This window comes from Pseudonaja textilis, chromosome 11 (genome assembly GCF_049901715.1).
Source record: "Pseudonaja textilis isolate UNSWEBS1 chromosome 11, rPseTex1.2, whole genome shotgun sequence".
NCBI lineage: Eukaryota > Metazoa > Chordata > Lepidosauria > Squamata > Elapidae > Pseudonaja > Pseudonaja textilis.
The window spans coordinates 9,154,663-9,226,751 of record NC_142000.1 but is presented as its reverse complement, the minus strand read 5'-3'; positions in this window follow the sequence as shown (position 1 = coordinate 9,226,751).

The following is a 72,089-nucleotide window of genomic DNA, read 5'->3' as shown; positions in this document are numbered from 1 at the left end:
CAGCCTTGAGAGAGTCAAAGATGCTCCTTAAATTATTTTCCTGTTTGATTTTGGATCTAAGCTTTCTGTGACATAGTTTCTTTGCTACATTTTACCAAAGCACTAAAACCTTTCATTTGCCAGACTTTGAAGGTGGGGGGGAAAGAGGAGGGGGGAGAGAAGAAAAGTCTAGAGAAATAATATAAATATAGCAAAATGTAAATATGTAGAACTACATTTCCTTGTAATCCTCTCTATATTTTGTATATTTATTGTTTTATTTATCAAATTTTAAAAATAATCCATCCCCCTCACAGAGGACTGTATGTATGTATGTATGTGTGTATGTATGTATGTATGTATATGCATATGTATATAAAATTTGCAGGCTCATTTAGCACTGTAAATTTGCAAATGTATACATACACACAAAATTTGGAAAACCGGGGCATTCTGAATGTCAACAGTGAGATGTAGCCTTCATTTGATACTCCATGCCAGAATCCTTTTGTCACACTCTAAAGAAGAATGTGTAATGCACAAGGTTTACCACAGGATAAAAATGTGGTCCTTCTCCACATTTTTAATGCCTGAGAACTTTAAGGGGTGAAAATCACCTTTCCCTTGTAAGATTGTGGTTAAATATTTACAAAACCGTTGTAAAGGAACACAATGTTGTTGAATTGGGCAGAGGAAAAAGGAATAGAAGAGTGGGGCGATTGTTAGAAGAATGATAGGAAAAAGGAATAGGAAGGGACAATAAGAGACAACCTATGAAGGAAATGTGATCACCAACGGTTATATTCACAGATCACCTTGCTTAGCTTGTTTATCCCATCAGACAGCATCATTGCCAAGAACTCAAAATAATTTTTGCACCTAAAATTCAGTGCATTGGGGTGGCACCAGGTCAAAAAAAAACCTGATTTCAGAATTGATTTTAATTTACATTTTCATCTGGTTTGCATTGTATAACACATATAATTACTCATAGTCAAACAATTAATTGTTTTCCTTATCTATTACTCTTAGAATTATAATTTTGTAATGGCTTTTGAAGCCATCAAAGATTTCACTCAAAGACTTTTGAATACAGAAGAATTCTGGAGATCTCATTTTGATTACACCTTTGTCAAAATGTATAGGTATTTATTTATGTGCTAATTTTAAATACCACCTGATTCCAGAATGTCTCTGAGCAGCTCACTATATCAAGAAATATAGAAATAACAATCTACATGACAGCAAATAAATGGGTTCTAAATATACTAATACAATTTATGCATCTTACTAAGCCAAAACAAAATAAATACTGATCTTTAAAGTATTAAGTCTTAGAATAGCTCTGCCAGATGTTTGATTTCCTAAATTCTTATAATTCTTTTTAAATGCAGTAAAGCCATTTATTCTGTAAAATAAGTGTTTGGATAAAATAAGTTTAAGATTGATGAGACTCACATGGCAAGTTTACTGGTGATTTGGAGAATTCATTCATATCGGACATTAAAACAAGAGAGTCCAGAAATATTTCACGAAAAGAGTCCTCCACTCCTCTACTCACAACAGAATACCCTATGCCTCCAGACTTGAAATTTTAGGCTTAGATAACTTAGAACTCTGCCACCTTCAGTCTGACCTAAGCGTAGTACATATAATTATCCATTACAATTAAATTAAATTAAATTACATCCATTAAATTATCCTACCTATCAATGACTACTTCAGCTTCAACCTCAACAATACATGAGCACACAATAGATACAAACTCAGGGTAAGCTGCACAAAGCTTGATTGCAGGAAATACAACTTCAGCAACAGAGTGGTCAATGCCTGGAATAGTCTACCTGACTCTGTGGTTTCTTCCCCAAACCACAAAAACTTTAACCTCAGATTGTCTACTGTTGACCTCACCCCATTCCTAAGAGGTCTGTAGGGGGTGTGCACCAATGTGCCTACAGTCCCTGTCTTAATGTTCCCTTTTATTCGTGTCTATTTCACGTATTAATAATCATGTTTATACTTATATATATTATCAAATGCATGCTTGACAAAATAAATAAACAAATAAATAAGTAAGTAAGTAAATAAGTAAGTAAGTAAGTAAGTAAGTAAGTAAGTAAGTAAGTAAATTAAACCTAAACTTTCCTTCAGATTTCATCACATACAATGAAAGGATCATGTAACATATATAATCCTGGTCCAAATCAAATCCTAAAAAACTTACTAAAGAATTACTTAGTTGGTATGACTGGTACACAATTTGATAAATTGTAGTAGTTCAGACATTTAGATCTGGAGCTTTGATCAGATTATCTTCAAATTGTTTTGCTGAATAAAATCTTTACATAGTCCTAGAATATGTTACTCACATTGCTTTCAGTGTCTGGAGGAAATGCGAGTTTTAAATACAATCCATGAAATGGGGTGGGAGGGTAGGAGAGAGACATCAAAAAGGTAGATTTTTATTTTTTATTTATTCTTGGCCAAGGAGAGAGGCAAAATCTTTGCATTCTACTTGATTGCTCATGAATCTCTTACGTTAACAGCCTGCCTTTGTAAATGAGCATTTATTCCTTAGATGAGTGAAGGTTTGCCTTCTTCAGCTTTATCTTCATAATGCTGAACCAAGTTTCAGGTAAAAACAGAGGTGGTATTCAGCAACTTCTGACCAGTTCTGAATAACCGGTAGCAGAAATTTTGAGTAGTTTAGAGAGCCATCAAATACCACCTCCGACGGGCGATTTTACAGTATCCTTTCCATGCCACGCCCACCAAGCCACACCCACATAAATGGTAGTAAAAAAAATTGAATCCCGCCACTGGGTAAAAAGTGGGAAAGGAGGAGGAGGAACCACAAAGGAATGAACGAAAGAAGCATAGATAAACTTTAAAGACATCCGTGCAACAGCAGAAGACACTTGGAAAAAAAAACCCTAACAAGCTTGTTAATGCTCTTTCTGTCAACTAGATAAAGGAATTGTTCAGATATTCAGCTACAAACGTTACCTGGGAAAATAGTCTGAAAATAAGGGCAATCTGAAGCAATTTCATTAAAGGAATACAATCTTCCATGTTCAAAGCATTGGGGGATTTGTACAGCAAGCATCCAAAATGCTCAGCAGTATAAATATTTCATAGGCGTCTTTTACATCCTGTGACCCAATCCAACCAAAAACTGTGTAAAAAGGAAAGTCAAACACTTTGGGAGTGAATTTTAACAGCATTTTGGGATTAGGTCGGATCAGGTAACTCTCTCATCTGACTAACAGAACGCTTGTTATGATTTTCATGGAAACCTTTCACTACTGTATTTTGGAAATGGCTTGGATTAAGAACTTTGAACCACAAAGCTTTTGTGCCCTTGCTGAAAAATTATGATTATGCCTCAAAGGAAATTCTTTGGAATAGCTTCCTTCATCCTTCCTCCAGGAATACAGATGATCCATTATATTCAAGTATGCTTTTGGCCCTTGGTTCTTCTTTCACACTTCGTAACACTTTGTAATTATGGATTTTATTTCTTGCTTTATTTTTACTTTGTAAGTTTTATCTTCTCATTAACTCACCCAAAGCCCAATATATTTGGGGAAACATATAAATATTGGATGTAAATAAGAGTAAAAAAAAAAAAAGAACAGAAGCATTTTTTTTATTTTTGCAGCACCAGAGGTCTGAGTTTGCTACTAAACTTTAATAGGCAACATCATCTAATTCTTATCACATAATGAAATGAAAAACTGAGTATGTAGTTTGAGTTCCTCTTCAGTTATTACTGCAGCACGCCCACATATACACAGAAACTTTGTCAAAGCATTACCTGATGATCTCACTTCAAAAGTTAATTAAGTGGTAATAATAAAATACCAATTTTAAGAGTTATCAAAGTGATGGAGCAGTGATTTTTGACATCTAAGTAATTGGTTCAATGCAGCATAAAATTAATGTAATACAAGTTAAATATTTTATTGTTTTATGAACACAGAAATCCTACTAACATTGGAAGGGAATTCAGAGAAAGATCCATTAACACTCCATAACCCTTTGGGGTGGGAGAGGGCCAGAGGTGGAATTCAGCAGATTCTTACTAGTTCTGGAGAACCAGTAGTGGAAATTTTGAGTAGTTTGGAGAACCGGCAATTATTGCCTCTGGCTTGCCCCGCTCCCATCTATTCTCTGCCTCCCAAGTCCCAGCTGATCAGCTGGGTCTTCTTTTATTGCCTGCATAGGAGAATGGAGCTGGAAAGCAGGTTACGGGGATGGAGAGGGAATGGGGATTTTACAGTAACCTTCCCCAAGGAGTAGGGAGGGAATGGAAGTTTACTGTATCCTTCCCCTGTCATGCCCACCAAGCCACACCCACCAAGCCAAGCCACATCTACCAACCCACAGAACCGGTACTAAAAAAAAATGAATCCCACCATGGGGAGGGGTGCCTTCAAGTCAGTTTATGACTCCTGGAAATTGCCTGACCACATCCCTGCCATTTTCTGGGCAAGATTTCAGAAGTTGTTTGACATTGTTTTCTTCCCCTGGGTCTTTAATAGAAAGTCATTGGCCCCAAGTCAACACTACAGCTGCTGGTAACCCCAATATCCAATTAAAAATTACAGGACTTTTTAGTGATGTTGTATTTCCTCTATGTAAACTTCAGATGGATGGATGGAGACAGACAGTTAGACAAACAGATGTTACATTAAGGTATAGATTGACCTTCTGCTTGTTTGGAAGTTCTAGCATGAGACTACAGCTGTTGTAAGCCCTTGTGCAAAGTTTGGTAAATTCCAGGTCAGTGAAATTAATGCTGGTGATCAATGAGACTTCATCAGATTTCACAGCCAGATGTAATCTGTCTGGCTACATGGATATTCCCTCCCTCATTCACCACTCCATAGGCATTCTTTCAAAAGTTGAGCGCCTGATGAAGGATAAAGACCCTTTCAAAAGAACAGGTGTACATATATTTAATCAAGGTTAGATGACAGCTGGGTTTCAATGCTCAAACTTCCAAACAAGGAAGATCAATAGCTCAATATATAAGGTAGATCAATAGCTCAATATATAAATTGCAAACTTCAATGTAAAAAATTATATCTCAGACAAAGATGACAATATCCAACAATTAAACTGTGTTACTGTGTTCAGATTAAAGCTATTTTTCTTTTCCCCAAATTGTTCTTTTTTTGTTGGATCGTTCCTCCTTCTCCCTTCAAAAAAGAATCATTGGATATTATTTCTTTTCACACTCTGCATCTTGTTATTTTTTTTCTTGAAACAGTTAACATGAAGGCTTATTGTAAAGTAATGCTTTAATTCAGATATTCTCTATTCTCTTGTGAAGAAAAATGCTTTTTCTCAAATCGCTCTGGATTCACAAAGTATTATGGATTTCCCTTACCATATGAATAATCCATGGCATATGACATAGTTCCTACTGTATAAACTCTGTTTTTGTGGTTTCTTGTAGGAATTTTTTGATGGATTTTTAAATCTTAACTCAAAAAAGTTGGAATTCTAAAAAGAAGGTTCAACTATCTTTGTTTCTACAGGCAAAAGAATTTTTGGTCACCACACTTGAAAAGAAAATAAATAGACTGGCAGACAATAGATGTGTAGGGTAGATAGACATAGAAAAATAGAGAGGGGGATAGAGAGGGAGATTAGATATAGTGTGTGTGTATGTGTGTGTGTGTGTTCTTCATAGCATTTTCCTGCAAATATAGGGTCTGCTTTTTTTCAGATCAACAGAGTATTGATCCATTAGTTATGACAAGAATTGACCAATTAGCTTGTCAAACAATCCTGATGTTTGACAAAGGCAGGGCAAACCAGCAGAAAAGAAAAAACAGGATAATATGTGTTTGCTTGTCTGTTTATTAGATTATTATCCTGCCTTCATTATATTATAAGTATCTCAAGGTATTGAACATTCCTAATACTATACAATAAAAGATGTGATGGCTCAGTGGCTAAGACACTGAACTTGTCTATCAGAAAGGTCAGCAGTTCGGCGGTTCGAATCCCTAGCACCACATAATGGAGTGAGCTCCCCTTACTTGTCTCAACTTCTGCCAACCTAGCAGTTCGAAAGCATATAAAAATGCAAGTAGAAAAATAGGTGGGAAGGTAACAGCGTTCTGTGCACCTTTGGTGTTTAGTCATGCCGGCCACATAACCACAGAGATGTCTTCGGACAGTACTGGCTCTTCAGCTTTGTAACGGAGATGAGCACCACCCCCTAGAGTCAGAAATGACTACCACATATGTACAAGGGGAACCTTTTACTTTTAATACTTCTTCCTTCTCTTATTTTCCCTACAACAACAACCCAGTGAGGTAAGTTGGACTGAGAGAGGACTAGCCCATAGTAATTGAGTTGGCTTTCATGCCTAAGGCACGGCTACAACTCACAATCTGTGGATTTCTGAGCCAGCTCTTTTTACCACTATTTCAAACTTGCAAACAAATTATTTGGTTCAAACAGCTTTTCTAGGGTAAAAAGCTAAACCAATTCAGCTTTTTAGCTTACAAAAAAAGCTGCAATTGAGGAGTACAGATGCAGGCATGCCACAGAAAAAGTGAAAGGGCAGAAGAATTTTCCTCTCCTACCAAACTCTAAAACCAGGCATCACCCAATGAAGCTGAAGAAAGAGATTGCAATTAACCTGCAGAATTGATTATTAGAGGATGTGATAATGGCTACTGCTTGGATTATTTTAAACAGAGATGAATACATGCAGGGTCTAATACAGGCTTTGGCCTTGATCAATAGGAACTCCTTTTGTCTTTCCCTCACATCAGCTACTACTGTAGACAAATGATGGATCACAGAATAAGGAGAGGACTTTGGACTCATGGATTCCCAACCCTGCCTTGTGTTTTATTGCACTGAGGTAAATTCCATATAAATTGAACCTACCACTCCCAACCATTTAGCAATAGGATTTACTTATATACTGCTTCACCATACTTTACAGCCCTCTCCAAGCGGTTTACAGAGTCAGCATATTGCCCCCAGCAATCTGGTTCCTCATTTTACTGACCTTGGCTAAGCCAACCTTGAGCCTGATAAGATTTGAACTACCTGGTGAGATTTGAACTGCCAAATTGCAGGCAGCTGACAGTCAGCATAAGTAGTCTATAGTACTGCATTCTCACCACTGTGCCACTGTGGCTCATATCTTCATCCTTTGCCCTCGGAGCATAGACTTACCAAATGACTCCAACCCTAACTCCAACCTTTGGTTCAAATACTATTGTACATGCCTAATCTAAAATAAAATTAAAAGAGTAGGATATCAGCCAACATAACAAGGAAACTAATCTGAATTCCTTTTCAGTGCGCTAATATCCAGACATTCAAGTAAACATTTGTCATATATTTTTCCAACAGCTAATTCATGTCCCTCTACACGTGGTGCAAAGTTTTGCCCTCTTCCCCAATAGAGCCGATGTGCTTTAGCTCTGAGTCAAAAGATCAAGAGTGAGAAAAGTCAAATTCATACAGTTTTAGGATGCAATTTCCTCACCAGTGAGGATGACCTGCTAGAAAGGAGACCAAAAGCAAGTAATAGGCAAAATGAGGTTTCCATTGCTGCACTAAAAGATATGCATAATGACTGCTTGGTCGTGGCTTATGTTCTCTTGCCAGAATTGATCTTTCTCTTTCGAAGGGGAAGGAGGGAGGGTTGAAAGGAAAGGCTAACAGCTGTGCTATGTGTGGAAACTGCCAAACCGTTACTTGTTTTGTCAGTTTGCCATATGGGTTAAGGCCAAGTTCTCAATGACACTTAACAGTAAACTAACAAAAATAGACCCAAATCTTAGATCTTAAAGAAATAGATAAATAGTCCCATGCTCTTCAAAGCAATCTGGAATCAGGCTGTTGTTATGAGGCACTTCCGAGGTGAAAGGATCAGCCAGTGACATCACTGTTGCCCTGGGGATACCCAGGTGGGAGCTCCTTACATGTCCCTATTAATGAGCCCATCAAAGTAGTATCTATTTATCTATTTGCATTTGCACACTTTTGAACTGCCAGGTGAGGAGGAGTAGGAGGAGGAGAAAGAGGAGGAAGAGGAGGAGGAGAAGGAGGAGGAGATCTGGAAGTAGAATATTGACCAAAGACTGAGTGAGAAAAAGGATAAAAGAAGAAAACTATGATAATGACAAAGATAGGAAACAACATTTCGAGAACCATGTCCTGTAAATAATGGAATGAATTACTAAATTTAGTAGAGTTTTAATAGACAATAAATAAAAGTAAGGCAATCTTAGGCATGTATATCTAGAAGTAATTACCATTGTGTTTAGTAAAGTCTACCTCCCAATGACTTTTCATAGACTTGCTATTTACATCTCCATGTTGGGCTGATCATATAGTTACCCCTGAATATCTTCTTTGGATAGAGGAAACGTGTTTAAAGATCTGGCCTACTTTTGGAATCCTTTAATTCCTCCAAAGCTTCTGAAGCCATGATCCTCTTCCCCAGTGTTTGAAGGCAATCACCCATCCTGCATATCAGAAATAGTTATTCTTCCCCACCTGCCTTGCCAAGCCCATTTCAACTTGCTTAGGGAAACAAGTACACTTGAATTTGGTTTGAAATCTTTTGATAATAGAAAAGCAGCCTGGAGATTTGCCCTTTCTAAAAATTGTTAGGGCTCCAGAAGCATAAGCTTCATTGAAATATTGTTTCTCCCCCCCTCCCCCCCCACCCCAAATGTATGGACACAGGTGCGATGAACATTTTGAGCTGAAATCTTGAACCCTGCTGACAACTGGATGAAATTAAATGAAGTTAACACAGCCAAACAGATGGCAATTGACAGCTGAACTGGACAACTGAGCCAAAGCAAATTATAAATATATTCCAGAAGCTGGGATTGAATTATATTGGATCCACACTGAGACATCTCTGACCATAAGGCATTTTTGCATTAGCAAGAAATGCTGGGGCTGATTTCTGTGTCTGATGATGCAATTATCTCTCCCTTTGGAGAATCACCAAAATTTGAACATCTTTTGGAAATGTCACAATCTCTTCTTGTTCAAGTTGACTTCAGGGATTTGATTAAAACTGACAGAGACCAATATTTGGATATTCAGCTTTTAAAATGGTAGACAGCTAGAATAGATATTCAGTTGCGTTGCATTGCATTTTAAGGCCTAATTTTCTATTATCAAACCAAAATCGCAACTGAAGCTTGGGAAGTTTTCAAAAACTGACTTTCTCTGAATTTTGTGGTATGATTTTCACTTTTAACAGTACATGAAATATACTGTATAGAAAATATCTGTGTTGGAGAAAACATGCAAGAAGATAACGTAACTATGTACAATTCATTGCATACAAATTTGTGTCTGTGTGTGTACACAAGAAATGCAACATATGCAATGAATTGTACATTAAAGGTACACAAAAGTGGGTACCAATTTTCATGCAATGAAAGTTTTCATTTTCAGTTTTTTGGAAGTATAATTTATATCTAGGTGAAATAATTTTAATGTGAAGCCAAGTAAGAAGTTGGGAAATCAAGAAAAACTGAAAGGAACAGATATCCTTTTTCCCAACATCATGCATTAAAGGGAACAGTATAAATTTTGGGAGAAATAATTTTGAGGAGATTTTACTGGGATGAGATTTATAACTATCTATATATGTTATAAATAAAATAAATTTTACCCATTCAAAACTCAAAGCTTCTTGATTCAGCAAAATTCCTCTTTCCCAAAATTCTGTTTTTCTGCTTCAACCCAACCCTTCTGGAATATTTCATTATTTTGGCTTCACCACCTCAATTATCCAAATGAGTCTTGCTGTATAAAATGTCTCCATACCAATGACAGAATTGGAAGGGATTTTGGATGTCTTATAGTCCAGCTTCCTGTTCAAGCATGAGACACTACATCATTTCAGACAAAAAGCTGTCCAATCTTTTCTTCAAAACCTCCAGTGATGGAGCACCCACTGGTTAATTGTTCTCACTGTATGGAAATTTCTCTTTAATTCCATATTGCTACTCTCCTTGCTTGAGTTTGCTTGATATGCATTTGCTACCTGCAATATATCAAACTGCCTGTTTGAGTGATTGCCTGTGTATGCAATGGAAAGTGTATGCACTTTCCACATCTCCCCAAAATCCCTTCTGAAACTCAAATTTACCAGGAAGCGTTGGAATCAATGAATATTGTTTTGTAATTAATTCTATAATGGTGTTTTTCAATGAGCCTCCAATGACTGTATGAATATTTTTTTTCCTGGTTACCATGTTGTATGCTTCCCAGAGTTGAAATGAATGTGGGAAACTTATAAAGGTAATAAAATAAGTAATTTAGCCAGACTACATTGAACTAAAATGAAGGGAGGAAGGGAAGGAGGGAGGGAGGAAGGATGGAAGGAAGGAAGGAAGAGAGGGAGGGAGGAAGGAAGGAAGGAAGGAAGGAAGGAAGGAAGGAAGGAAGGAAGGAAGGAAGGAAGGAAAGATATTTGATACAATGCTAATAAAGTTACTCCAGAATCAGATAGCACCAAAATCAAATAAATAAATAATGAAAGACACAAAGAAACTGGAGAATTTCTGCTCTTATAAAAGGGGATCTGGAATAATGCTGTCTTTGAACCTTTTTCCACTTATTTCTTGAGAAGGAAAAAAATGTGAGCGATTATTGAGCGTGACTGTCAAGATAGGAAATTTGGCATGTGTGCATGGAGACCTCAATTTTAATCTGTTCTCATACCAAACATGGTAATAAGATACCTTGATAAGGTGGCAAAGGTTAGCTGCAATACTTTGCTTCTCATTGGAGAAAAAAAATGTATATGGGTGTTTGACTGACCCAACATGTACTACCAGCAGCGATGGCAATGGAAAAAGCATTGCTGAACAGGTGGTGAGTGCTAAGCAGAAGGACCTCTGACTTGTGTGAATTAAATCTGTGGAAGTTAGAGGACACCTATAATTGAACTTCCCACAGTCATTTACCTGCTCAGAAAATACTCTCCTTAAAGCCAGCTGCTGCCAGAGATACCTAACGTGTCTGCAATTTCCCACTGTAATTAGTGCTGTGATTAAAATATGAACTGAAAGACAGTCAAGGTACTTGGCTTTCAGTGGAGAATTGAAACAAAGCCAATGCCGATTTGTGACAGACAGCTGTTTGAATGTACACGGTGCAAATTTGCTGGAATGTATGTAAAAAAGACTTCATTAAATTCTTCCAAGCTACAAGTTACACTTTTCATGACACAGATAAGGAAGCCCAGCCTCTTACTGACTTCCTTTTCTCACCAAATTCTACGGATGAGTTTGAAGTAATAATAATGGGGAAATTATGGGGTTTTTGCAAATATAGGGCAGATCTTTGGACTAGATGAACTATTAAATTTAAATTCGATTTAAGCTTGAAAGCAAATTCATGCCACAAAAGTACAAAACAAATGAAATTCTGACAGAAATTGCCCTATAGAGAAACTACTTATTTTTTCTTTTTACTAATATCAGTTAATCTTCGTACCTTCCTTCCTGTCTTCCTGCCTTTTTCTCAGATCTTGTTTTTAATGTTATTACCCATTACCACCCAGAATCATTGGGAATTGGGCAACATATACATTTAAATCATCATCACCACCTTCATCATCCTCTCTACAGTAATCTGACTTTTCAAACTTCTATTTTTCTTCCATCATCCAATGTCCTGCTCTCAGCTTTACAGTTTTGGATACCAAATATTTTTTTAAAATAGCATTTTTTTTTAAAAAAAAGAGGGCAGGTTGTACCCTTTTGATTCTGGAGAAGTGGAAACTCCAGCACATATTCTTCTTCATTGATTTTCGATAGAGACAATTGAACCAGATTTCCTGATTGCTCAGATTCTATACTGATGCTATTTATACATAAATTGCCATTTGGCACATGTGGCTGAGCATTGCACAACACCATATACATTTTTCTAGACGATAGCTCAAGGTCCTGATACAATGATGTAGTTTAGATAGCACTGCATTTTATATCATCTGATAGACATAGATTGCTTTCTTTTAGATTTTACTCACTGGTCTGAGTCATGCTATTTTAAATATGTATTTTTTTTTTATTTACTAGGTTTATTTTAAGCTGGATTGCTTTATAGGTGCTTACAATTCACCTGAGGACATGTTTCTTATACTGATCTGAGACCACATTACAATGAATGACTGGGTATTCAATCCCGAGGAAAAACTTCAGGAGAAAATTCTTCTTTTGTGGAGGTTTTTCAGCCATAATTATCTTACTTTTGAGAAATTGTCTCCTTCCCCTAAAATTAATGTAGAAAAAATATCTGCTGAACACGTTGGTCCCAAAATTTGGTCAATAAGTTTGAAATTTCATATGTACTCAACTCTAGACTGGATGTATGGTAACCAGCTTACTAAATCTAATTCACATTTTGTTCTTTATTTTGTATCTCCCAAAAAACAAGGGAGAAGGAAATTTAACATGTCTAACTTTGGATTGTATTTGTTCACATCTTCCTTTTTGCAAAATTGCATTTTCATTAATCCTAAACTGTTAGAAATAATATAGTCATAACTAAAGGGAAAAAATAGTGTCAAGAATTTGGAATAAAGCTGTTGCAGTGTGTTGCAAAGAATAAGGTATATGAAATCTAAGCTTTCTTTCTTTCTTTCTTTCCTTTTGCCCCCATAGTCCCAAGCTGTTCTGTAAAGAAAACAATATTAGAAATCTTTCTAATTTTACCTGTTTCCATTAATAACATACTACTGTCATCACTGAGGAATTCTTGGACAGTTGTCAAGAGAAATTTTGAGGAAAACTTCCTTTAGGAAATGTATTTCAGGTTGGATCATTAGCCACATTTCTCTATTTATTTATGAATGCTGAATCACTGGATAAAATTCTGGCAGAAAAGTTTTGGTGAAAAAGCAATATACCAGTAGATAGCATGGCAGTTCATCTGTTTGCATAGTTTTATGCACTTCTGATTTATATGTATGGGAAAAACTTGGGTTTTTCAATTTAATACTTTTCCAAACTTTGCAAAGAAATTCTCTACTCAAAAATTACATATAAAAATGGCTATATCAGGTGAGTACTTACAATGTATACAGTAAAAACTTAGGGATAACTTATATACCAGAAGATGAAAATAACCATACAATATTTGCACATTAGTTGTAACTATCCCATTGTCTTTCTAATCCATGCTTATTACTAATGTGTAACAAAAACTAAAAATGCATCTGGGTTTGAAGATTATCCACCATTGTCAAAAGGATATGAGAATAAATCAATGCAACCTATGGATATAAAAGGACTTTGGGCTTTTAAGGTGATTGATATTGAGTTTCTGTTGTGCAGTGCAAACTTTTTAAAAGTAAAAACACTTTAGAACTTTCTAAACAGATTTAGTTTGATACAATAGTCATGCAACACTAGAAGAGTTTGGCATTAAAGTTGTAGCCATGCTTCTAAATCGTGTTTTGTTAAAAAAAAATCCATTTCCTACTGAGAAACATTTTCTATTAATGTACCAGATAATAATCTTTCACAAAGAGAACAGGCATGATAATTGTAACTCCCTACCCTCTTTGATTAAGGATCCTCAGTTCTTGATGTTGTTTTGGCAGATTAATAGGGAAATTAAAAAATGTTTATAGGCAAAGTAGAAAGCACCCTCTAAATTCCAGATTGTGGGTTTTTTTTTTACAAGCTACTTTCAGTTCTCACAGCACAGACTTCACTCTCTAGATACCCTTTGTTTAGATTCTAAGGGTCTTCAAACTTGGCAAGTTTAAGACTTGTGGACTTCAACTCCCAGAATTCCCGAGCTAATATGACTGGAGGAGGAATTCTGTCAAGTTTGAAGACCCCTGGTTTAGAATTTCACTGATCTATCAGTAAAACTATAATCATGAAATCATGATTGAAGATCTATCCAAGGAGGGACAATTGGTAAAAATCTTGCCCTGGTTTAAAAAAAAATGGAGATTTTTTTGTTTAAATTAATGGAATTGAGCTCCATACTCTGTAGAACATTATTTTAGTTACATGTGCCCTATCCTACATGTGGAACAACCAAAGGTCATACAATAACATTATTTTTTCCTCTTATTTCACTGATTCCCTATTTCAATTCTCATATTTAAATGCTTGCTTTGATCGGCATCTAAAGACTTGAGTCCATACATATACCTCATGTTAGTGCTTTGGTCAAGGTTTATTTTTCCCAATCTAGCTTTCTTCAAATACGTGGAACAATTGTTCCCATAATCTCCAGCTAATATAGCCATTTGTTTTAATAAAAATATCCCCGATTCTCCAAGAGGGAAGAAATTATGGCTTTGCTGTAAGAGGCAAGTTATGTTTGGGTTAATAGAAGTATGACTAATCTCCTTATTTAAAAAGCAAAATAAGGAGTTCCTACATCTGTTGCTAGATCGTTAGCTTCTGATGTATGAGAAATGAACCATACTATGCAGTATTATTATAGTACACTATATATTATGAAACATATTATGGGGAAGAAAGCCAAATTATCCTATGATATTACTTTTCAGTGGCAACCTATATTACGTACATCCCAAAGGTCCTAAATGATTGAGAATCTGCATAGACAATGTATCACGTACAACTTTCCAAACTTATATTTTGCTTGGAATATTGGATACATCTCTAAGTTCTCCATGAAAATGGTTCCAACAAGAATTAAAAAAATCCAGAACACAATCATCCCACCAATGTTGATTCTAGATATGGAACCATATTGTTGATTTTGAAACAATATATTATATTGCATGAAAAAATAATATTTGAGGCGATGGAGCTAATATACAATTGCCATTTTTCAATAATAAATTTCTGTGCATATTTTAGGAAACTGTTAATTATACAGGTTACAAATACAAATACAAGAAGTTCTGGAATATTCAGCATTGCAAAATAGTTCTGTTGTGTCATGGAGAGAATGGGATTACAGTATTACTCATGTATTCTTAAAATTATACAGCTCATTACAACAGAGACTGCCATTCTGGCACAGGGAGAGCTAGTGCTGAGTTACTTGCTTGTTATTCATTTAGTTTTTATATTACAATGTATAACCCACCATTCTAGTGTGTGATTCTAATCAGGGAAGCTACCAACATCTAACCCCAATGCAGAATTAAAGTTATTCAGAAGACAATTGAAAAGTTTTAGGAAAAAATGCCATAGAAGCAGTCATATAATGTAGTTAACGTAGGTCATCAGATGCCAGTAGATGCCACTTATATATGATCTTAACTAATTGGCAAAAGGTAACCAGAGAGCCTGCCAACTGTAATTTTTCATAGAAGAGGTAGAATAATAGTCTTCAATAGCTCTTGTCCTAGTAATCACATTCTACCACTGTTGTGTAGAAAATGTTGAAAATGTCATATCCATCATTCTATGGGGCATATGTGGGCTAGTCTGGAAAATTATAATCCCAAAATAGCCTGGATCTTATAACAAGTCTTTAATATCTTCTCCAAGATTGTGCCCAGAAACACATTGGAAACCAATGCACAAATGGGCCACTAGGTGACAAATGCCATAAGGACCTCCACCAATGATCTCAATGTTTGGCCATATTTATTATAATAAAAAAGATTTCAAAATCGCAAATCGAGGTTATCTGAGACTTTGTGCGTCATAAGAAAAGCTTTGCAGCTTGCATGGTACTTAACTGATAGCCAAGGTTCAGTTCATTCAACACGTGCACAGCAGTAACCTGTCTGCTTCATTCTGCTTCATTCTCCTTTAGCACTAGCTGAAGCTTCTGGACCAACCATCTGAGCAGCTTCGCCCAAAGGAGAAGACAGCTCTACATGCAGTGTGTGGTAGTTGTTAAGGTAATTCCCCGTTGGGAGAATGAGCGCATACAGGGAGACGTATTTGAGAGAAGTGTTTGAATAATACACACACAATACTCAGATACACTGTACAGTAAATGTAGGTTTTTACTTCCAGAAAGGTTTAAGCAAAGTCCAGAATAAGCAATCCAAAAGTCATTCACAGGTAAAATCAGACAGTTTTCATCCAGGGATAATCCAAACATCAAATTCCAGTGTCAAAAACAATTCAGTATCAGACTTACATTACATCCAGTAATATCAGTCAATTAGAAGAAATGGAGGAACGACAATAGTCTCCAACAGAAGGAAACAGAGATACTCACTCAGACACTCTCTTCTGAGACTAAGACTAAACAAACCAGGTTTCTGGCTCCATCTTATGGCCATTTGAGAAACCACACCTAATTACAGTTTTGCATTTTCTTAAAGTTACAGTTTTAAAATGTTTATCCTGTTTTATATATTTCTAACCCAAATAGCTGTTAGGTGACTCATATTCCTAACAGTAGTCAACAAAATAATTCATTTGGATGGACTAATTGTAAATTCAACTGCTTTGATTCTTTCACTAGGGCAGATTACAATCCATAAAGTGGAAGGGAATATAATTTTGAAGAAAGCACATAGTTTCAGATCACACTGCAGTAGAGTGCAATGTTTTTTTTTCTCCCAAACTATCAGAAAGTTATTCATACATTAAGATGACTCTATGATAGAACATGCCATTGTGCACATTAATATGACACTTAATTAAATAATCACACCATTTCTTTTTTTTTCCTTTTCAGACACAAATAAGATGACAAAAGAAATGCCACAAAACCTCTGCATCTCTTTAACATGCTGTTCAGTCTGGTCCTGTCTCTCTCCCAAACTAATTCCTCCCCATTTTCCTCCCCCTTCCCCTTTCAACTTCCACTAAACAAGCTAACAGTTTTCAAAATCGAAAACTGGCAGGTTTTCCCTAGGTTTCTTCCAATATCAAAATCTAGTTTTATTAACATTACAAAGAGACCACTCTCCAAGAGTGCACCTTTATCATTCTAAGCAGATGGCTTCGGGCAAAACATTTAACCTTGGGATAGGTGATAGGAATTGTGGGAAGGTAAAAAAAATATTTGAAATTCTTTGACTTCATCCTGAAATCTCCTCTATGCCTTTAGCTGAAAAGTGATGGAAGCCCTTATTTTCATTTGATATTTATCAATTCTATCCACTGCACTTAAAATTGAAAGATACGGCAGCTCTTACTTATAAACAATGACTTTCCATTTCTCCTTAAAGCAGGCTAGTGATGAAAAATACAACTTTACCCCACTGGGAATCCTATTAGGATGAAAGGAGCCAGACAATGAAGGGAGCTGGGTGTGCTAAGTGTTTAAAATAAGCTCACAGAAGCACTTATCTATTACGCTGGCTGTTTTATAGCAGTGTGATAGATTTCACATTCCATCTTCCTATTAGATCACCTGTTGCCATGCTGGAGTGAAAGGGATGATCTGTCAATTATTAGCCATTCTGGCAGTTGGTTCTAGGTTTTTTTTTAAAAAAAAACAAATGGATGTTTTATTTTCAAAATCTCATTATATCTAGCTATTTAGTTCAGAGAAATCCCAGCAGTATTATGCCCAAAAGATGATTAATTGCAATAACAAATACTTTCACAAAGTCTTTTGATTGCATAATTGCCACAGAGAACTCATGGTAAATGGACAAGATATTTAAAAGCAAAGAGAAAAGAAATCTAATCATATGAAGGAGAGGAAGCTATTAAGGGGGTAAACATCTTATGAATTCACAAATGGTCATTTTTCTTTTTTTTTAAAAAAACTTTAATTTTAGATGAGGCTATCAGATGTTTGCATATCCAATACAGGTAGTTCTCAACTTATAATCACAATTGAGCCAAAAAATTCTGTTAAGTGAGATATTTGTTAAGTGAGTTTTGCCTCATTTTATGACCTTTCTTGCCTCAGTTCTTAAGTGAAACACTGCAGTTGATAACCCAGTTATTAAGTGAATCTAGCTTTTCCATTGAATTTGCTTGTCAGAAAGTCACAAAAAGTGATCATATGAACTTAGGACACAGCAACAGCAGTTGCCAAACATCTGGATTTTGAGCAGATGTTCATGGAGATTCTGGAAAGGTTGTAAGTGTAAAAAATAGTTAAAAGTCCATTAGTGCTGTTGTAACTTTGATAAGTCATTAAACAAGCTGTTGAACGTCACGGACTAGCTATATATGCATGCTTCAGAAACTTTGTAAATGACAATTCAAGAGCATCATTTTAGATTTCTTACCAATAACCAATAATCTTGAGACTTCATTCAGTTCTGTGTAGTGTGGTACTTGTCAAGTCAGAGTTTATGAACTCATTATTTTTGTTTTTAATTCAATGTTGCTCTGAAGAGGAAAATCTCTGGGTAGACGTTGAAGGATGCAAGTTTTTCAATTGCTTGCTGGGGGATTTCCTAAAGAAATTATAACCGATACAACTATATAGATAGTTCTCAACTTACAACACCATTGAGACTAGAATTTCAGTTACTAAGCAAGGTGGTTGTTAAGCCAGCCGCGTCTGATTTGATGACCTTTTTTTTTTGCCACAGCCTTTAAATAAAAACACTGCCATTGTTAAGTGAATTATCTGGTGGCTAAGCAAATCCAGCTACCTCAATTAACTTTCCTCGTCAGGAGAGACACGACATAAGAGGCACATGCTAAAGATCAATTGCACCAAACACAACCCAAAATATGGCAGAAAGTCAAGTAGAAGAAAGAAAGAGTTAGGGGAAAAAAGTGATGCAGAAGCAAGCCTGACAAGAAGAAAATTTTCTTCTCTGGAACTTTATATTAGAGTCCTGGGTAACACTGTTGATGTCTCAGAAGGAGGTTCGGGCCATCCAAGATGGTGACCAATTATCAGCTCCTGATATACATTCCTCATTTGTAATTAATCTCACTCTCTCTGGAATAAATATGCTATCCAGAGGCAAGAAAAGAATCTTTACCATTCCTGAAATGGGGCCCACAAATTTAATAAAGCAGAGAAATAGAAGATTGACAACTTCCTCTACTGAAAAGAGATGAGTAAAGGCCAGTGATCCCCCAGACAAGCATAATCCAAAGTGCACTGAAGATGTCTCCTTGAATGAGGAGTAAACGTTTGCAACCAAACTCAGAGCTCAAACCAATCACAGAGATGAGTAAATTTAAATATATGTAGGTAGGAAGATAAGTATAGATGTCTCTCAGATGTTAGACATCCAGCTATTGCTGAATTACAATTCAGCAACAACTATATATGGTATCCATATAGCAATAGCATTTAGACTTACATACTGCTTCACAGTGCTTTACAGCCCTCTCTAAGGGGTTTACAGATTCAGCATATTGCCCCCAGCAACCTGGGTCCTCACTTTACTGACCACAGAAAGATGGAAGGCTGAGTCAACCTTGAGCCTGGTGGGAATTGAGCTGCCAAACTATGTGTGTCTGTATGTGTATTGGGGGACTTAAAGTATTTGGATGTTGTCTGATATAATTAAGAGTAAAACACTGCCTTTGGTGCACACTATGAAATCCCTGAAACTGCCTTGAAAAAAATAGCTGATCTTATTAAAAGTTTCTGGACCTTTCAATGAAATGAGATGAAATGAAATAATGAAATAAAATAAGATGAAAACAAAAATCCCGGGTTGTTTTATCCAGGATGGAAATATAAATTTACTCCATTACAAATCAAACTGCTAAATTGAGCCTTGAGAAAAGCAAAAAAAACAACAACCCAAAACACTGCTGTAGAAGGACAATCTACAAATATTGAATCCTAGCAGTAGGCAAACCTCAGCTCAGTTTGTAACTTTTGTTTTGCTTAGTAAGTTGCTTAATGACCTCTGCTCCAACAGCCCCCAGGATAATTTATAATGAATATGCAAAACAGCCACAGATTCAATGCAATACAACAAACCAAATCAGTCATAATAAAGCATAAGTTAAAATAAGTTAAGAAATGTTACTCTAAAACATGCAAGGATGAAAAGAACGCATTTACTAACTCCAACTTTTTCCATCCTCCTATAGCAATCTTTCCACCAACCAGATTGGATAAGAATCCAACTTAACAAATGTTTGACTAGACATCTTTCAATAACTTATCTGTACCCTCAGCTTGAACAACAGTAAAATCAGTTGTAAGATTCTTCCATCAAAAAAAATGAGTGCACCAATCACAAACCCAGGCCTATTCTTAACATGAAGCCCATACCATAGTGGAAGTGATTTGTCAACCAGTTACTTCATGGTTTCATCCTAACAGCTTTCCAAGAAGGTCCTAAGGTGTATAATTGTCCCATTAGTAGAGAATATATGTAGTCGGGGATAGAATAGTTGGGTTCTTGGTGTTTTCTGAGCCAAGTCCCAAAATGTTAGAGAATTCCTTAAACTTGATATTCTGATAAATAAGACATCAATAAACACATCCATCTATGGACCATTTAAAAGTTCCAGTCAAAGACATAAGAATGAAACAAACAACCCAGTACACTCAACTCTCCAGCTGTTAACACATAGATACGAAGTCCCCTGTGCATCATGCCCGGCCACATACATTGGACAGACCAATAGAAGAATAAGTACCCACCTGGATGAACATAAAAATGCAGTCAAAAAGCTGGAACACACTCCTCACTAGTCCAACACATGGAAGCCATAAGTCATAGCATCAACTTCAATGGCACCAAAACCCTAGCCACTATAGAAAACCCCAGCCACAGAATCATCAGAGAAGCCATAGAGTTTGAAAAAAGACCAGAAAGCATGAATAGAAGAGATGATTCCACCCGACTGTCAATCATTTGGAAGCCTGCACTCACAAACAAAAAAATCTCCACACCACAAGCCAGGCAAACACCTGGGCACAGACAGATCCCCCCTGATACCTCCAGCTCAAACACACCCCAACCAGGCACCCAGATGAAACCTAGCTTCCTAACTAATGATAGCTGTCCATTTACCCGGAGCCAAGCTGCACTAAAGGCCTCCAATAAAGTAACACAATGTTGCCAGCCAATCAAGATGCAAAAAGAGCCAAAAAACAGACAGAAGATATTAGAAACACCAATCAAGCAGAACACAGCAAACTCCAAGACCAATAAACACAGACCAAGACTCCCAACCAATCAGGGTGAAGAAAAAACCATTCTGGCACAGCAATAGGCTGCCCCAAATTTAAATCTGAAACCACTATAAAAGCCTGACTCGCAGATGAACACTATATAGAAGCCTGATGATGGCAGATGAGATTCTGCCAAAACGTTGCTACAACTTTAAAAGCACAACTACAATGACGTGGGAAAATACCCGAACAAAGCTGAATGCCACACACACACACACACACACACACACACACACACACACACACACACATATATATTATCCAGTGGAAACCATTCCTGGAGAAGGCTTGGATGTTGAGAAAAGTGGAAAAAAAGAGAAGAGAATAACCAGTCGCAAAGTGAATAGTAATGAGTGCGTCATCGAAAGAGCTTAAGGATCAAGGAGGGAGAGATCCTCCTGGAAAAAAAAAATCTATCTAAGAGTCGACAATGACTTGATGGCATGTAATCAATCAATTCCTAATGTGGGATGTAGCACTTGCATTACAGCATTAAACAATTCTGCTGGACAGCTCTGTGCTAATGTTCTAATGGCAGAGAGAACCTGTTTGTTCCTTTGCCTTTCCAGAAAATGCTTTAAAATTAAAATTATTATCCCAATGGTTCCAGAGTGACTGAAGCCCTTGACTGCAATCCTCTGATAGATGCATGGATTTTTACCAACAATATTCTAATTTTTTTACATTGTCCCAGGAGCAAACTGAGGAAGAAGCTAAGTACTGCTTTGATAATACAATTGTGTGATTTGCTTTTTGGCCTGTTTAAAAAGGAAGAAATATGTTTCACATGGAAGTTCATAAAAGGAAAACAACAGGCTTCCTCAAAATATATTTGCATATCCAAATAAACTTTTTGTTAATGAATCCAAGGGAAGATCTATCTAAAGTTCAGAAGACAGTTCTATTTATGCTGAAAACTGACCATGTGTTGCCCTTATTAGAAATATGATGAACATCTATTATACAAGTGTGCTTTATGAAATGACCTTTGAAATATCCATGGCATTATTACAGAGGGTAATATTCTTTTCTCTATGCAAGCAGCACAGAGAAATAAAGCAAAAGGTCAAGACAATTATTTGCAACTCAACAATCATTTTCCATCTGCAAGTATAAAACACAGAAAAGAACCATTATGTATGCACTAGATATGTAGGCATTATGGTCAACAACACTAGCAAAAAATGATAATATATGCAGAAAGCATAATGTAAGACCAAGCTTTTCTAGGGTTTATGTACAGGTTTGATTTACTTGTCATGTGAAATATGTCATACTTTGGAAAGAAATCTCTATACCATCCACAACAGATTGTATTATTCTGATCTTTGAAGAAAGCACTTGAAACTGATGGACTACTATATCAACTGTGAGAGTCCAACAGAGATAGCAATAAACACTTTTCTGTAATCCTAATATATTCCTAGTCTGATGCAACAGCTTGTTAAATGTTGACCCATATTACTGAGAAGATCTTTCTCCCCTCCTATCATAACAAAAGGTAATTTCTTTTCCCCTCCCTATCTTATGTCATACTTATCATTCTACTCACCACAGTGCTCCATCATGGCTCTAAATGTATGGATTTTGACTATTTTGCACTTCAAGATTATCTGTTTCTATGTGATCCCTGACTGGGTAGAATCACTGATGCAACCAATCCAGACAGGAGCTATTAGGATAATCCAGAGAAAATGCCATAGCAACAACTGGGAGAAATAATGTTGATTAACTGTATTTAGAATGGAAGAGAATAGAAGAGTTGGAAGGGATCTTTGAGGTCTTCTAGTCCAACCCCCTGCTTAGGCAGGAAACCCTATACCATTTCAGGTAAATTGTTATCCAGTGTCTTCTTAAAAACTTCCAGGGTTGGAGCATTTACTATTTCTGGAGGCAAGTTGTTCCACTGAGTAATTGTTCTCACTGTCAGGAAAGTTCTCCTTAGTTCTAAGACATTTCTGTCCTTGATTAGTTTCCACCCATTATTTCTTGTCCTGCCCTCATGTGCTTTGTAGAATAAGTTGTCTCCCTCTTCTTTGTGGCAGCCCCCTGAGATTTTGGAACACTGCTATCATGTCACCCCTAATCCTTCTTTTCATCGAACTAGAAATACAAGACATACCAAGTTCCAGCAGTATTTGGAAAGGAAATATTCACCTGCTCTATTACTCCAATATCACAAAGAAGAGGTTATTTTATGCAGCCCCCGCCCCCCAAGTTAGTCCTTACTTCTTTGTAACTTTTTTTCTTCCTGTAGAAATAGCCTATTTATCCCAATTCTGAAAGAAAATACCTCATACCCTACATTATTGAGGATAATCAAAACCTTGTAGAGAAGGTAAAGAGCTTTGCCTTTTCTTGGAAAACATAGGAAGTAAGCAGAAATATTATACCCAAAACAGCTTTTAAAGTGTGCTTATAAGTTATAGCCCAGGGTCTTATGGTTGATCTTTTTTTAATGTGTATCTTATTAGTTCCTAAGAATGTGCAGGAGAAGAAAAGATAACCCCCCAGTGCGCTGAGCTGCTTCAGGATATTGAGATGAAAGGAGTCAAAGGGGATGACAAAATTAGCAACAATAATTGGTGGGCTAATGACCTTAGCCAGGAACTAGTCATTGGGTATTCTAACTCAAATAATAAGGAAAGCTGAAAAAGTGCCCTAGCCTGTTTCTTCTCAGAGGGATAAGACATTTTACTCACTCCCATTTTACTTGGTAAGCCAGTATTGGCTGAATTCATAAAGCAATAGGCCATGGTTGCTAGATCATAAAGGTTGGGTTTATATCTCACACTACGCCAAATTAAACTATTTCCTCTAATCTCAAAATTAACAGAATACAAAACTGAAGAACACTATTTAAAATGCCTTTTTTTTCTAAGCAGAATTGGGGGAAATAAAAGAAGAATGTCAATGAAAAATGTCCTTCTTCAAAAGAAAAGAAGACTTTTTCTTCAGTTCTGGGTTTCCCTTTTTAACTGAATTATTTATAATCAGGTTCAATAAATAAGACAGGGCTGGTTGAATATGGAGAGGACAGGGAAATGGCCTTTGAGACAGTAGGAAGACCCACTACCCAAGGCAATGATCAGGTAAAAGACGACTGAATCTGGGGCAGTGAGTAAATGACTGCAGCAGAAGGAGTGGCAGAACCTGGGAGTGGAGTTTAAAAGAGGAAGCAGCCTAGAATTCCTATGTAGCCACAAGTGAACTTAGTCAAACCTCCCTTGAATTCTGTTGAGCCTTATCTAATTCCAAGCAGGTGCAATGCTATTATCCAGAGAAAATTCCTATGCTAGCCATGAGTAGCAATAAATAAGTTTAATTGGAACTTCATGTATGGAATTGATCTTTTGTGCCTGGCAATGTGTCAAACAAGACCTTCTAGTTCTCACAAAGATAAAGGGACAGGGGTGCATGCATTCAGATTTTTTTTTTAAAAAAAAATTATGTTACTATAGTTTTACCATAAAAAGTTGCATTGATCCACTGGATTTCTAGTCTGATCTGTCTTGAATGGTTGTCATCGTGATGTCTGAATGTTACACATTTTAAGCAACGCTTTGCTCCATTTTGGTTCAGTCAATAAATCAGTAAGTCAAAAGGAATTTAAAACACTGGAAGCACCTTCAATGGTCCTATCCTTGGTCCTTGAATCTCAACATTGCTGATATTGACCGACTGCATCTTTTGGGGATGTTAGAGCGGAAAAAAAAACTTCTAGTTACATTTTATATTAAATCTGAAATGTTTTGTATCTGCAAAGTAGCTATTCTACCAAAATTTCATCCCCACAGCTATGCTATAGGAGTGCCATAGGTGATCCCCTGAAGCTATGCCTTAGAGCCAAATGTACAGCTCTATCTGATTCAAGAATAAAATATAGCTGTAAGCAAACTAGAACTTCCTTGGAGCACATTGAAGGCTAACTAGTAAGTTTTTCCTAAAATAATTTTCAAAAAATTATGTTTTGGAGTGGGCAGGGATACCAAGCCACAACTATGCAGGCAGACTGCAAAAAATATATATTTTTTAAATAAAAACATCTTTATGTTCAAAAATTCACTTGCTTTGTAAGCACAGTTTCCAAATAAGTGATTTTGGAGGGGGATGGGGGAGATGCAGGTTTTGAGTTGAAAAAACTCATTTCAGGACAATGTATAATTCAAGAAAATAACGGCATCCTAGTTCAGCAAAGACATATTGAGTTGTAGACCAATGAAATGTAATATTTGATGTTCACATGTCAATGGAAATTTTATTTCTTCATCCAGTACCCTGGACAGCAACAAAGGATGCTAATTGTGCTATTCCAATGAAATGTACCATTTCCCTTGTAAATTCTTATGAATTCTCATAAATCCTCCAACATTCAAAGCCACTGACAGATAAAATATGTATATGCCAAATTCCTTTCATTTTGCATTCCTTCTCCCTTCTTGATTTTTAATGATTGCTATTAAACTTTACACTCTAATGAGAAGAAGAAAAATAAAAGCAGGATCTCTGAAGGTTAACAGGAAAACGATAAGAGCAAATGAGCTGTCACAAACATGCCTACATTAGGCTTTTTTTAAAAAAAAATGTCTTCCTTAACATTCAGTTTTAGCATTGAGAATTTATTTCTACTTGGTGCTCTAGCCAACCAATAAAGAGTACATCTTAAATGATTCTTTATGGTGCATTATAGTGTATGTGAAAATAAGGGGAAATGTGAAAATGTGAACAGTGGTAAATCTAAATCTGGAAACAAACATCCAAGACAAATGTTCATTTTCTGGCTTGTGTAGATAAAGGCTTAGACAAGGGACAAAATCTTTAGGGAGACCCACCTGAAAAGATTATAAATTAGCTATTATAGAGCAAAGGCATTTTGGATGGATATTTGTTTGCTGTAAACAGCACCACCAAACAGTGTGGCATGGATACCTCCAAGGTTCATTTTAACATTGTGAATGTTCTACTGTCTTGTTTTCACAGGCAAAAAATCATTTATATATATATAGATAAAGGAGAGAGAGAGAGAGAGTGTGTTCTTTTAACATGATTGTAAACTATCCGTCCAATGTTTGAGGGTGCCAGTTTGCAACGTAAATGGAGAGGTCTGCAGTACTATAGATTTAATTCGTACTAAGTATATTTAATTACAACTGAGGTGACAATGTCTTTTTCAATAAATGTCAGACTCTCCATCATTTTGCATTTTCCAAGACTCCCTGGGCTTTTTTCTTTTTTTCCAGAGCACTTTGAAAGGCTGAATGACACTCTTCCCTCCCTCCCACCCACCATGACAATAGCAACAATAAAAGTTGTGCAAAGACCAAAATAGAAAATGGGCTGCATATAAGGATTTGATATTTCCTTTTTTAAAAATTTCCTAGACACCAACTTTACAATGAGACTAAATGACTACCTGGATCTTTTATTTCTTCCCTAATCTGACCCAGTGTTTTATAGCTAAATATTAAGCGGATGTTGGTTAGCCTAACCTCTTATCTTCTTTCTTTAGCCACAGCATGTCAGTGCTGTATCATGATCCCTGAGCCCACTTGGAGTCTTAGAAAATAACTGTCAAGTTGAATCCATGGTAACTCAGAGATTGAACCACACTGTATCTGGCACTTGAAGCCTAAACTTTGCTCAGCATCAGCTCAATTGCCTCAGCAACCAACATAACATTAGCAGATAATCTTGTTTTCCATGACAGTGCTGGATGTCTAATCCATCTCATCTGGATTAAATAGTGAACCCCACTTATGAAGCCAGGAGAAGTTCGGGCAACATAAAAACAGTCTAATAGGCATCCTTTATTAGTTTTGATGAAATTGTCAAAGGAAGTTATTAAAAAGTTAACCAACCCCTTTTTCTATATGCCTTTCTGGTTAAATTTTCTGTGGCCCTTCACAATATCAAGGCCCAACCAAGCCCTTTATTTCATCTCTATTCTTCAGGGGTTTTATTTCCTTCTCCAATTATTGTCTCCTGTTATTTTATTATAGCAATAACTTTAGACTTAAATACTGCTCCAAAATGCTTCACAGAGGTCTTTGAGTTGTTTACAAATGTCAGCATATTTTATTTTATTTATTTATTTGATTTGTCAATCATTACAAAATAATAGGCACAAGTATAAACATGAGTAAGAATACAGAAAATAGGTACGATTAAATGGGGACAATAGGACAGGGACAGGAAGCATGATGCTGCACTTGTGCATGCATGCCCCTTACAGACCTCTTAGGAATGGGGCAAGGTCAGTAGTGGATAGTTTGAGGTTAAAGGAGTGGGGGTTTGAGGATGTAACTACAGAGTCAGGTAGTGCATTCCAGGCATTGATCACTCTGTTGCTGAAGTCGTACTTTCTGCAATCAAGTTTGGAGCGGTGAACATTGAGTTTGTATCTATTGTGTGCTCATATATTGTTGCGGTTGAAGCTGAAGTAGTTATTGACTGGTAGGACATTATAGCAGATAATTTTATGTACTACACTTAAGTCCAACTGTAGGTGGCATAGTTCAAGATTGTCCAAGCCCAAAATTTCAAGTCTGGTGATATAGGGTATTCTGTTGCGAGCAGAGGAGTATAGTACTCTTCTCGTGAAATACTTCTGGAGTTGCTCAATTGTATTAATGTCCGATATACAATGCAGATTCCAGACAGATGAGATGTATTCGAGTATTGGTCTAGCAGAGGTTTTGTATGCCCTAGTTAGCAATTCAATACTTCCAGAGGAGAAGCTTTGTAAGATTAGATTATATTGCCCCCAACTATCATGATCCTCATTTTACCGACTTCAGAAGGATGGAAAGCTGAGTCAACCTTGAGCTGGTCAGAGTCGAAGTCCTGGCAGTGGGCATAATACAGCATTCTAATCACTGTGCCACCATTTTGAGATGGGAAGAAGGGAAGAAGTAAATCCTATTTGAATCCCCTTCCTCATAACTCTTCATTTCTGCTTATAAATAGACAAACCAAGCAAAACACCTCACACTTAGAAGGACCAGTTTACAGGACATATTTTGACAGCTTAATATGTAAAAGTGCAAAGTGAAGAGTTGTGTCCATGAGTTGATGCAGAAGAAAATAAAAATTGAACAGTGGTGATCAACTTGTACCTGTCTCTGAGAATGCATGCCTCCTTGTTTAACAGAGCTATTGCCAACTGCTCAATGGTCTATTATGGATCAGCCTTCTGATTTCCAAAGGAGACTTTTGTCAACTTTTGTCAGCATGAACTAACTGTGAACTATGCACTTAATAAACTCATTTTCCCCCTCTCTCTCAAAGTCTTAGCTTGTGTCTATATTAAACATTTAAAGGAGTATCTGCTTCTTTTTGAATTGTTCGATTTCCAGTATAATATGAGTTTGGATGGCCAATGCATGGCATTGGATTCATTTCATAGGAATCTTTGTACTATTTACTGCTTGATGCAAAATTGTAGCTGGACCTTTTGTGTGGGTGGATGTTGAAGTTAGCTATTGGGATTCTTTTATTTTCAAGAATTGTTAACCTTGTGGAAGTGTGAGTTCCTATTATTTATTTTTGTTTGAAATAAAGGATTATTTGAATCCAACTCTAAACTCCAAGACAGTCTATACTTATATTTCTATGGACCTCAATGGGCTTAATGAAGCCCATTATTAGTAATCAAGAAGACACAGTTCTCCAACATCTATACTAGTGGTGGCTAACCTTTTTGGTCTCCTATGTTCGCACTCACATGCCAGCACCCCACACATCCCCTATGCATGCATGTGCAATCTCCACCCATCCATTGCCCCCTTACCTGCACTGCACCTCACAGCTGTTTTTCGGCCAGTTTGAGGCCTTTTTCAGCCTCCCAGAGGCTTGAGGAAGGCTTCTGCAGGCTTTTCAGGATAAAACTAGGCCCATTTCTTCACTTCCAGTATTTCCGGAAAAACAGGAAGTAATGAAAATCAGCTGTGAGGCGCGTGCATGCGCAGTGTGGTAAGTTTGCCTGCAGCTCATGTGCCAGCACAAATGGCTCTGCGTGCCACTGTGGCACATGTGCCATAAGCTCGCCATCACAGATCTATACAATAAAATGCAATCATCAAACACAATCCTGTAACCAACACCTTTAAAAAACTTTTCTGCTAGTTCACAATCAATAGCAAGATGGACTTGTACTGTGGATTTAGATGAGTCTTCATTTCAGTTTTGCAATTTTGGACTGACTTAACCTCTTGATTCTCACAAACGTTTCTCTCAGCTTCACAGAAGATTTTAGAGCACTCGCAATCACTAACAAGCAATTCATTTGTCTATCATCAAATAATTTTCTAATAAGGACCAATACCACCCTGATACAGACAGGCTTCAAAATTTCATCCTATCCACATTTTCTCCTGAATCTTACAGTTTCACTTTAGCTCATTATGGGCAGTAACACAGGCATTACGGATCTTCCATTATTCTCAGGAGTAGCCATTGTTGAGTAACTGACAAGGCTATCGCCCTAGAACCTTTACTTGCGTTCTCTAGGGCTTCCTGGCCCCGCTTCTTCTCTTGTTTTATTATTGCTGCCTTTCACCATTTTTCTCCAAGCTACCACAAAATGAAAAGCAAGAAGGAGCAGTTTTCTGACCCTTAGTCCTTTCCTCTTTTCTTCACAATCTCTCATGAAGGTGGTAAAAATGAGCATCATAGAAGAAGTGAGTGAATTAGCAGTGAGAACAACGGAAAGAGGGGAGTCAGTCACCCCACTTTTCACCCCACCCCACAGTTCACCCCAATTTCATGGGGTGTTCCTATTTCCACAGCCCCCCACTCCAAATTTAGAATCTCAGTCTCATGTATTGTTCCTCATAGCTAGGTTTTGTAAAGCTATGCTAAACACTTAATAGACCAATAGCCAAGTAGGATTTATTTTAAGTTTGATAGACCATGACTTTATGATGCTGAAATGTTATAACTCTAGAGGTTTTAGAACACAAGAACAAGAGAACGTGTTCCGACCCAACAGGGTTCCCAAAGAACAAACACAGACAAAGGCAGCAGCCCCCACCGTTTAAGGTTTAATAACAAATTTTGTTCTGAAGGCTGCTTTCCACTAATTAGCTCTGACCAGAAAGAGCCTTGCCAAGTTGTTTGTCAAGGCTGCCAAAAAGCCAGAGATAAGAACTAATTTACAAAATTCTCCAAAAACGAACTAAGATGTCCACCAGTTGAGTTTCAGAGCTTCTTTGCTGTCTGCAAAGAACGCTTTTCCAAACCTGCCTTTTATCTTCTTGAGGGAGGGGCCATTACCTTGCAGCCTTACTCCCAAGTCGCCTGTGTTCTGTAATTGTTCTTTCCTCCGAGCAATTCTTCATGCATGTGCACTTGGCACAGGTTCCTCGGGAACCTCCTCGTCACTGCTGCCAGTCCCCACCCCCATCTCTGAAGGCAGCAGTCCACTCCCTGATGGTCCTGGCCCCTCATCAGAGTCCTTGCTCTCCTCAGCCATCTGCACCTGCTGCCAGCTAATCACAACAGAACCTTAGCAAAATGCAAGTCAGTGATGCTTCTCAAGATTCCTGCATTTTTAGTTGGCATCTCAAAAATGGAATTCCCAGATGTCAGCTATGAAGATGGGACAAATTGTCAAAATTATTATAAATGTGCCACGTATAATCATTTCTGGTCCATCCTGGTTTGACATAAGTCACATCAGATCTTGTTGGTTGCTATGTCCTCTTATGGGGCCCTCCAGTTTAAAATTTTCAATTAGTCAAAAACGAGGTTGCTAATTAGTACAAGATTCAGAACTGTATAATGCATGCACTGAAAGTTCTTCTCCTGGTTGCCATTCCTTTTCTAAACATAATTTAAGGCATTAGTGTTTAAAATCCAAAATGTCTTAGAATTCAACTATTTCAGAAATTACTTCTCCGAGTAGGAATCTTCATGAGCACTACGATCTTCAAGTTAAAGCTTTCAGAAAAAAGTTCATTGGTCAAGTTCTTTTTTCCTTGTAACTCCCAAGCTTTGGAATTCTAGTGGCAACTTGGTCATTAAACAAAGCTGGACTTAACTGAAACTATAATTGTGCGTATAGTCTTATTTACCTTTATTTTGCTTTACAGAATGACTTGCAAAGGTGATAAATGCAAGGATTGGTGCTAAAGTTACTTTCATCACTGTGATAACATAAAATTGTCAATAAATTAGGTAGTACAATCCTTATCTGTTTCCACTTAGCTCCTACTCCTTTTATCGTTAGAAGTGTAAGCAAAATTTATGTTTTTAGGAATTATTTCAGCCATTTAAAATATTTTTGTTTATACTTTTAATTATGTTTATTGTTTGTAGAAAATACATCATGAAAGAATGATAGCATAAAACGCATATGCGCTTGAAAGACAGAATTTTAAAGATTTCTCTTCAAACCATAACTTGGACCTTTACAATTTTGTGTTCATTATTTGATTGGCTACTGAAAGCTAAAGATCACCTGTCCCCAATACCAGTGTTCTACTTTCTAAATAGAAAAAAAAATCTGATTTTTTTTTCTGTATTGCGGGATTTAGAAAGTTTTCACATGGATGTGAACTTTTATCCTCCCATATTGGAAGGATCTCTGGGTCCCTTTGAAGACAGAATTACATTTCCACTCTCCAAGCAGGTGGTCTCTATTTCCAATGGGTTGTAGTTGATTAAAGCTTGGCCTTGTTCACAGGAGACTGGGCAAAACTATATTGTTACTCTATGTCCTGCCAGCACTAAATACAACATCTATTTGGCAACAATTGGTGAGAAACAACAATGTCACAAAGCTTGCCTTTGTTTCTGCCAAATTTGACATCTTTCACAGCACAATCCTCTGAAAAAAGCAGATACATTCTGCCAACTGCACCATTTAGCTTTTCCTCAAATCCTTTTGAATCAAGAGTCTTTCAGAAGAAAAAAAAAAAAGCAATCTTGCTTGAGGATTTCGCTGCTCTGTTGGATGCCCACTCCAAGATCAATCACCTGTTCTCATTCTGTATTCCAGCTGTATTTTGATCTTTTTTTTCAGGAACTTGCCTGTTTTATTATAGCTTGGATTTTAAAAGCCAGACAAGATAACAATATTGTTTAATGCTGCCATCTTTCTAAAGCAATAGAAAGTCAGAGTCAGTCGGAGAGAAATAATTAGAAATGTACAATGGATTTTGTGCACCTCCACCTTCTTCTTTTTTTTTTTATGCACTGTTTATAAATCTACAGACCAGCCATATGGGAGGCAACTCGGGCAAGTATGCATAGAGCTGTCATTGCTTTCCAATCCATCTAACAGAAGCTACCAATATGCTACAAGATTTACTTACCTTTTAATGATGGGGGTGGATGTATTCACAAACCATATTCAAATGTGCTTTAAAATAATTTTCTATCTCATATCATCTAGATGTACTGAGACAATTTCCTAGGAACAAAAGGACAGTCCCATCCCATGTTAGTCATTACATTTCAATTAATATCATCCAAGTAAATCTTCTCCCATTTTTTTTTAAAAGCTATTTGTTGGAGCATAAGAAGGTTATTGGAGAGCATGATGGATGCCTCTTGGAGATGGATGTGTCCCATTGGAGAAGTCAATTCGATGGGGTGGGAGGAAGACCAGGGTCAAGGGGTGCCAGCATAGCAACCTCTAATAAATCAATTTTCTTTTCTCTGAGATGCAGCTAGAGACTTTTGATTTGAATGAAGGTGGATTTGTTGGAGCCCTGACACCATTTTTCATTCAATTCAATGAAAATAAATTTTCTTTCATGTTTTTTTTTCTCTTAAAGGAGAAGACAGTTTTGGAGATATTCACATGGGAAGAGTGTGCTCCTCCTGTGCTTCCTTGGGTATGTGGCGTGGTCAGGTCCTTTACGTAAAATCCCCATTTTCATTGAGCCATCATTCATGGACTTCCAATGTTACTTCGACAGTTTCTAACACACATAGTAATAAGAGGATTTTTAAGTGCAGTATAGCAGCAGTAACCACATGGGAGTGGGGATTTAAGGATCTTTTGGATCTATGAGTCTTCTAGATGGCATACTAAAAAGCAGAGACATCACCCTGCCAACAAAAGTGTGTATAGTCAAGGCTATGGTTTTCTCAGTGGCAATGTATGGCTGTGAAAGTTGGACCATAAGGAAGGTTGAGCACCAAAGAATGGAGGCCTTCGAAGCCTATTGAAGACTCCTGCAAGTCCCCTGGACTGCAAGGTGATCAAACCGGTCAGTGCTAGAGGAGATCAACCCCAATTGCTCTTTAGAAGGCCAAATCCTGAAGATGAAACTCAAATACTTTGGCCACCTAATGAGAAGGAAGGACTCACTGGAGAAGAGCCTAATGCTGGGAACAATTGAGGGCAAAACAAGAAGGAGACAGCAGAGAATGAGGGGGCTGGATGGAGTCACTGAAGCAGTAGACATGAGCTTAAATGGACTCCAGAAGATGGTAGAGGTCAGGAAGGCCTGGAGAAACATTGTCCATGGGATTGCAATGGATTGGACATAACTTTGCAACAACAAGAAGCCTTATTATCCCCATTGTTGACCATAGGCTGAATCTTTTCTCTTTTCTTTTTTTAAAAAAGTCATCTTATTGAGATTCAACTCGCAGCCTCCTGTGGTGAGATGTCAAAGATATTGATTCAGGTGGTGTTACTTTTGCTCAGATCTGTTGGCACTTCTTCAACTCTTTGAGTTCCTGTTCAAACAAACTAGATCTACGAAGGAGTTAATGCACTATGACAACATCAAAAGTGAAGGTACCTTGTGCAGTCAATTAGCTCCTTGAAAGATACTCAAATCCATCTCTAATAATGTCATCCAGGATTTTGCATTTTGGAAACACACAAAACCATTACATTAATCAACCCTGCATATCCAGTCTTTCAAGAAAAAGTTTTGGAAAGAGAAAGTGGATGAAAAAACTAGACTTCCTATAACAGAATTCTCTTGAAGACCCAATAACATTGAACATGCTTCTCAAATAATGATTACTTGCAGAAACAAAGCCACCACTTACTTCTTGTTTGGTCAACAAGGACTCATGGATGTCATGATGTTTTGCCAGTACAGTTCTAATGCAAAAGCTCACATGACATATTTTGGAGATCCTATTCCCAAAATGTTGATTTTTGAACCAGATAATTTAATTAGATATTCCAATCGGTTTCCTAGAATAAGAAACAGTTTCTCCAGAGTTGATCCTTCTTCTCCTCCAACTTCCAAACATATTTTGAGTCAGGTAGAATATCTTTTAGTGCCATAAATTAGTGTGACTTTTATTCTGATTTTAGGAAGCTATCATGAATATGAGGATATTAGCAGGCACTTGACCAATCCTCATCGAATTGTCAGAATTAAGTCCCTCCACACAAAAATTGGTTGAAAAGCCACCCTTGTTTTTATTTCAATTCTAAACTGAAATTAGTTCAGTTGCCAAAGTCTTTTTGCATTCCTGTTCCACCTATGTCAATAAATTTTAATAATAAGCAATTATGACTGGAAAAGAACACTTTTACTGTAAGCACTTGCCAAATAGTTGACATTGTTCTTCTCACACACACTGGCCTAGTTGAAAAATCTGTATAAATATGCCTTAACGGTTATTCGCCCCATGTCATTGAGGTAGATAGCACTTAGCAATAGCACTTAGACTTATATACTGCTTCATTTACAGCCCTAAGTTTTACAGAATCAGCATATTGCCCCCAACAAAGTGGGTCCTCATTTTACTGGCCTCAGAAGGATGGAAACCTGAGTCAACTATGAGCTGGGCAGGATCAAACTGCTGGCAGTCAGCAGAATTAGCCTGCAATTTTGCACTCTGACCGTTCTAGTGCCACTCTCCATAGCTCTAGGTGGCTAACCATTTTGAGCTCCTGTGCCAAAAATTGTGCATGTGCTCATGCACACGCTCGTGTGCCAGCACCCAGAAGGCAATGTGCATGCCCCCCATGCCCCCTGCACATGCACATGCACGTGCAAATTCCCCCCCCCCCTTAGCTGCACTGCACCTCCCAGCTGCTTTCCGGCCTGTTTGAGGTCTTTTTCGGCCTCCCGGGCCAAAAATAGGCCCTTTTAATCACTTCCAGTATTTCCAGAAATACAGGAAGTGATGAAACGGGCCTATTATTCATCCTGCAAAGCTTGCAGAGACTTTCTTCAAGCCTCTGGGAGGCTGAAAGAGGCTGAAAATCAGCTGGGAGGCACATGCATACAGGTAAGTTGGCCTGCAGCTCGCATGCCAGCACAACTGGCTCTCCATGCCACCTGTGGTACGCGTGCCATAGGTTCACCATCATGGCTCTAGATGGTCAATATGCTGCCTTAACACCACAGCTCATTCACAGCTTGGCATTTTTCTCAACTCCAGCCAGCTTGAGTATTAAGCAGGCAGAGAATCTCATTTACTCTAATGAAGTAATGCAAAGGTGGCCATGCCACTCTTTAGACATGAGAGCCACATAATTTCACAAAACTGCTTCTGCAGCTTCCTTTCAAATGTTTGCACAGCTCTCCAATCTAATGAATTTATTTCACGTATTCTTCAATGATCATTTATAATCCATTTATAAAACCGCTATTGCCGTAAGTCAAATGACTTGAGAAGATTTTAAACATGGAGTAATGGACTCCATATGAACTATTTGTTTTTCCCAGTCTAATATTATAACAGAACTGTAATTAAACTTCATGGTGTGGTGCCTAACATTTGAACCATGAACAAGCAATTATTAGAAATAATTTGCAAGGGGAGGTCCAGTATCAAATATTTATTTATTTCTTAAAAACTCACTTCTCGATGGCCTATAAAAATGATAGATTATCCCTATGAAGTATGACCAAAACTCCAGTAAGTTAATTAAAATCTCTTTCTTCTAATAGCTCCTATAATGAGAAAGAAGTTTGCTAAATTAACCACATACTAAAGTTCTGGGCATTTTGTCACCAATTTGAGGCACATTTTTGCCAAGCATTTAATAAATGAAGTGGCGGGGGGGATACTTATGTGGTTTTTAAGATTTGCATGTGTGGACATGAATTAAACCCAAAATTACCAGTTTAAATCTTAAAATGGTAGGTATGTAATATACATAGCCAGAAGTAGTTATGCAAATCATTTGTCATCCCAAATATTTTGGGAAATTTTGATTACAGTTTTCCCATGGAAAAGCTGACACATTAATGAGATAATAAATTATATTTAGTACAAAAACTTCGGTTCAATTTTTTAACAGAATTCCTTCCCGAATCAGATCCTTCATTTCAGAGGAGTTGTTGATGAGGGATGAAGAGAATCATCCCTCTGCTGCCTCCTCCTTCCCCCTTCCTCCTCTCTCTTCCTCTTCCTCTTCCTCTTCTTCTTCTTCTTCTTCTCCAGGTTGCTTTTTATTTTCTGTCACTTGTCTCCCCAGTTCACATGACACAAAGCCATAACATGGTTTGCTTTGTAAACCTAGCCAATTAGATAATGTAAATCATTGATTATGAGTATATGATTTAAAGCCCAGCTGTGGGGTAATACATAAATTCATACAATACCCTATGTTTGTCCATAGTTCAGAAGTTCAATGGATCCAGCCAGTATGGCTTGTGAACCAAGTTTTGTGCTTTATTATTAGAATACCCAGCAAATTGTTGGCTAAGTGAACTGTGGCTTGGTATAATGTGGGAATCAATGACAGCATTATCCTTTACACATATCTATAAATCATGGTTTATAGTTTACCAAATGCAAATAAACCATCCTATGTCTGAATGCAATGTCACACCCTAGCCAGTATGGCTAATTGAACTCATTGTCTGGTTCACAGCATATGCTAAACAAAGCTAAAATGAGATTAGGTGGTATTGTAGGACTGCAGTGGTATGGTGTGTAGCAGGCCATTAAGCCATTATAAAATTTGCATATTATATTGAACATAGTGATTGGATTTTGTTAGGCCAGGTTTATGGCTTTAGGCATTTTGTGAACAGCAGTTCCGCTATTATTTTCTATTCTTCTCACTGCTTCCAATCAACATTATGTTATGAGAGAGAGAGAGAGAGAGAGAGAGAGAGAGGAATATTGATTCTCATACATATTTAGAAAAAAAAAATCTGATTTTTTTTCTAGAGAATTGAAGGAAAGAACCCAACAAATTTTGAAATTATGTCAGGGCAGAAAAAGGCTTCCCAGTAATTTCAGATCTAATTCATTCTAATCTCCATTCTTTCTGACAATCACTTCATGTCCTTACCTAGCTCTCAGTTTTGGCCCTGGGTGAGAATGATGAATAAAAACACAAAATAGTGGTGTCTTTCTGCCAATTACACAGTGGCATTGCCAACAGGAATGGCTCTTACAAGAATTCTGGATGCCCGTCAAGCTATTATATCAATGTGAGAGCGAACAGGGGAAAGAAAAGTGCAGAAATGACTTCAATGATGATAAATAAGCAGACATCCTTAATTAATCACTTCTACGTAGCCATTTTAATATAGTTCAACATTTTGTCAGCGTTTTAGGATGAATTCACACCATTATCACTGGAGACAGTGCATATTTAGCAAAGAGCCATGAAAGTTGGTGGCCATGCCAGCACATCCTGCATTAAAATGGCAGGAAATAGTCTACTTATTCACATATTATTTCCAAAAGGAGATAAACATGGATCAAGGCATAATCATATCATCTGTTTAAATCTTCCTACCAGGTTCTATGCCATTTCTTTCAGTACCATGCTATGTATACTTCCAGAAGCAGATGTTCATGAAAGGTTATGCTCTAACAAATTTATATGTCTTTAAGTTTAGTTTACCTGTCACACTAACAACTCTTTTTTTAACCATGATTTACTGCAGGTGACCATTTTTTAAAAAGCTTGGATATATTTTTATTTTTTTTATAATACTTCTTATTCTTCAATGATCCAAAAGGCTATAATGTTGATGAACTGATTCTGATGAAAGGAATAGGACTGAAATTTTTCTGGCCATTTTTCAAAAGGATTATTAGGAACAGGATAATAAAAACAAGGACAAATAGGCTGAAAAACAGCTTCTATCCCAGGGCAGTAACTGTATTGAATTATACTATATAGTGCAGTATTAATGCAATATCAAGGGTTTTCAATTCAATGAATAGAATGTGAAGGGTGTGTGTTTGTGTTTATTTTCTTTCTTTTTAAATATTTTTATGAAGCATATTTCATCATTTACACCACATTTCCAATCTTTACAGTGCTTCAGTATTGGTATCACTTAAAATTACATAGTAGTATTTTCATTTTTCTTCCTTTCCACTTACATACATTGCTGTTTTATATCAATATTCTTACATATATATTTCCCTTTCACCTTACTATCACTCTTAAGTAACCTTTATGTATAATATTTACATCTATTTTCTAACCATTTGTACCATGTGTCCCAGATCATGTAGTATTCCGTTTCTCCTTTGTCTTTTAGTTCTATAGTCAATCTATCCATCTCTGCATAACCAAGCACCATTTTATCACCATACCCTCTGAGGGAGTGTTGTCCTGTTTCCAATTTTGTGTGTAGACAATTCTAGATGCAGTTTTTATGTGGAATATAATATACTGATTTTTCTTATTTAAGTTTCCTTTTATTATATCTAGTAAAAATAATTTCAGTTTCAACTCAGTTTTTTGTTTTATAATTTCCTCTAGCCATCATATTTATTTTAATTTATTATTTATTTTAATCCAAAGTTTATGTAACGTACACTGAAGATGGTATTTAATTCCATTGAATGAGGTGCAATGACAATAAACTAAACTAAACTGAACTATTTTAGCCATATGATATGATAAGAGGTTTCAAGTGGCTCTGAAAAATGGGGACTCAAGTACGTACCAGCACTGGCCATTTTGCCCAACAGATATAAACTTCAGTCATGGTTTACAATTCATAGCACATACAGCCAATGTAGGACAGATATATTGTGTGATAACAGCTTCTTTGCCTTTGAACAATGAAAATTAGATGCTACTTAAGGCAAGAAGGTTGTGTGTTTTGGCTGGATTGAAAGGAGTTGCAATTTTCTATATAAAAAGCAAACATTGCATTATCTGATGCTGTATCTCCCATCATTTGTCTTAAATTCTGTCACCTGTTCTTACTAGACGTCAGTTTAGCTTTCATCTTAGATATGGTTTTATATCAATGATCACAAACCATCTCAGGTATAAAATGTTTAACAGGTTTTTTTTTTTTCTCTCCCTGCTCATAAAAGTATACTTTAGTCTTCCTTGCCAGTTTTCCCCCTTTAAAAAAAATCTAGTTACTAATGTGCTTTAAAGGAACCACAATTATACAAGATACTGCCACTATTCTTCTGACATTTATGCAGAAAATCTTATGACTGACCTTTCCCGCTATAATTAGTTCCAAATGAGATTATATTCAATAAAGGCTGTTATTCAATTAAGAAGAGAATCGGACAAAACAGATTACACCCCGAGTCTTTGGAAAATTACAGGTAGTCCTAAACTTAGGATCATGCATTTATAAAGGAGAATATTTGTGAGGGTTGAAATGAGGGATCCAGAATTGGTAACATCATTAGTGCTAGTAAGGGATTTTCCACCTCATTCCTTACTAGCACTGATCACTTTACTTAGTCTGGGTAATGAAGCATCTGTAAGAAAACAACCAAGCTTAGAGACCACCAAGGGCCCCTTAGGGCCATTCATTCAGTGACTGTTTAAATTTATGACGGCATTCAAAAAAGTGGTTTATGATGAGTCCTCACACACCCGCTGCAGCATCCCTGTGGCCATGTGATTGTAATTTGGACAGTTGGGAAGTGGAATCAGTGGTAGGATTGAATTTTTTAACTACCCGTTCTGTGGGTGTTGCTTGGTGGGCATGGCAGGGGAAGGAAACTGTAAAATCTCTGTTCCCACCCCACTCCAGGGGAAGGATACTGCAAAACCCCCATTCCCTCCCGACCCCACTAACCTGCTTTCCAGCTCCATTCTCCTGTGCAGGGCAATGAAAGAAGACCCAGCCAATCAGCTGGGACTCAGGAGGCAGATAATAGATGGGGCGGGGCCAACCAGAGGTGGTATTTGCCGGTTCTCCAAACTACTCACAATTTCCGCTACCAGTTCTCCAGAACTGGTCAGAATCTGCTGAATATCACCTCTGAGTGGCATGTATTTATAATGTACCAGAAATGGTATGACATTCCTTCACTTATTTTTAGCAGCTAAAATACCAGTAGCAGTGGTGGTATTCTACTGGTTCAGCCGATTTTGAAGCACATCTGCTTTGCATGGCACAGCAGAGTGCTGCACAGCAGTTACTGAAGTGACCGGGAGAGTGCAGGAGGTGAGTTAGAATGCATCTGCACCTGCGCAAAGTGTGAGTTTGGCATGCATGTGCAGGCAAAATGTGTGCACGCACACAAAGCGCACCTACTAAGCCATGCCCACCGAACCATGACAAAAATATTTGAATCCCACCACTGACCAGTAGCATGATGGCATCCTTCTGCTCAACTGTCTATCAAGGCCAATACAGGAAGATTTCTTACCCAGAGAGGCAATGCCCCTGTGACTGTGGTGAAACCTAAATGTTACAGCATGTGCTTCTCCAGTGCCTATACTGCAGTGCCACTGGTCTAATCTCACTATTAAATACCTAAATCACAGAGGTTAATTCTGTACGTCTCTGTTGTTTCCAGATACTAACTCTAGTATGCATTGTTACCACCATTGCTCAACATTTGTGAGATGGTAGCCCATAACTACTTTGCCATATTAGAGTGCTATGTCATTTGAAAGATACAGTCTTCCACATACTAACCTCTATGCTACCCTACTGAAAGAGAATTCATCAACACAGAAAAAGTGCAGAGAAGAGCAACCAGGATGATTAGGGATCAGGAGACCGATTTCAGGAACTGGGCATGGCTAGTTTAGTGAAGAGAAGGACCAGGGGAGACATGATAGCAGTGTTCCAATATTTGTGGGGCTGCCACAGAGAGGATATATATATTTCTCTGTTTCAATACATATATTTTTAATATCTCCCAGCTTTTCCTAAATTTTGTTGTTGTTAGATTCTCATGTTTTTATTGACTGTACCCCACCTTTCTCATGCGAGTCTATGACCATAATCCAGATTTCATTGATTAGCAGAGGTTATTCCAGTCTGCACCATGCGGTTTTTGGAGACAGCATACAGCCCCGGGTCCTCCAATTATCCAGACCAATATATCCAAAGACCCAGGGATTCCCCGGGTTGCCTCTTATCCCATCTGAAATAAATGCATTCATTGTTCCAAAGCAAAGCATCAGCCTAAAGGGTCATCTCAACTTTAAGAAATCCTCTGTGCCCAATGTAGAAATCTTTAGTAAATAAAAAGAAAGTTCAAAGGCTGAAGACCAGTGCTCTGGTTAAAAATATGGGCTTAAAAAAAAATACAGCATAGGCTCGTAGAAAGCATCCTAAAAGGTAAATGTAGTAGTGAGATATATCACTAATTTTCTTTCTTTAAAAAAAACAATATTTATACTACTCACAGTGATGGGATTTATCAGCTTTAACATATTCACAGACTCAGAAGGGACCAGAGTTGGAGGGTCATCTTGTCCAATCCCACCCCCCACCAAGCAGGAGACCCTACACCATTTCTGACAGATGTCAGTCCAATCTTTTCTTGAAAGCCTCCAGTGGTGAAGCTCCCACAACTTCTGAAGGCAAACTGTTTCACTGATTGATTGCTCTCACTGTCAGAAAATTTATCCTTATTTCTAGGTTGACTCTCTTCTTGTTCAGTTTCCATCCATTGTTCCTTGTCTGGCCTTCAGGTGCTTTGGAAAATAGCTTAACCCCTCCCCCCATCCTTCTCTGTGGCAGTCCTTCAAATATTGGAAGACTGCTATCATGTCTGCCCTGGTCCTTCTCTAGACTAGCCGTGCCCAGTTGCTGTAACCATTCTTCATATTTTGGGGGGATTTCTGGAATAGCACCCTTATTATATTCTCAAAATGTTAAACATGCCCATTACCATTTGCAGAGTGTTCTGATCTTCTCTGATTAAGTACTAAGATGATCTTGTTGGATTAGGACTGAGAAGAGCCTAGTCAAAGCCTGTTCTTAGTTTTAGAAAGTCACTGAATAATTTGGAGATCAAACTAAAACCAAAATATTCATCTGAACCATAAAAGAATTTGTGTATGTTCTCATTTTTCTACAGTGCTAAAAATGTGTTCACTTAATGCCCTAAATAGTGTCTGCCATTGGGGCAATTATGTTTGCCTTGCTACTCCCTTAATGCTTTGGAAAATTGCCCATGCTAATGACCAAAAGTGGTGCCCAAGCTTTTGACGTGGTTGGCATTATTATCTTAACAGAAAAATAACTTCCAGAACAATCATTATTAATCACAAACTTTGTCTATTCTTCCTTATACCAGGAAGAAAAATAGAGACATTTTTTTCTACTTACTGTGGGAAGTTTTATATCAAAATATATTTATATGTTTTATTCTTTATAGTATTTTCATCTTCCCTTAAAGCATTAATAGAATCCACAATGGACTGACAATCAGAATCTCCACTAGATAATTGACAGTCAGCCTGAAACTAAGCTAATTGTCATGGCCCTGTCAGAGTCTGAATCCGAGGAAGAAGATGAACAGCTGACAGGGAGTGGGGGTGTGGCTCCGTTGGCTGTGGAGGAAACTGGGGAAGGGCAAAGTCCGGCTGGGCAAAGCAGGGAACAGGTAGAACAAGGGAGAGGGAGTTCAGAGGAAGACCCAGGCCCACCCCTTCTTCATCCTAGGGCATGCAGGGAGGAACAGAGAAGGGAGCAATGTAAATTGTGTGGCTTACATGGGAGGAAAGGGCCCTGATTCCCTTCATTAGCCACACCTGGGAATGAAAGTTTAAAAGAACTGAATGCTGACTGTGGCAGCTGCTGGGAACAAATGTGAGTTTATCTTGTATTGACTTTGGCTATCTGTGTTCCTGGCATCCTCCCAGTCATGTTGAATTACTATCATTCCTTCACGTCTGGAATTCCTTATCTTGCCCTCCAGGACTAATTACCTCATCTTGCCTTGACTGGACTTATAGTTACAGTTTTCATTGACCACCTATTGGACTTGATTCTCTGCAGCCAAAGGCTGTTCCTGGGAGGGTTTTTCTCCAGCCCAGAAAGTAACCAGGACATTGGGGGCAAAGTTGGAACTAATGAAGGGACTCCTACTGATTATCTGACTGTCTTACCTTTGTGCCATGCCCCAGGTCATCACACTAATCTAATAAAAATAGCAAATGGGGAAAAACCGTTTACTCGGGCTTTCTCAAATAAGTTACCCAGACCTAAGCCACATATCAAAGGATAAGGTCTGTAATCATAAATAGAATTAATTAAATTGGTCTCCCAGAGGAACTGCATGTTCACAAGAATAAACATCACAGCTGACACATACCTACAAGTGTCATCCTGGAATCAGCATGTAAACACTTCCACAACCAGGACAAGCTCCCCTATAAAACTATGTCACTGTACCCCATTTTTCTGCAGCTATCCCTACGGCAAACCCCTTTGCTTTTGGCAATAAATATTTCCCCTTTCCTCACAGCAGTCTGGATTTCATTTTTATTTATTCTTGCTCTCAACCTCACCTTGCTTCTTAATATAAAATATAAAATAGCCACATAGAAACCTTTAACATTTGAAAACTGGCATTTACCTTGACTCTAAAGAATTACTTTCTGCATTATTTCAGAAAAGGGTCTCATAAGTAAACATCCTAAATTAAATAGTTAATGTCATTCATTTGCATCTCCTTCCTCTTCCAGAAGGAATAGTCATAAAATTACTTTGTTAAAAAAAAGAAAGCAACGTAGAGGGGGAGTATTCATAGGTGTATAATTATTCCTTGCTTGTTGATCATCGTTATTTTAAATTTATGGTTGTTAATCAGCCGTTGTGAAGCAAAAGAAATACAACTGTCATAAATATTATCTGTTTGGTAAATGAATGAGCAAGAAATAATTTTAAAGGTTTATGCAAACACATGAAGTTATAATAAAAATCTGTGCAATGATTATCTCCACTTTACCTGAAAAATTCCTCCTGATAGATGTCAAAGTGACAGAAATTTAAAATATAGAGACAGGCAGAAAATTGCATGTTTGAATTACACATTGGAATCAATTATGGCATGATCATAAAGGTGATAAATAAAAGACAAAATTGCCAGATGTGTAATACGTTTCTTTCCATTCCCACCCTCTCTCATTTGATATACATTTGTATTTGCTGCTTCTAGAAGGGCAAAATAAAGACCTTTTATTAATCAGTGGATTGCACAGATTCATGTAACAATAAAGAAGCAGAGCCATAGTTGCTATTTTTAACAGGACAGTTTCAGATCATTCAGGAATGTATCATATTATGCTGCAGTCAAGTTTACTTGTTCATTCAAAGTAAATTCATTGTATCTACATACGAATAACTTTCAGAACCACTCTTAGCTTAGAGCAACATCCAATGAATACATCAGTAAGTCCACAACCTACAACCACAACCACAATTTCCACTGTTAAGCAAGGGCATTATGAAGTGAATCATGCCCAATTTTATTGCTTTTTTGGTCATATTTCTTAAGCAAATCATTGCAGCTATTAAATGAATCAGGCAACTGTTAAGCAAATCTGGCTTCTCTGATTTGACTTTGTTGTCGGGAGCCAACTGGGAAGGTTGCCAACAGTGATCACACAACCCAGGATGCTGCAACCATCATAAACACATGCTGGTTGCCAAGTACCTGAATTCTGACCACATGACCATGAGGATGTCGCAATGGCCATAAGGGTAAGGACTGGTTGAAGTCATTTTTTAAAAAAATGCCATTGTAACTTGATCCCTAAACAAACAGTAGCAAGTTGAAGAATATCTGTAAGGAAATAATGTGGCCCTGAATAACTGTTGGAATTCTGGGTTGAACTGAAATGTTCGAGAAGAAAATTTCTACAACAACACTCTCAAGGATGAATTTCAACAGCCAGAGATTCTTTCTGATGTCTAAATTTTTGGTACAGATGAAATGTAATCTCCAGCTCTTAGCAGCCTCTTGCAACTGGACAAGACTTATTGAAAGGAAAAGAGAATTAAATCACAGAAATAGTAGCCACTCGATATATAGTTTATCCCCCAACTTATCACTTGTCTTTTTAACAGTGAGGCTTTTTAAAAGCTCCTTACTAGCCATTTGTGAATGGACTTCAGCCCTGCTTACCCATTTTCCTAGCAAAGGAAGAATGCAAATATTCTCTGCTTGTAATATTTTACAAGCAGCCATTCTTTTTCCCTGGCTCTAAGCAGGCATCATTATCCCAATATATTGTGTTCATTGGAGCAAGCAACCAGAAGGTTTCTCTCCTCTGAAATTTGCATTCAAGATTAAAGCCTTCATCTACAGTCCAACTGAGGGGCTTAATTGTCTCCCTTTTTCCTCTGAGGCAGCCAAATGGATGGTTGCCAGTGAAGATCATTACAGCAGCTTTTTTTCTTCACTCCCAGAGACAAAGTCATGCTATCAGTAAAACTGACTTGAGTACAAGTGAACTGGAATCTCTATTAAAAGTCAATGCCTGCAGCCTTTTGATATTCTCTACCAAAGTTTTGAACAGAGGAACTGTGGAGATGGTTTCACCACGAAGAAGAAATTCAACCATTTTTCCAACCATCATTATGCCTTGTAACTGGATTGAATAAGTAGCTATGGAGGCTGCCAACTGTTGAACAGATAATTGTTCAATAAGAAAAATTCAATTTACACCTACAACAGGTTGCCACCATATTGCCAAAGTACAAAGACACCATACTCTGCCTGTGACCTCAGATCCTTTACTCTTTTAAAGTAATTTACACATGTAGCTCTCTTCCACTAAAGTGACAGAATGCCTATAGTGGATGAAAGAATAGTGTCTGTACCCAGCACTAATTTAAATACATATTCATGATTGTAATTGTAATTCTCTTCCCAACTAACCTTGTAGATTTATTTAGAGTCAACTGCATTATTTGCCAAACGGAGTCTTAGAAGTACAATAAATCAAGCTGGTAAAGAAAAAAAAGATGTTGATTGGATTCATTAATTCATTGTTTCAACCATTATTACAAGTAATTTTGTTTATACATAATGTTAAGCCAGAGGTTATGAAGCACAATGGTGAGGACCTTCTCCCCTCCTCTGTAGACCAGGGGTCTCCAACCTTGGCAAAGCTGGCTGAGGAATTCTGGGAATTGAAGTCCACAAATCTTAAAGTTGCCACGGTTGGAGATCCCTGCTGTAGACCTTGTTTTAACCATTATTAGTTGAATACAAAAATGTGCTTTGTACAATACATTGAATACCAGTTCCTGGTTTAAACAGTCCAGTAATGAAAAACCAATGAAACCACATTACGATTTAGCACAATATATGAATCCATCCATATTAAATTGTAAATTCTTGCCCATGGGCATATTGCAATGAAGCTACAAATGTGACAAATTCATTTGCCTAAATAGATTCTTTAAATGTTTTTGTTAGTAACTTGTTCTTTGTCTGCTGAAATGTTAAAATTGTAATTCGGTTGGCTCTGTCAAATTATTACTTACTTGCATTGTTGGAAGCTGGTTGATGCTTGCCATATCACCCTGAGAGCAACCAGCATGGTGTGCATTATCAATATAAGACATTTAATATTCATTCTGAGGCTATCAGTGCTATTATCCCTTGTGTAAAAAGGAAAGTTATAAAAAGCATTTTTATGTTATTTGATTTAAAAAAAGCTAAAAGGAAAGTGTCAGCCTTTCCCAACCATCTATTATTTTGACTTACAAACATCACATGCTTATGATCTTTAATAAAATGTATCCTAAAGTACCTGGCAGACAAAGTGTGGTGTGTTTTTTTTTTACTTGCAATGTCAGACTAATAAATCCACTTGCATAAAGATTGTCTTCCACGCCCCTATCTTCAAAAACAAAGCTGAAATAAATGATTTGAATATCTCACTCAAATCATTTTTTTTCTTCAAATCTTTACCTTTGAATAAAATATGGTGGTCCCACGGAACCTTCCTCCATGAGGTTTCCTGTAAAAAGATAACAACTATGTTAGAAACTGTTCAGCTAAACAGTTGAATTGATTCATGAGATTTACACTTTTCTGCTGTCTCTAGAGAACAGTGCAAGGCAGGAGAATTGAAACTTCACAACCCATTCTCCATCACTCATTATAAAGACTTCAAAAAGTAATTTCTATGAAAAAGTTATTGGCATAATTGAAACAAAACTATTGGAAGAACCCTCTGAAGATTAAGAAATCCTGTATGAAAAGTTGCCTATATTTAAGTGTTACAGTGCTTTACTGAATTTGGAATTATTATATTGCTCTAATAGCCCATCTTCATTATTGTGGTAGCATGCAGCAATATGCCCCATATATTGTTTCGTGAAGTGAACTCGAGGTTAACTATAATTGCAGCTTATCTGTGAAATACAAGATGAACCTTAGCAAATCAGGAATTTAGAATACTAGGGGATTTTTTTTATTCCTGGACTGCAGAATAACAAAGTAGGAGCCCATATACAGTAAGTCATGCAAGTTTGTGCTCATGTCAGAGTAAATTAAGAAATAACTTCAACACTAGCTATATCTTTACAACCAATAAACTTTATTAAACTTTGACTATAGATCAGTAATTGCCAGTAGTGTATAATAACAGCTCAGTAGAGGCTCAGCTGTCAAAGAAGATCTGGAGAACTTTTGCATATAATGGGTATGGTTTATAATGCAAGGAACTGATATGGAACATGGCAATTACTCCAGTCAAGATCCAATTCAAGGCTAGGCCTGTGGGCAAAATATCCCAGGTTCCTGATATCTGAAAGGACTTCAAGGACTGAATATACGGTGAAAGGATTTGCTAGCCTTCTCCTTTCCCTATCCAATCCCACCCTTACAGAAACTGAGGCTACACATATCAAATGAAACTAAGCCACTATTCATTCCTTCTTGGCACCATTGTTCTGTTTTGCTCTTTCTGTGACATTTGAGTAGCGCTGACAGTTTCCCCCTCCCTTGTTGCAAAAGGAATTGTCGAGTAGGAGCATCTGGTTGCTTGGCAGATGCCATTGTGATGGCAGCTTGAAAGCTGCTCTTTAGGTCTGTCACAAGCTTTTGTTACCAAGAGAGTGAGCTGGCTTTTGTGTCCTTAGGGCTGCCATTTGCTATTCAAGGCTGCCTAATTCACAAGGATTTTGTCTATTGGGCTAAAGCTTTAATTCCAGAAATAGGAATGATCCCATCTCATTTTTCATCCAGAAAGGTTTTGTCTTCAATATCTTCAACAATTGATAATAACTTCTGCAAGACAACTACTACTCCTAAAACTAAAATCTTATGGTATCTCTGGACAACTGCACAACTGGATAGAATTATTCCTGTCAAACAGACAACAAATGGTCAAAATTGGGAGTATCTTATCAAATTCTGTACCTGTCAATAGTGGTGTCCCCCAAGGCAGTGTTTTAGGACCAACTCTCTTCACACTATACATAAATGACCTCTTGATCATATTAAGAGCAACTGTGTTCTCTTCACTGATGATGTAAAGCTATTCAACATCACAGACAATACTGCTACCCTTCAAAAAGATCTTGATGATGTATCAGAATGGTCAAACAAATGGCAACTTCAAATCTCAACAAATAAATGCTCTGACTTACATATTGGCAAAAAAAAAATCAGAAAATAAAATACAAGCTGAATAGTCAAGACCTTGGTTGATGATCCATACTCTGTCAAGGATCTTGGAGTACTCATTTCTTACGATCTAAGTGCTACAGCCTCCTGTAACTACATAGCCAAAAAGGCATTAAGAGTTGTTAACCTAATCTTCTGTAGCTTTTTCTCTGGTAACATCACACTACTAACTAGAGCATACAAAACATTTGCTAGACCAATACTCGAATACAGTTCATCAGTCTGGAACCCACATTATGTATCTGATATTAACACAGTTGAGAAAGTCCAGAAATATTTCACAAGAAGAGTTCTCCACTCCTCTACTCATTGTAGAATACCTTATGCCACCAGACTTGAAATTCTAGAAAACCTTGAATTATGACGTCTTTGGTCTGATCTAAGTATGGTATATAAAATCATACATTGCAATGACTTACCTGTCAATGAATACTTCAGCTTCAACCATAACAACACAAGAGCACACAATAGATACAAACTCAAGGTTAACCGCACCAAACTTGATTTTAGGAAATACAACTTCAGCAACAGAGTGGTCAATGGCTGAAACACTCTACCTGACTTTGTGGTTTCTTCCCCAAACCCCAAAAACTTTAACCTTAGACTGTCTACTATTGACCTTACCCCTTTCCTAAGAGGTCTGTAGGGGGCGTGCATAAGTGCACCAATGTGCCTACAGTCCCTGTTCTATTGTTTCTTTTATTTTTCTTATATGTACCCATTTCATGTATTCATAACTATGTATATACTTATATCTATTATCTTGTAAGCAATTGACAAATCAAAATAAATAAAAAACTGTTATTAGTGGAAATAATACAGGTCAGGAAGGGAGGCCGGGGTTACAAATAATTGCACTGACAAATGATTCTAGCATCTTTTAATGTAAAAGCACAGACAAATTCATTTAGTTTGATTTAATGGGTTAGCAATTCACTTTTTTCACTCAAGAAGAGGCAACTTAAAAGGTACAAAATGCATCATCAGAACATGAAAAGCAATATTCAATAAATAATTCATAAAAAAAGAAAAAAATATATTAAATGAAAGAACAGAGGAAAAATATCATAGACCAGGACAAACTAAATTTAATAAACTTAAATTTTTGTGGAAGGCTAGCAAACACAATGGGGTGTGTGCAGCCTTGAAAATTGCAAATACATGGAGCTATCACAGAAAAATTGTGTCCCTAATATTTATCAGTCTCTTAGCTCTTATTGGTGATCCAGTGAGCAGAGGCTCAAAAATCTATCTTAAAACTAATAAAAGCTAGTTCCAATAACTTACTTTGGTCTAGGAAAGAAATAGTCAGCCAATAAAAAAAGAACAGAAAAAAAATGATCTAAGTAGCTCTTATAAACACACTGCTGTTGAATTTTTCATTAGCTATAGTTTGGATCATCTTTAATGGCTGGCCACACAATCAGGCTCGAACTGTGCAGATTAACCATTAGCCATTTCTCACTTTCTCCCAACTAGAGCTATAGTTAAAGGATATTCAGAATTTTTCACTGGATTATAGTGACAATTGCATTGGATTTCTCAATGTGAAAAAATTGAGTTCCATTCTTCATTAGCACTTAGCACATCTTTTCTTTGCTTTTTAATAGCTTGAGCCTAATGTTGCTGGTGTCAAACCATGTTGGACTCTTCTTCAGAAAAGAAATTGAGATCTCTTCAGTTGGAAGATAACAGAATTGAGATATACTTTTAAATCCTAGAACTGATTAGGGAACATCCATGTCTTTAGGATAAATATATTATCTTTGGATCAATTTTGTCCAAATTAAGATCTCTCTCCCCCCCCCCCCTCCCTGGTGCACTCTAAAAAAAACTTAAGAAATACAGAACTTTTTCATTTGAACCATGTGGTCATTGTTCAATTGACCTACTGCTGGTCAACTAATCCACAGGAAAAAAAACTGAAAAACAAAAACATGGGATCAAGAGAGACATAATTAGGGGAAAAGAAAAAAAAACAGAAGGAAAAGTGGTAAACCTGATGAACAGAGACTATGGAACATATCTCGCCTATAGAGTTGAAATTCATTACTGTTCCTTTAGATTTAGAGAAGCTCTATGCAAACTTATACATTTGGACTCATTTTCTTTGGATCACATTGTCTGATCACTGATACATTAAAACATATTCCAACATCTAATCTGAGATAGGAACTTGTAGATGTCTAGATGTCAAACCACAGTTTCTAACAGTATCAGTTGGAGTTAAAGTTCATCAACATAGGGATGTCCACCTTTTGTCTAAACTCTAGACAAACCTAAGTCCTCCTTGGCCATACATAGTTCCTGAAAGCCTTATAGATGAGCTTCACACAAAAGAACCCAAAACTTATTCCAACATTATAATTTTATATGTGATGGGAAAGACAAGAATTTAACTAGATAGCTAATGTTAATTAACTGTACATGGAAAATTATTAAATCTACTTTTTTATTCTGAACTCACTCATTGCCAGTCTTTAGAATATCATTCTTCAGTTAACCACAACATCAATCGTTTGATTTCTATTTCTCAAAAATAATTGTGATTCTACTAGCGATTAAAGATTGGTGCTTAAACAATTTTCAGCAGAAATGTGATGTAGAAATCTTTTGTCTTTCAAGTTTATAGAATACATTTATTTTCTTTAAAGACATGTTTTTGTAGGCACTTTTTCATGTCTGTTAAACTTTATCTTTCTATTCTGCTGCTTATGCTTCTATAAATCTACAGGAAAGTGTTGCTGCTAATATTTCCCATGTGAAAACTTCTCAAAATTGTTTGCATTATTCTAGCAGCATGTACTCACTGTGTGTGTATAAATGAAATATAATGAAATAATAGGAAAACTGTCTTTCATAAATATATGACAGACAGTTTGACTTTTATTATTTTTCTTATTTCAAATTATCTCTCTTTCAACATATCAAACCGCAATTTGTTTTCTTAAGAAGGTTGAACATTTTCCCCAAAGTAAATCTTAATTCCTTTTACACTTTTGGAAAAGGCCATAATCAAACTCAACATCTTGAAAAAATGTCAAATGTTCTTTCTTGTTCAAGAAACTGTTTAAGGAATAGATAGATAGATAGATAGATAGATAGATAGATAGATAGATAGATAGATAGATAGATAAAGGTGTGTGTGTGGTGTGTGTGTATATAGTAATACACACACACACACATACTGTACACACACACAAGTTCATTCATTTCAGTGGCAGAAATTATTTTCATAGAATTTATTCACATGTAGGTTCCTATAGCTGTATTATTCACATTCACTCACATGTATTATCATATTATTATCATTATCAATTTATTCACATGCATTATCTTATACCATAGCTGTATCATAGATAATGTGCTTATGAAATAACAATCTTATTCTTTACTGGACAGATGTGATTGGATACACAAGAAATTTGTTTCCAGTACATAAGCTCTCAGTGTATATACAGTGTACAAAGTAATATAATTATGATACCAATTGTAGAAAGTAATAGGAAAGATGAGTAATATAATAGTAATATAGCCCTCCTACCATGGGTAAATGAAACAGTGCTGTGGGAATTGTGTATTTAACAGAGTGATGGCATGGGGGGAAAAACTGTCCATGTGTCTAGTTGTTTTGATATGCAATGGCCTGTAGTGCCATCCAGATGGGAGGAGTTGAAACAGTTTTATGTATAGGATGTGAGGAGTCCATATATATTTTCTCAGTCCTCCTTCTGGCTGGCGCAGTATACAGATCCTCAATGGAAGACAATTTCCTGATTTGTAGCTTTGCCTTTTAACTATTTTGCTCTTCTTATTCATTGCAATGTGAGAAAATACTTTGAAGAAATATAAAGTTAAGCACTGGCTTTATTTCCATTTGGTGGTGGGAGAACAATATTTTCAAGTTACATACATTATCTTACCCCATCCCTTAGTGTACATTATTTCTCTTGCAGTCTAACTTGCAACCACTGTCTATCAAAAAGAAGAACCTTTTAACACAGTCTTTAAACTGAAGTTCTTCCAGATCCAGATAATGGGGTTCCTTCTCCTGAATTATGTCAATAATATTGCTATAGTTGGAAGAATTACCCATCACAGAGCCAGCCAGGTTGCATTTGGCATTTATGTCCATCTATCAAGGATCTGGGATAGACAGATGTCAATGTTTGATAGTGTTAGAGGTATAGTCGCAGAATATAAGCTGTTCCAAGCAAAGCTGCCTTTTGCCATTGATTGCTGGTGAATTTGTCCATGTTTAGATATTATATTTACATTCATTCTTTTACTCAGAAAGCTCAAGGTGGTAGATTTGGTTGATGTACTGTCCCCAAAGAAGGCACAAATTCTAACACCACCTTAGGACCATTGTTCAGTAGTAGAGTATTTGTTTTATAGACAAGATAGTCCCGTGTAAAGCTGCTAAAGTCTTTTTTGCACTGTTTTAATAGCTGTAACAGCTATAAATTCATCTGGCAGGGAAGATGTTACTTTGGCACTAAGAACAGCCAAAAAGGCAATAGGAATCAAGAAGAGAACAGTTTATTAAGCATTAGTGTCAGTAGCCATGTCATAGTTCTTCAAGCAACGGCTGAATCTAAAGAGGTATCCTTACCCCAGAATCTGATTAATAACTGGATCATTCCTGTTCCTGACATCAGCTGCCTACTGTATCTTTCTTATAACACCACTTCACCACTTTCTAGTACGGAGAAGGAGGAAGAGGAGAAGATTGATTTTCTAGTCTTCATCTCCAATGGTTTCCCCTTCTGGAGAAAAAATTGGCTCCAGCTCTTCCTCTTTCTGCTATCAGTCTTGATTATGAAGAAGCTCCTCATTAAAGGATACTTGGGAGACTATGCTGAGAGTCTAGACAGCTGTTATGAGTCAGTCTAGATAAATGATCTGATGAGCTAAATGATCTGCTTTATTATAAGGCAATTCTATTTGCCCTTATTCCTGGTCTACTGTATTCATGCATTTACTTATAGACCCAGAGTCTTTCCAGAGTTTGTAATTTTAAATTTTAAATACCCATCACCTGTATGTCACTGTTTCACTTCCCACCCCTTTTTGCTAATAGCCTTTTTATTGGGGGGGGGGACGACTTTTAACCAAGATGATTTTCTGTGATGGTATTTTGGAAAGTGCCAGTTTCATGGGCTCTTCCCTCCCCCTCTCTTAATTTTATTGTTTCCTGGGCAGCTTCCTTTTGGAGGTGTTCTAAAGCAAGAAAATGTCATGGAAAAGAAATATATTTTGCAAATTTAGAGGAAGCTTTTCTTTTGAGGCACAAATCTCACTGGTAAAGTCAAGGCAGTGAACTTGAAGACACCAACAGTTGGAAAATTAAAATATTTTCAACAATATACTTATTTACATTTCATAGAAATGTGAACATAAGTGATGCCTTCTTGAAGGGGAAGGAGTAAAGAAATGTAATCCCTTATAGAAACATGGGTCACATACTGTGAGATTTTACTTCTGTTTCTTTGGTTTTTATGCTAATCTGATGAATTTACATTGAGTGAATACCCTAGTGCACTAAAAAACATAATCTTCAAGAATTGCAAATGAGTGAGACAAAGTTAAGGGGAAAAGAGTAACCTCATATGTTATCAACTACATGGATCATTCAGTGTTTTGGATTTGAAGGAGAAAACATGATGTGCACACAAAGCACTTGTTGACACCTCAGTCTTAAGGATGATTTTCCACCACATAAGCCAAGAAAAAGGCCTACATTTGCATATAAATGCACACTCTAAATCAGTGGTGGGATTCAATTTTTTTGCTACTGGTTCTGTGGGCGTGGCTTGGTGGGCATGGCAGGGGAAGGATACTGTAAAATCTCCAGTCAAAAGTGGTATTTGCCAGTTCTCTGAACTACTCAAAATTTCCACTTCTGGTTCTCTAGAACTGGTCAGAATCTGCTGAATACCACCTCTGCTCTAAATACCCTTGAACTCAGATTGCTGTAAAGTTCCATAAGTCATATTTGGCCTAGCTGACATTCTCTAGAATCCTAAAGCAAGACAATACTAGTTGACACTTCTAGTTGTACCACAGCTGAAGAATGACAGGTTAAGTTCTTATGAAATGTCACCCATCATATATCCTACAAATACAGTCTCTTTTGAATTAAGTTCAACTCCTGGTGACTTCATGACCACATTGGCAGGCAGAAAGAATCAAAACCATTGGTTAGATTTCAGCATAGATTTATTAAGTGAAATTCCCTAAATTTCACTTAAGATATTACCTACCCTGGTAATGAAATGTTTGGAAATCAACTCACAAGCTTGGAGAATGGACATCCACCCTCATCCCACACCTGACCCACAGATATTTGCTATTATTGCAGGGTTTGCTTATTCATAAGATAACTCCCATCTTGTCATAAACCCTCTTGAAAATAAATTGCTTCCCCCACCATATTTTTAAAAGATTTCTATTACCATATACCTTATTATCATTTTTGCCAGTTAGAGGAGCCCATATCCCCCCCCCCCCAAAAAAGGAATAGACTACCATCTCCCACTATTTTGATGCTGGAGGCTAATACCTTGTTTTACAGGATGCCAGCTTCCTATATACCTATATGCTATATTCCTATATACTTATGTTTAATTAAAGGAATATGGAATGTGGAATGGAAAAATCATAATAATTTTATGTGGTTGTATAAAAACAGTTTGCCATTTCTTTTTGAAGTATGCATGAAAATTAATGTACATAAATTTCTCTAGTTCTAGCATTTAAAAAAACATTTTTTCTAGCTTGATAGAGGAATGTAAATTATGAATAACAAGAATATAATAAACCATAAAATTCTGACCCAGGAAGGGTCCTCAAAAGTGCCAATGTCTTCCTTTTTGAAGGAAATTTTTGTTCTATTTGAATAACAGTGACAGCAATACTGTGTGCAGTTGCTTTGATGTAATCAATGTTGCATCTGTGTACACCTGTTTTCCTTTATAAAACATCAGGGAGTGTGCAGTATGCATGATATTAAGAATATTTATAATTCAAATCTCTGTTGCAAGGGGAAAATTAAAGTGAAATATGATAAAATATGGGAAGGAACAAAAGGTGTGTGGCTATTTAACAAGAGTATATATTTGTGTGAGAGAGACTATGAATGCAAATTATCATAATTTTCAAGGCCATTTATGCACTTCATTTTTATAAATACTTCTCTGTGATTTGATACTTCTCTATATGTAGGACTCTGTGGGTAAGTCAGTTCTTACATGAGCCTTTAAGGTAGTCCTCAACTATGGTCATAAGTCATGCTAGTTGTTCAGCAAGTTACCACTGCACCCAATTTTGATTGCAGCAGTTGTTAACTGAACACAGCAGTCATTAAGTGAATCCATTGTTCTCAATGGAATTTTTTTTTCTGGAAACTAGAAGTAAATTCCAGGTTCTGGTAAAAAGTATCTTAAATCACAGACACATGAATGCAGGATGCTGCAAATGGCTGTAAATGTGAGCTAGTTGCCAAGTGCACAAAATGCAATCATGTAAACATGAGGAGAGACTGTGGAACTTAGAAATGAGGTCCTAAATAGCTCTGAGGAGATCTGTCATAACTTCAAGCAATCATTACTTGAGCAGTGTGTGTGTGAGTGTATGTGTAAAAGAGTGAGTCAGATTTATATTTCTATATATGTATGTATGTATGTGTGTGTGTGTATATGTATATCTATTTATCTCTATTTCTATATCTATCTATCTATCTATCTATCTATCTATCTATCTATCTATCTATCTATCTATAAATAAACAAATCTGACTCACTCTTCAGTTCACAGATAATATTTGCTATAGATACAGCTGACACTATGAGAGATTTCCTTGTGTTTGTTAGCAATATATTTTTGAACCTCATGACAAATCCTTGGATTTGTATTCTGTCTGCTTGAAAACTTAGCTTTGTTTGTTTCATTGCAACCCAGTGCTGAAGATGTGTGACAGAACAACCTGCAACACAATAACTCAATGGCACGCACAAATATAGGTTTGTTTCATTCGGTTATTTGGTCTACTTTGTTCAGATAATGAATAACATTAGATAATAACAAAATTAGTGAATGGGTTAGGAAGATATTTTATGAAAGCAATTTATCATACAACAAAGGAAGAACAGTTAGGGAAACTTCCAGTAGAGTAGTCTAATCAGAATTCTGTATATGTTTTGTATGATTCTTTTTCCTACAGGGCAACCGATAAATTACAAATCTCTAATTATGTTTACGAATGATTTATTGACTATTATACAGAGGTTAGTCCATATCCACTTTTTACAGCTGTCTGTGCTGCAAACGTTTACCTGGTGCAAAGAAAAGAACATATAAATGCATTAAAATAATCTTGATATGGCCATATATAGAATTAGAGGTGTTGTTTCTGCAGAGAATTAGAGGTGTTGCTTCTGCAGAGTTTTATATTTGTATATATGTGCTCCTGAGCATTGTTTAAACAATGCAAAAGCAGCATTCAGAACTGATCTCATTTCTTTCTTTTATTAAACCCATTTCTACCCTGCTGTAATCAAAACGACTATCCGTGGTTGACAAAAAGTACAAACAGAACAAAATAAGATCTCCAGTCACATAGAAAGCAAACAAACAAACAAACAAAAACAAAACAAATAGCAATAGTTAGAAACAACAATCAGCCAAACAAAGCACAACAAAAATAAAGCAGTAAAAAGTGGGGGAAAGGAATGAGGAGACGACATCAGATATCAGATGGCTGAGGGGAAGACTGTCTAAAACAATTTTGTCTCTAATAATTTCCAGAAAGGAGATTCAGTGAGGGAAGGAGGGTAGCCTGATTCATGGGAAAAGGCAGGCAGAACACAAAATCTTGAAATAATGGGTTTACAGGACTCTTTGCTAGACATTCTAACAGGTGGGACCATAGTGCAGAGAATAAGGAAGATATCCCTTGATAGAGATATATGCAAGAACCACTGATTAGACAAAAGGACCTGAAACTTGTTTTAAGTCCAAAGATAACACTTGAAAGTGATTGGTTGATCCTAAAAATCAGACACTGTCCATCCTTTTGCAACCTTCATTGGTTTATTTTACCATTAGTTTGATCTTTGTTATCTGTAAGGAGCCAGTGATTAGAATGCAACATTGAAGGCTAATTCTGCCCACAGCCAGGAGTTTGATCCTGACTGAGCCTTCCATCCTTCCAAGGTTGCTAAAATGAAGACCCAGATCATTGGGTGCAAAATGCTGACATTTGTAAACCATTCAGAAAGTGCCATAAAGCACTACAGAATGGTATATAAATCTAAGTGTTATTGCTATGTAACTGTAGTCTCATTTTTATATATATATATTGCTCCTTTACTTTTATTGCCAGAGCTTCAAAGAACATTATTGCTTGAAAATCCTTTTCATTTTTGGCTTTTAGGGTAGTATAACCAGTGCTGGGATACACACAATCTAATCTAAGGCTGATGATTTTCCATCCCATACCAAACAGGTCAGATCCAGGTTAGATTTTCACCAAGGTCAGATAAATATTGCAATCTGCCATTAGTCTTGCCTAAACAGCATTCTCCCTTTTGATGTTGTGTCAGAAACCATACCATCACTGGGTGACAGTGGTTACTCACTGTCATTTGGATTGCTGTGTGCACTCCATGTGGGACTGCCCTTGAGGACTACTCAAAAACTAAAACTGATACAAAATTCAGTGGTCCGTTTGCTGGAATGTATGTGCTGCCCAAAGATTTTACACTAAAAGCCCTGTACTGCTTTTCAGTGGATTTCCAGGCACAACTCAAAGTGATGATTTTACATTATGATGTCCCGTAATTTCTGATTTTAACCTATACCTTCTCAATTCCTTTAAAAATATGTTTTCCAGTCATAATCCCTTTCCCAAATGCATGCTTTTTAGTTGCTCCTTGTGTTGCAACTTTCATCAGACAGAGTCTAATGAGTCCCATGGATGTTTTCCAAGAACAACCCCCAATTTATAGAATAGCCAACCTCAGAGAATTGTTATCCCCCTGTCTTTTAGCATTCCAGAAGTTTGTTAAAACTTCTTTTGAAGAATGTTTAGAGAATAATTTGAGATGATGCCGTCTGCTGCCCTGTATTATTGTTAATTTCACCATGGATATTTACTGTATGTTTACTCAGATGCTTTTCATTTGTTTAGACTGCCAGGAGTCCTTTGATATGACAGTGGTATAAATAAAAAAAATAGACTGGAGACTTTGGGCAGGAAGTGAGAAGTAATCATATGTCAAAGCTGCACATTTTCATTCAGACATACTATAATTCAACAATCCCTACATAAAATGCTCTCGTTGAATTTATGACTGAAAGAGGAAACAAAATCAACACATCTCTTTGTGTATGTGACACTTCAAGTCACATAAGAATATATTGCCAAAAGAGTAAATAGCTAGTTTCCATTAATTGATCTGTTTTCAATAATTCTAAAGATCATTTGTGACACAACAAAATGAACAAATATACAACAAAAACAAACAAAAATGTTAAAGCCATTCTACACTGGCATTGCAGCTCACTTTTATACGTTCCATAACCTGGTGTTACAAAAAGAAGAATATTGTTGTAGATACTTTTGTCCCAGCCAAATCAAGTCCTTTCTTTTTTTGAGTCTTTACCAGCTTTAAAAATAACTGTCCACTCAGCAGACTACATGAGCCAAATTTAGATCTTAGAAGAAGCCACTAGACCTTGAAAGCTAAGATTGAAATATTTTTAATTGAAAACTCATTCTCACCCATCATCACCAAGCCTGATTCCATAAAGCATGACTCCACAATGATAGGTCCATTCATTTTATGGCCATTGATAAATTCCAGATAATTTACAGTTTTACTCCTCAGATGCTGGTGCAGTATTTTTCTCCTTTGCTACAGGCGCTATTGATAAATGCACTACTTAAAGCTGGGTCTTTTGACAGTAAAACTTTTCCAGGCATGGCATGGCCTGCTTAGTTTCAGTCCAGAATTCTATAAATCTTTGATCAGATTTTATTTAATCTTTGGCTAAATTGGAGTTCAGCGACAGTCTCTTAAGATCTGGGATGCAACCAAATGAAATAATGTATCTGACAGTTATTGGATTTTGGTGTGGTATCATTTTCATTTTACAGATCACCCTGGCTACCAAAGCTTTTTTCAAACTTGGGAGTCGGAAGGCAAGGAGAAGGGATGGGTTTTTTTTTTCCTTTTTCACCCACTGCCCATTGTTATTTTATTTTATTACAATTCATTCTGAAGCACAGTGACAACACGTGGATCGTATTATAACGGTGCAAGCTCTGTGCTTTCCTATTTGTGGTGTGGTGTGGTGTGTTGCAATTACAATTCAGATTTGAATCATGTCCCCCCCATCCACTGCTATAGATGCCTATGAAATAAGATTGTTACAGCCCCATGTGCCAAACAGATGAATTCAGATCAGCTTATCTCCAATAAGAACAAGCAAGATCATCTGATCTTAAGATCAACAAATGGAAAGTCTTGGTTTCTCTCTCACACACACAAACACACAGGGAGGGAGGGAGGGAGAGAGAGAGAGAGAGAGAGCATATGGCATCCTTTTTACCCATTTGTCTTCATCTGCAAACAAAAAGGGGCAATAAGACAAACTCTACCATTATGTAGACTTTGACAGTCTGACAGTAATGGTTTCTTGTATGGAGGACAATTCCATTGATATTATCCATTTTCACTTATTAAACATTTCCTACAACTTTACAGAAATGTTTCTCATTCTCAGCATGTGTGGTCTTCAACTCCCAGAATTCCCCAGTCTACATCCTTTCAATTCTCTCTTTCTACAATTCATTTAAGGATTCAGTTGTGATGTGGAGAAGGCAGTGAACAAGAAGACCTTTGGTCAGGTAAATTACATAAAAGGATAGTTGCATACCATGGAGTAAATGCTCCACAGAGTAAATGCAAAGCTTGCATTCAGCTTAGAAGAATTTCATTGAATACTTCTTTGCAAAAGTGAATAAAAGCAAGGTGAATGTTTGGAGCCACCTTATAATAAACCTTTGCAAAAAAAAAAATCTGAGTGTGTTGACTTCTGAACTCTAGAATTCCCCTTCTGATAGCTTTGAAGTTAACCTCCACCTTACTTTATTGTTTTAGTAAATGTGTCACCTCTCATTAACACACCTTGAAGTTAGATGTACACCAAGGCAAGGAAATAGTCTACAATTTCATGAAAGTAAAGATGTTCTCTGGAAAGTTTTCCTTTAAGAACATAGCCCATTTAATTCACTAAAACTTTGAAATTTTCAGTTCAAGAATAATTGCTCAGCATGTGATTGCTAACAAGACAATTTTAATGAAAGAAAGACATTTTCAGAGCTGCAAGATTATGATATCTCACTATCACTGCTTCATTATAAGCAGCAGCCTTTTTCAGATCTTAAATTAGAATACCATCCATGGATCCAGGACAGACTCTTGTGAAGAAAAAAAAACAGGCACATGTCATTATTAGGTTTGCATGTAAACTGGAGAAAATGCGGAGGGAGAGAGAAAGTAGAGGGTTTGGGGTTGTTGTGACATTCCCCATGTGCATGATGTCCAGGGACTCGTTTGTTGACAGTTTCTAAAGATTTTTACTCATTCATCTTAACCCAGTAATTGAAAGCAATTAAAAAAAACAAGACAGCAGATCCAAAAGGCATAATTCAATCATCTCAACAAATCTCTATTGGCCTCAGAAAAGACAGAATAAGGCTATAGTGTCTGGGCTGCAAAAATCTAACGGTAACCAAATGGTGGTGACAAAAGGCTTGCTGTGTCCCGTTCTACATATTCCTTTAGCCCAGGTATGGTAGCTACTGCTAGAGAAATTCAGCTTTTAACAATGAATGAGAATGATTGAGGAAAATATATAGGAGGATCTTTTCTTTCTGTTTTTCTTCCTTTCTGTATTATTATTATTATTTAAGTGAACTGGGAATTATACATATTGCAGACGTCACTTTCTATGATAAATACATAAGGGTGACTTTTCATTCAAATATGCAGTGGGTATTCATGTAGGAAGAGGGTTTAAGGTAGTGGTGGAATTCTATTGGTTTGGAACAGATCAGGTGAACCAGTAGTTCCCGTGGGCATTTGGCCCCGCCCCCACACACCCTGCTCTTTCCTGTCCTTTATTTCCGGTTTTTTTTGCCATAGCTGATTCACACGGTAGAGCGGTTTGCCAGGCCTCAACTGTTTTAGTCACCGGGGCTGCAGTAGAAGGTAAGTATTAGAGTTAAGGTCACATGGAGGTTTATCTGTGTCATCAGGGTCCCCCTGAGTGGTGTAAATAAGTGTGGAGCCTTCTTGGAACTGCAATCTACAACAGTTCAACAGTTTCCAGAAGGCTCCACACCAATTGGCACCACTCAGATGACCCTGATGACACACATAAACCTCCAGGTGGCCTTAACGACCCACTAAAAGAATGCAAATGAAGAAAAATGAATGTGAAATATATTATTGAAAGTCAATAAATATAATGCTAAGGCTAATATAATGTGATATATGCGATATAAAATACTGATTAGATTGTAAACATAGATAAGTAAAATATGTGTGATGATGTTATTATGTGCACAAAGAAATGTGTACCTAACTGACACACTGATGAACAGAAAGAAGGTTCTATTTGTTTGTTTTTGTTGTTGTTATAAAAATAAAAATATATTAAAAAAAGAATGCAAATGAACAGCTGTCTGCAAGGAGTATAAATCCTTTCATTTCCCATCATCCAGTCAGAGGTGAAGAAGCTTCTTGGGTGAAAAGCAAAATGTCTTCAAAGAAAAAACCAGAAAGTCCAGTTGCCTCTTGAAAAATGCACCTTTGGGGTAACTAAAACCACTTTTTTTTTAAAAAAAAGCTGATCATATTTACAAGAACATGCAGGCTGAAATTCCTCCAAATCAACATTTCTTTGTCCTCTTTAAGGAAAACATGATATTTAAAAAGCTGATTACTTCTTGCCCAGCATATAGGATATGAAATTGGAGGTGATATATTTAGGTAGATGATGAGAATAGCACAACAGATCTTTCAAAACAGTTCCGATTGTAGGATTTAGACTTCCAGGTTTTCAATCTTTTCTTCTTCTTTTTCCCCACTTTCCCCTGAAAGCTCAGCTAGAAGATTTGGTTTGTGTATTTTTATGTCAGAGCTTCACATCCTAACGGGTTTCATTTTTTGACAAATCTATTTTCCTATGTTGCCAGTTTGCTATCATAAATCCATCATAATTTCTCCTGCTGATGGTAGTTCAGCTCCATCGAGATTTCTTATCTGCCAAATACTTTTTTTTTCTATCTCTAAAGTAAATTCCCACTTAGTCTGGCTCCTGTACATGGGGATGTGCACAGTCAAAAGAGTTAATAAATTTTACATGCACTTGCAGTGAATTTCTTTTTAAGGAAATTACCTTAGAAACTGCCCTCCCAGTGTTAATCAGAAGTCATTAAAAAAGTTTGATAGGAAGCTAGAACTTATTTGAGCTTAGATACAGAACAATTGCAGGAATAAAAATATCCATGCCATGACCAAGACATATGTAATCACACATTAAGCCTCTGGATAATGAAGGTCCTTCATTGAGATGTGACATGCTAATACAGAGGCTTGTAACAATTTCTCTCCCTCACAGCATGTTATAATAAGAATAAGGCCTCTAAATACATGAGTGGAGGGGCCAGGGAGGGAAGGGGAGGTGAAATAAAATCCTATTTTATACCAAATTCTTGAGAAGGTCTTTGCTGAAAGTTAACTGACAATTACAGATTCTCTTTCGGATTCTATAGTTCGTGAATGTATTTGTTATATGCCATTAGCCATCAGGTGAAGCCCTGCACTTACAGCCTTCGGTTTCAGCTCGAGAGAATCTAACACTGATTGATGGCGAGTCACCTGGAATTGGTTGGCAGAATTTCCAATTTTCTGTGGGGAAATTGCTTATTTCACTGAGTCTCTTCTCATTTTTACAAGCGGACAGCAAGCTGAGATTATACATTATTATGTGTCTGACTAAAATGGTGATGGATGATGTCACATGGTTAAGAAGAATTAAACATTTCATTCAGGGCTAGGTTTCAAAACTTAGAGATGCAACTTGGATGGTCTCCATGACTCTTGCTTTGTTTGTGTTGCTTTATCCAGATGTGGAGTGACATTACCCTGTTTTTAAATGAAACTGAATAATGAATTGATTCATGCTTCTATTTTTTTATTATATTACTCTTGTAGTATTCTGGTATTTCTTCAGCTTGTGAGAGCTGCTTAGAATTTAAAATGATTGAAGTGGCATAAAAGCTTTTGCAATAAACATACTTTTAGCATATCCAGTTAAAATATAACATCTTTATACATATATCTTGTTTACTCTTTTGAAAAAAAAAAATTCAAACATTGCCTGCATACCACAGCACTGTATTTTTATCCCGATTTTAATTAAGATGCAATAAATAAATCTTTTTTGCAAGCTCACAGGGGGGAAATACTGTAAAGGTGTCTTGGGGGTGGAATATTGATTTATGTAGCTCAGTCTTACCTTTCGGATTTCAGTCTGCAGGTAAGGATGTAAAAAAACCAGGGTGGATCTCACAGAGAGCATATTTGTGATCTCCACTGAAATAGATTGTCATGATCCAGATTCAAGTATCAGGTAATACCTACAATTCCTATTGCCTTTCTGTCAAAGAATTACAAAAAAAACCCACATCTGAGCAAAAAAGTTGTGTCTAAGGGAAAAAATGGTAAAGATGCTCATTGAAAGGACAAGTTATAAAAAGTTTTAAAAAAGGAAGTTGCACATGGAATTAATATTTTAAAATATTGCAACAGGGATTAGGAACATAAAATACAAGTGATATAAAGGTATCAGGTGAAATTGAACTTGATAATGTATACTGCAGAGGAAGTTTGATACAAGAATTTTCTGTGTTAAGAAAAGTTTTAAACAAAAGCACTTATGGATTTTTTTAAAGTAGATTTTCTGAAATCATAAATTACACAAATGACATAGAATGATGTCCTGCTAATATAGATAGTAACATAGATAAGATTTTTGCTGATTTTCACTTTCAGGACTGTCCTAAACATATCTCTATCCTACTGAATTCTTTGGGGTTCTATTCAAGATCTGTAGATCATTGTTAATTCTTCATATTTTGAAAACAGATTCAACCATGAATCAGAATGAGAAATTCTTATTTGATCAATGGCTCAATCACAGAAAACCTGCACTCCACTGCTGTGCTATAGTCACTTTTCTGTTATAGTTTCCATCTGAAGCTGATATATTCATAATGGTTAATCTACAATCTTCAAGTTCCAATTTATGGATTGAAATTTTGATAGGAGTTAATATGAGTGATTTATCAGGATATCTTCATATAGTGATATATAGATTATACTATGAGGTAAATGTTAGCCTGAATGAAATCTCTTAGCACTTATCCTAAAGGCAACAGAATCTCTCTTCTTTCATAAACTAATGTTTGCATACATTCAGATTTCCAACTGACCAAGCATGGAATTAGTCTGCAAAATTGAGCTGCATTTACTTGATTTGCTTACTAATGTAACTTTTAAAGGAGGTTTTAGAGATCTGTAATTTCTAGAACGTTAAAAGTGCAAATTCATCAGTTTGTTTCCAACACTAATACATGTGCACACTCTTCAGATTAAATAAGTAAGCCATGATTTATATAAATTTGGCTTTGTGCCAGGGATGCAAAAAAGAATGGCTGTTTTTAATATGCAAAGCATTAGTAATTGTAGATGTTGTTGGGAAAACTTCCATCCACCTCTTGACAAATATGGCATATGGGTTGATTATAATGCAAAGTCAAGAAAGAACTCAAATAGCAACCTTCCATCACCACCCACAAAGCATTATACATTGGGGATAATGAAATAAAGAAAATTGCATTTTTTTAATATTAAGATTAAATTCATATCACTGAAAACTTTCACCTGCCTGCTCTGTTAGTGTGGCTTGCTTCTCTTCCATTCTATTCCTTGATTATTATTCTTTATTATTATTATTATTCTTTATTACTGTTATTGTTATTGTTACTGTTATTATTTTAAAATCCTTTGTTTTTCAGAACAAAACAATATAAGCAATCAAAAAGAAGAAGGAAAAAATTTAGATTCCAGGTGCAATGCTTTTTCTAACAGTGTAGTACTCTTATTCAAAGTTAAGAAAACAAATTTCCTTTCAAAAGTTCCTGATAATATTTCTTTCCTTTTGTTATGAGAATATGATTTCTAAAAGTTCAAGCTTAATGAAATTGTAGCTCTGCAGGGAAGAAGAGGCAGTTACACATTTATCCATTTTCATCTCTTTTGTTAAGGTAGAATATGAGGCATGAATTGTGAAACTAAGGTTTAGACTAAGGTGCTTATTATACCTCCTGGAGCTGAGCAGAAATGCGCTTTCAAAATTCTCTACCCAATCTGAATGCCAAGAAGTTGAGTTGGGAATTTTTCTATGGAAATTTTCCAATAATTTCTTAAGAACAGAACTCTCCTTTAGCAATTATAGTAACACCACCACGAATGTAAAAAAGATAAGACTTTCACCCTAAGCCACCTCAATGATAAGTCTAAGAAACCTATTACATACAGTATGTGAGAATCTCCCTAATCTTAATTAGGCTGTTGTATACTGTTTGTTTGCTTTTCTGAGTTGGTAGTTCCTTAATGGAGACATTCTTTATTTCTTGATTGTTGGTCTAGTATTAATCTTAATGTTAATCTATGCTCATCTGGGTATTAATTGGTAGTAAGGGGGTGTTTTGGTCATTTTGTTTTCTTTATGGCTTTTTGATTGAAGTTATCTATACTTAAACCATGATGGTCCTTCCTCACAACAAGGTCAAAAGTAATATATTTTGCACTTGTATTTGTATGGACTAGCCATACATTCTCACGTACAAGGAAATTTTCACAACTATTCATTTCAGTAGTACTCTATTGAGATCCTTTCAATGTATCATTGATGCTTTAACTGATACTTCAGGACTTAAGTACTATTTTCTGTATCATGGTTTCAGCAGCATGAATTTAGCAGTATTTAGCAGCAAAATGACCTATGAGTAGGTAATCATTGAACATGCTTATTAAATGTCACTATTTGAACAATTAATATTTTGATTTGCCACAGGTTATTTTGATAAATGTTAATTACATATCTGTACCTTTTTAGCAAAGTTCACATACTGATAAGACCAAAATAAGACAATTTGCTTCCTGTATTTTGGGAGCTGATTACATGAATAGTAGATTTATCTGCAAAATGTCCAACAAAATAGGTGTGTGTATTTGTGTGCGCGTGTGTCTTTATGGGTATTGACTAGCATAACCATACTTTTTAAAAAAACAAACTTGCTGAAATATTTCATTGGTGAATAAATGACTGGGTTAATTATAAAAAATATAAAACATATAAATATATAAATATAATGTAAATATTAAAAAGATGTTGAGACTCTAGAAAGAGTGCAAAAAAGAGCAACCAAGATGATTAGGGGACTGGAGGCTAAAACATACAATAAAACGGATGCAGGAACTGGGCATCGCTAGTCTAGTGAACAGAAGGACCAGGGGAGACATGATAGCAGTCTTCCAATATTTGAGGGGCTGCCACAGAGAGGAAGGGGTCAAGCTATTTTCTAAAGTGCCTGTAGGCCAGACAAGGAATAATAGATGGAAACTGAACAAGAAGAGAATCAACCTAGAAATAAGGAAAAACTTTCTGACAATGAGAACAATCACCCAATGGAACACCTTGCCCTTGGAAGTTGTGGGAGCTTCATCACTGGAGGCTTTCAAGAAGAGATTGGGCTGCCATCTGTCAGAAATGGTGTGTGGTCTCCTGCTTGGGCAGGGGGTTGGACTAGATGACCTACAAGGCCCCTTAATCTGTTAAAATTGTCCTACACACAGACAACACACACTTTATGTAATTCCCTTTCAAGATAAGCACTATAGGACATAATCATATAAATAAATTATAGGCAAAATTAAAGATAATAAAAAGATATACTTCCTTTTCCTGACCTTGCTTAGTTAGTTCATTTTTCCTTAGTACAATGAAGGGTTCACAACTTATTTATATAGAGCTTAGGATGTACACAATTCCTTCCTCTAAATTTTCCTGTATCAATAATTCGGGGACTCATTGAACATTCATGGATGATAGAATATATGAACCTGAGTCTCCGCAGTGCTAACCTAACACCTTATATCAGCCATAAGCAACCACATCCAAAGTGAAAGGTTCAAACTACTACTTTATTGACTGAGAAGATTCAGAAGACTGAATCTTCTCAGTCTGTTTACCTTCCCTTGGGAACAAACGGATAAGGTTCCACGGGACTCAGGGAACTAAATCTCTTGTAGATGCACAAAGATTCAATGCTATCTCCCTGCTTGATCCCTCCTCCTTGTCTGGTTGAGAATTTACCAACACTTTAACTGCTAGACCACCCTGATTTTCATCACATTTAATAGAAATCTTTAGGAGTTTTCTTCTTGTTTCTGTCCTAATTCAATTTATTATGCAACTGTGTATTGAAGAGATCTTTTGTTTGTGGAACCTCTGATTAGGATACAGGTTGCTAGAAAAGCTTCCAATTATGTCATCTCACCCCACCAAATGTAGCATAGCGTGCGTCTGGCAAAATGATATTATCCCAGAGACCACAATAATCAATTGGGCTTCCTTCCATGTAAACATGAATAAAATTGAAACAGTTTCCTTTCTCTTGGTGCTTCAATACAATGACAGCCAACAAATAGTCAACAATTATCAATTTGAGCAGGCAAGTGTTTAAAAGTCTGTGCTTTATGGATCACAGCTCTATTATTCTTTGAGAAATTTTATTGGAGGGTTCTGAAAAGAAAAGAAAAGAAAAAATGTGATTAGCTGTTTTAAATGGTGTGTGTAATGTTTGGTGCAGTATTATATGCTGGCTTAATAAGTCACTGTTTCATAGTTTGGCTTCTAGTGTGCAGAACACCAGATTATGTTTTCCATTTGTTTGCGATCAACAGCACTGTTTCTAACCTAATCACAAAAATCTAGCCAGCTACAATTACTGTTTAATTTGCCACAAACCCCAGAGTTCTTTTATTTGCATAAGTAAAACAGTTCTCTGAAGCATAATAAATGTTGTAGCGAGATGAAAGAGTTGACAGAAAGAGAAATGAAGGCAAATTTGCTTGAGCACCACAGATGAAGAGCTCAATGGAAGCAGCCAAGTGTTAAACTGATGGCATAAATATTTGCATCCATTATCATTTGGGGTGAAATTTAACAGTGTATTGTGAAGAATGGACGAGCCTGAAATTGGCGGGGACATGACAGCTGAACTATCTTGTTGGCAAATTGATATACTTGAATGATGATGAAATTCCTTTATTTGGCTTCTGTTCATTTGAGTAGGCTTCCTTCCACATCTTAAAGCTTAAGAAATAAGAGTTAAGAGTTTTCAGTGGGGGACATGAACTCCCTACAACTCAATTGTTTGATATGTAGGGAAGTCTGTTTCATAAGCCAAATTGAAAGTCACTCAACATGATCCTCACTGAGAAGGAACATTATCTGAGGGACCATCCGTTGTGTCTGTCCGCTGGTAATTTTGAACAGAGTGGATGTGCTCCAGGCCCCTTCTACTAAATAAGACTTGGAAATTGTGCCTGTTATGTTTCTGCCCCACCCTCTGTAATGCCACCTCTCCAGAGATGCAGACAGTGTCCTCTCTTCTACAGTTCTGAAAAGCCTTAAAACTTGGCTTTGGCCCCATGCCTGGGGAGGTAATATGTTGGACAAGGATGTGAGGTTGTTACGCTTAATTTTAATGTTTGTTTTTAATCAAGGCTGTCTCGTTTATTATGGTTATTGTTGGAAAATGCCCAGCAAGCAGAGATTAGGGCTCAAGCAGTGAATTAGTCTTGAATCATTGCACAGCCACAAGAGACCCAGGACTGACCCCGGACTGACTGACTGACATACACACACACACACACACACATCCAGTTCCATGGAGCTTTATCGATCTGTTCCCAAGAGAAGTAAGCAATCGGGGGAGATTGAATTCTACATGTTGGATCTGGTTGCATGAGCCTGACCGTTATACTTTTAATGATAATGATAATTGTTATAGCTTGTAAGCCACTTGAAGTCCACTTAAAGCCATATCAGAGTAGTCTTCTTCACTTGCTTGCGTCCCTGAGTATATCCTAGGAATTAGTAGACTTTTTGTTCCATCTTTAAATGGAACAGGAGGTATCACAACTCCACCCTGGGCATGGCCACAATCCTTTGAAGGATCACTTTCACAAGCTGAGTATGGGATGACTCCAGAATATCTATTCATCCATTCATTGAATCATTCATTCAATCCATGTTTAGAGGGCTCCTGACTCCAAACAATTTTGCACAGCCTACACTTTCAAGAAACCAGGAAAATGAAGAAATAGAACATGTGCATTCAGATAACATTAGGAAGATAATTGCCTTTATTGCAGATGTGGTAGCGGGGGAGTTCATGCATTGGCAAAGATGGGTCATGAAGTATTTTGCCCAAATGTGTTTATCTCCCCCAAGGTATAACCCTTCTCCATCCTTCAAGGGTTAATGGACTTTTTGCCACTCATCCCTCAGCCTTGGATAATGAAAGTCACCTGTGTGGTGTTTTGATAATGGTTTTGTCTTTTTTCTGCTTCTGGCCCTGATGGCTTCTGTGCTGACAAGAAAGAGCTTTCTGCAGCTCATGGAAGTGAATCCAAAAAATGTCCATTTGGAGCAGTGGTGGGATTCAAAAACTTTTACCACTGGTTTGGTGGGCATGGCTTGGTGGGCGTGCTTTGCACATGTGCACACACTTTCCGTGCACATGCGCGCCAAACACCCACTTTGGACAGGTGCAGAGGCATTCCAACTCACCTCCTGCAAGTCTGCACTCTCCCAGTTGCGTTCTTCTGTCCCACGCAAAGCAGCTGCACTTCAAAAGCAGAGGATAAAGGTGAGTATGGGAGCCAGGGCTGGCAGGAGGGCCCAACAGCAGAGCAGCGGAGAGAACTGGTTCAGTCTTCACTGCTCATCGCCACTACCGGCTTGGTAGAACTGGGCTGAACCAATAGCATACCACCACTGATTTGGAGACTTTGGGATTCAACCTATCGTGAGAGCTTCAGATCTTATTCAAGAGAAGAGTCCCTCACAAGAGCTTTTTTTTAAAAAAAAATAATCCAAAATCCAAAAGAGATTTTTTCCACCGCAAAAAGGATTTAGAGAATCTCAGGAGTAAGTAAGGAATTTTATTGTAATAAATGTGGGAATTCACTTAGGTGACTGCAGACAAGACAGGGCTAATCCCTTTGATTGATAGCAGTTAGAAAATACTAGGGAAGTCAGTGGGTGGCAGTCAAGAAAGTAGAAAAGTGAAGAGTCTCTTGGGGAAACAGAGACAGACAGAGAGAAAGGTTTTAAGAGAGGAATATAAACTTAATCTGTCTGAGGAGAACAGACAGTGGAGTTTTGACTTTAAACATTTTTAAAGTGACAATTCTTTCCTTAAGAAAAGACAGAAAAAAGGACCCATCTCCCTGGTATTTTAAGACTAATCTCATCCTGGAAGAAAAAGTTAAAAGGGAAAAGTTGAGAAAATCAGGAATAAGAGAGTTTTGATTATTATTTATTTTATTTTGAAAAGCTGGCTTATATCTATCAAATATTCATTGCCCAGACAGATAGTTCTTCGCTAGCCCATTCCCTCCCAACTCCACTAACCGTCTTTCCAGCTCTGTTCTCCTGTGCAGGGCAACCAAAGAAGACCCAGCTGATCAGCTGGGACTCAGGAGGCAAAGAATAGATGGCCAGTCAGAGGTGGTATTTGCCGGTTCTCCAAACTACTCAAAATTTCCACTTCCAGTTCTCCAGAACTGGTCAGAACCTGCTGAATATCACCTCTGAAATGCATACAGTTTGACTCAGATGTTTTATTTTGTGCTTGTAATGCAGTGAGGCTATTTGCTGTGTGGTGTTTAATGGGCCTGAAATTCACTACTCCCTCAAAAGGTTTGCATTGAAGCAGTGTCAGGGCAGGGCAACAGGCTGGATAATGTCAACCCTGTAAGAGAAAAATACGTATCCAAACCTATGAAATATATATATATGTATGTATGTATGTATGTATGTATGTATGTATGTATACAAAGCCG